Consider the following 72,089-nt stretch of genomic DNA (forward strand, 5'->3'; position numbering starts at 1 on the left):
CATTATTTAAAGGCATACTTATTATTTATAGCCCTGTTTCAAGTTGCACTCGATGATACTTTGTTACTATGTTACTTATTTACTTTGTTACTTTGATGATCTATCCCTTCAGCCATAAGGTATAGGGACTTCAATTTCTGTTTAAACATGTCCAAAGTAGGCGCAGCGACAGCAGAGGCGGGAAGCGAGTTTCAAGAGTTCACTACTCGATTTGAGAAAAAAGTTTTTTCTATCATCAGTTCTAGCAAAATGCTTTACTAGCTTACAATTGTGAACTCTAGTATGCGATTCACTCATTTCGAACATATTGTCTGTGTTTGAAGTATATTTGTTGTGTGTATATTTATATATGTTTCACACATATCCTGTCTCCATCTTCTAGATTTAAGTTATTCTAAATCGAATGAATTGCTTGCCATACAGGTATACTTACGCTGGTCTTTTTCTAAAGCTTCAATATTTTTAATTAAAATCGGATCCATATTCGAGAATTGAACGCCCAATAGATTTATACAAAATAGACACTTTTTCAGACGTTAAATTAGTAAAACATCTTATAAGACCCAAACGCTGGTTTGCCTTTTTCACCACATGGAAAATATGACTATTTGAGTGTGAGTCATTTGAAAAAATAACTCTTAAGTCCCGTTGACAATCGTCTCCAGATAACGGAGTGCCATTTAAACTGTATATAAAGTCAAAACATTTACGAATTCTTAGTACCACACATTTTGTTTCATTAAAACGTAATAACCAGGTTTTAGACCATGCAGATAAAGTGTTCAGATATTCCTGAAGCTTTTGACAAATACTCGGGTTTACAATTTCATGATAAAGTTTGGTGTCAACGGCAAACAGTTTAGCAGTAGAGCTTACGCCATTTGGCATGTTATTGACATATAACAAGAATAGAATAGGTCTTAAAATAGAGCCCTGCGGAACTCCACTGGTTATATTACTTCAGTTTGATGAACCACCAGGTAGCTAGAACGACTTTCTGACGACGGTTTTTTTTAAATGAGCCTCCTCGTGGAGTTTTTGATTATGTAATTACTTGGCCGTTTTTATAGTGATTATTTGATTACCAGACCAAATATTTCATGATCATTTGATTATTTGATAATCTAGGAATGTATTTTTGATTATTTGATTATCTTGTTTAAAAAAATAATTAATGATTATGTGATTATATTGGCAAAATATCTGTGATTATGTGATTACTTGGACACCCCCATGAGGGGCCTCAAAAATGATACAATCCATCTTAGAATGTGGCCACGTATACCGACATTGCCTAATTTTATCTTCAATCTATGATGAGGAACTGTATCGAACGCTTTTGCGAAGTCAAGATAAATACAATCAGTACCCAATCTATTATCAAATGATTCAGTCCAATCAGTACCCAGTCTATTATCAAATGATTCAGTCCAATCAGTACCCAGTCTATTATCAAATGATTCAGTCCAATCAGTACCCAGTCTATTATCAAATGATTCAGTCCAATCAGTACCCAGTCTATTATCAAATGATTCAGTCCAATCATTTAAACACTCTATTAGTTGTGTAATACAAGAACTTAAACTTTGGAAACCATGCTGGTGACTTTCTAATAATGTGACAGTATAGCATCTTGAACTATTTTTTCATCAGTTTGACTATCCGGCTAGTTATAATTTGCAAATGACGCGCTAGAGCCCTTTTAAAATAAGGGAGCAACATTAGCATCACGCCAGTCTTGAGGAACAAGACCAGTTCTCATAGATAAATTAAAGATATAGGATAATGGTTTGTCGAAGTCTCAACATTTTAGTAAAACATTGACGTGCATACCATCTGGTTTACCTGATTTAAACAGAGGCGGATTTAAGGGGGACAGGGTGCCCTGCCCCCCCCCCTTTTTGTGGGAAAAATTTGGGTGATTATTTAGGGAATCACTGAAGCATGACTAAGCGGGCCCCCTCTTATGGCAGTCATTGCCCCCCCCCCCCCCCCCCCTTTATGAAAATTTCTGGATCCGCCACTGTTTAAAGGAGTTAATTTCATCACCTTTGCATTGTCAAATTTTACAACTGGTAAATCAAGTGAATGCTCCAACGGTTCTTCCTTCGTAAGGACAGATACAAAAAAAAATGTTCGGAACTTCAGCTTTGTTGTCATTGGTATAATTTTTAACACCCTCATGTTCTAATAGAGAAATTGAACTTGGCGATTTAGAAAAATGTCTAGTATAGTTCCAAAAGCGTTTTGAATTAACTTTGATTTGACTCACTAATTTATCCTCAAAGTCAGACTTTGCTGTAATCATAACATTGTTCGTATTTATCCTTTCCTGTTCATATAGTTAAGGGCATACGATACGGTTTTGATCCCACGGTGATTTTTTTACGAAAATTTGCATACAAGCTATTTTTTACTTGGTGAGGTCTATTCAAATATCTTATAAAAAATATAACTTCATGTGATAAATTAAGAGATAAAATAGGGTCGAAATTTTAGACATTTACTTAAAATTTCGGTTTCTTTGACATTTCTATCCTTTGGACAGACATACCTAGCTTTTTTGTTTCAAAAGATAAACACATGCGGATTTTTGTAAAAAGATTTGGAATATCTTCTTTACTGTGACAAAAGTATGCTCTTAATTTGTGTAACATTTCTTTGTAAATAATTCATCTTTATTAAATTTTCATGATATTAGAAAAAAAATCGGCATTTTTTTGTTTCATATTTATATAATTTTTAAAAACATTGGTGATTTTTTTATAAAAATTTGAACAAATAATCTTCGTACAGTATCAAGTCAAATGTCATTTTAAAAAAGAGGGGTCCATGTACTCCTTTTCAAGCTAATAATTAAAATCACTCGAAAAATGCACTGTTTTCTACGATTCCTTTTAGCTTTATCAACAGATTGAGTTTGTAACTTGACCAAGGCTGACCGTGACGTTTTACAAGCTTTATAGTTTTAAACGAAATAAATGTATCAACAAGATTGTTGTATATGTCGCTGAATATTTTACAGCAAGAATCAACAAAGGAGTAGGCTCAGTAAGAGCCCTTTTTGGCCCCAATATATAGCAGTTTTTCAAAATTGTTAAAATGTAAATTTTTTAGCTATTTATTGGAAAGAAGAATACTTCTGCTACATAAATATGGGCTGTTTTTGACAATACAATGCACATGTATCGGGTACTAGCATCATTAAGTAATGCTAAATTACTGAAATCTTCGAAATTTTAGCATTTTGGTTAATTTTTAGACGGTTTCCGTCTGAAATGGAAGTGGCCGCATTTGTGTTCATTCTTAATATTTAAATGTAAGTTGTATTTGATGATAATACATAACATATATAAAGGTTGAGAATGAACACGGATGCGGCCACTTTCATTTTTGACAAAAACCATATGAAAAGTGACATATTATGGCATACTTGATAGATTTTTCATATTTAAGCCTGAATTTGAGCGTCTTTAATGACTAAATCAGTTCAAATCTTTCACTTAAACGAATTGAATCGACTGAAGTAGACACTTAAGTGTTTAAAAAGTGTCCAAAATCTTTCATCAGATGAACCTGAATTTTGAGGCCAAAATCAGCCCTTACTGGACCTACTCCTTTCTTTTCAAACAAATTGACTTTATCCCAGTTTTTCTGTTGTAATTCTTCATTTATATAAATGGACTCATAATCTCCTTTTGAATACAAATAACCCTTAAGATCTAAAGTAGTTTGTCTGACGGTAGGAAAACGAACGTACAGACTGTAACAGTTTACTTGAACAGATTCACTTAAAAGCCAACAGGTCAGTGGCGGATCCAGGGGGGGGGGGGGGTTCCGGAGGTTGGAACCCCCCTTTTTGACGATCAATGCATTTGAATGATAGTTGGAACCCTCCCCCCCTTTTATTCTGGGTTGGGAACCCCCTTTTAAAAATGGCTGGATCCGCCCCTGCAGGTTCATCGACATAGAAATCTTCAACAAAACTATAGTATCGCCACTTTTGAGTATCACTAACTATAGCCAACGAAATACTGTGTATCCCTTATGTACAAATTCTGAATCGTTCACTGACGTTTTCCAAGCTTAATAGAAACAGGATAGAAATGATCGGCAAAACATCGCTGTATCTAAGCTTTGTTATATATTTATTTCATTTTACATTCAGACATTTGTTTTTTTTCTATATTTATAATGTCAATCTTGACTGTATTACTCTTTAGTCCCAGATATTGGTCATCACTTGAAATCAAAGTTTTTAAAATATCCCGCGCATTTGAGTTCGGAATACCTTTAAATACAGTAACTCGAAAAGCGGAAGTACAAGCTACCATTTGCACGATGTCTAGCTTGAGAGTAATTTAAACGGAAAAATATAAAATTCTTGAGGCATCTTCAAACCTGTAGTTAAAAATTATAGCCTCTTATTCTTCTCCGGATATTTACATCCTTTATCGGATAACCATTCAATGTATGTATGTAGAACTGTTCACCTAAAACAAAAACGCTATACACTTTTTACACTGGGAAAAAAATTTAAAAGAAATGTTTTGGCTTCTAAATTTTAGCTTGCAAGCTTGATAAATAATATGACAGTGTTATGAAGTTGAACATATATATGCAAGGTAGTGTTCAGTTGAAGATTAAGGTTCATCTTTATCCTTTTTGCAATTTATATGGCCATCAACATGATCAAGTTACCATCTTCAGAGGGATCAATCTCATCACTCAGACATCAGCAATCAGGTATCCAGAAAAGTTGCTAATCACAAGCTGTGACTTTTGTTTAAACATTTCTGCTTTGTAATATTCATCTAAAATCGCCCCAAAATTGTTTGAAATTTATTAAGTTTATATCCCACAATTTGCAGTCAAGGATACAACTCCATGGTTATTAGAGAAAAATAACATACATTTGTTATTGAGGACTGAAAAATCAAAGAACTGTGATAACATATGTATGTTACATGTTTCAAAGGGACAATATACATCATTAGTTTTGTTAAAATGTCTATAAGTGCTATTGATATAACTATTGTCTTTATGTATTCTAAACTATAGAAAAATATAACAGTTCATAGTTTGTCAATCATGCATAGTAAACCTATGTTATTACAGAAAAAATATGCCTGTAATAACTAAAGGGTGTTATATATTACAGCTTCTCTACATCACTCCAAAGCATTTGCTCAGACATACATCATGCTTAATTACAATGTATTTTAATTCATTGTAAGAAACCATGATCAGAGCATGTAATGAGGTTCTGCACAAGTTTCCTAGTAATTCCTAAGTGTCTCTTATAATAAGTTGCATGCCTTTAATAACTAAGCCTTGTTATAAATTACTACAGCTGAGTTTATCCCTTAAAAGCCTTGTCTCATTGATTTACCATGGTGAATGAAAAATGTATTAATCTAATTTTCAAAAATTAGTTATCAAGGCTATGCATTTAGTTTCTGCGCAAAGTTTCAAGAGTTCCCTAGAGCCCACTAAAAATTAAAACATTTATGATTTATTTTACAAATAACAAACGTGTTATTACAGATTTCAAAAATTTAAGGATTAAAGAGTAGACAACTCATCAAAGTATCTGTAATAACACATGCAAGTTTTTTTCTGTAATAACCCTATAGAGTTATATCTCTTGACTGATTTGGAATATCATATTCCAAATAGGGTTATTATATCCCAAACTGGGTATTGCAGCCTTCAATTTAGTCTACTGAAATGGTCCCCTGGGGGACTTTAAAAGCTGATTGGCTACTAAAAATTCATAACTAGTACATTTAGGCTATTAGAATATTGAAAATCTGGCGACCGTAAATTTTCGTAAATTTTGCCCTGATCAGAGTCTGGTTTTTAAAAAGTCTTCTTAGCGCTTGACAGTGACACAAATTTATACTGTATTTCAAGCGCCTTTTAGATTTAAGCTTGATCTTGTCAGTGCTTTATTGCATCAGGTATTTGGAAGCAATTTGTTGTCGTTGATTGAAAATGGCACACTTACTTCGTATTTCTGCACTCACAATTTTGACTATTACGTGCCGTTAGAAAGAAAACCATTGGCATTTATAGATTGTGTTTATTGAAAGCACATAGTCTAGCCTCGTTCTCGATTTCGTCAGTAAACGGATGGAAACAAGGTCGTCGTTTTTGTAACTTGTTCTCTAAGATTCAATAAAATACCGGCTTCAATTTCGCAAACGATTTCAGATGTTCACTTGACAGATCGGGTAAACACCAGTGTTTCTAAGCACAAGTCCGATGAGATTACTAGACTGGGGCTTCGGGCTACCGCTTAACGTTGCAGACTGTTTTAAAACATGTACAATGAATATAAAATTAGATAAATCATGTGGTTATTTTACAGTTGATTTTATACAAACTATTTTCTACACTCAACAGCATAAAAACACAGAACAAAAACTTAATGCTTTTATTTCTCAAGGGTTTTTTAACTAGAAAAAAAATGTAGGCAAACTGATATTATTTCCTGACCACTGAAATTTTGAGTTGGCCACTAAATTTTCATGTCTGGTGGCCAATTGGCAACTTCATTTCAGAAGCTACTTTGAGGGCTGTATTGTAACCTATTTGGGTGACTGGTCCAGACCTGCTTCATGACTAATTTTCATGTTACAATTTTGATATAGTCATAGAAAGAATAATCAGTGTATACAGTAAAAATGGAGAAATTTCTTAAAAAAAACCTTTTATTTATTTCATTAAAATAAGACAACTTTTTGCAGATCTAGTCATTGCTAGTGATTGCTTTGCATGTTTTACAAACAATTTCCAACATAACACCAATGTAAATTATCCATTATATATTTTATTTTATCATTGTGAAGCTCATGTACAATTATTTTGAAAATTGTGATACACATTGTATTGAAAATAGCTGTATTAGATATACTACTAGTAGATCTAAAATGTATGCAAATTTCAAATATAATTTTGTTATTCTTTTACAGATATATGCATCTTACTAAGTGAAATGAGCAGAATGAAATAGATTACTAGATCATTTTCGTGATCATTGGAGTTTCCTTTGTGAAAATGCCAAGAAAAAGACCAACAGAAACATCTTGGGATAGGTACTACCATAAATACTTTAGTTTTTCCACGGGGATGACGTTTTCTAGTCAGATATCTTAGAATTTAACGATGAAGCTCATATCTTAGTAGGATTGGATTTACATCTCTCATTCTTCCATGTGTAATAAATGAAAATCATGTGATTAATGTTGATTTAAAAGGGATTGTTTATTCTAATTAAGTTTTTAAAAATGTTTTCATAAAAATATATGTGTTTTTATATGACCGCAAAAAATTATTGTGGTCGTATATTGGTATGACATTGGCGTCGTCGTCCGGGGTCGTCGTCCAAAGACACATTGGTTTTCGCACAATAACTTTAGTTTAAGTGAATGGATCTCTATGAAATTTTAATACCATTAAAGGATGGTGGGGATTGATTTTGGGGGTTATGGTACCAACAGTTAAGGAATTAGGGGCCAAAAAGGGGCCAAAAATAAGCATTATTGTAACTTCCAGACATAACTTGTGTGTTAGTGTATGGATCTCTCTGAAATTGTACCACAAGGTTCCATATCACAAAGGGAATGCTGGGGATTGATTTTGGGGGTAATTGCCTCCAAATTTTAGGAATTAAGGGACAAAAAACAAGCATTTTTCTAGTTTCATGACAATAACTTGTGTGTAAGTGTATGGATCTCTCTGAAATTGTACCACAAGGTTCCATATCACAAAGGGAATGCTTGGATTGATTTTGGGGGTAATTGCCTCCACATTTTAGGAATTAGGGGCCAAAAAGGGGAAAAAAACAAGCATTTCTCTAGTTTCATGACAATAACTTGTGTGTAAGTGTATGGATCTTTATGAAATTGTACTACAAGGTTCCATATCACAATGGGGAAAGCTGGAATTGAGTTTGGGGGTAATTGCCGAAACGTTTAGGAATAAGGGGCCAAAAATAAGCATTTTTCTAGTTTCCAGACAATAACTTGTGTTCAAGTGTATGGATCTCTCTGAAATTGTACTGCAAGGTACCATACCACAAAGGGATTGCTGGGATTGATTTTGGGGGTAATTGCCTCCAAATTTTAAGAATTAGGGGCCATAAAGGGGCAAAGAAACAAGCATTTTTCTAGTTTCAGGACAATAACTTGTGTGTAAGTGTATGGATCTTTATGAAATTGTACTGCAAGGTTCCATATCACAAAGGGAAAGCTGGGTTTGAGTTTGGGGGTAATTGCCCTAAACGTTTATGAATTTGGGGCCAAAACGGGGCCAAAAAAAAAAAGCATTTTTCTAGTTTCCAGACAATAACTTGTGTTCAAGTGTATGGATCTCTCTGAAATTGTACTGTAAGGTACCATACCACAAAGGGAAGGCTGGGATGGAGTTTGGGGGTGATGAATCATAAGGGGGTTCAAAAAATTGGGGGGGGGGGGGTTTCGTTTTTTTCTTTAAAATTTTCCATTTTAAATTGGTTATTTCTGATTTATCTATAAAAGCAAATAATAATGATATGGTTTGAATAGGTAAATTAAAAATTTTTAAGTTCTTAGACCACATTCATTCTGTGTCAGAAACCTATGCTGTGTCAAATATTTAATTACAATCCAAATTCAGTGCTGTATCAAGCTTGAATGTTGTGTCCATACTTGCCCAACTGTTCAGGGTTTGACCTCTGCGGTCGTATCAAGCTGTGCCCAAGCGGAGCATTTTATTGTAACTTCCAGACAATAACTTGTGTGTTAGTGTATGGATCTCTCTGACATTGTATCACAAGGTTCCATATCACAAAGTGAAAGCTGGGATTGATTTTGGGGGTAATTGCCTCAAAATTTTAGGAATTAGGGGCCCTAAAAGGGGCAAAAAACAAGCATGTACTTTTTTCTAGTTTCATGACAATAACTTGTGTGTAAGTGTATGGATCTTTATGAAATTGTACTGCAAGGTTCCATATCACAAAGGGAAAGCTGGAATTGAGTTTGGGGGTAATTGCCCAAAATGTTTAGGAATAAGGGGCCAAAAATAAGCATTTTTCTAGTTTCCAGACAATAACTTGTGTTCAAGTGTATGGATCTCTCTGAAATTGTACTGCAAGGTACCATACCACAAAGGGAAGGCTGGGATTGATTTTGGGGGTAATTGCCTCATAACTTTACGAATTAGGGTCCAAAAAGGGGCAAAAAACAAGCATTTTTCTAGTTTCAGGACAATAACTTGTGTGTAAGTGTATGGATCATTATGAAATTGTACTACAAGGTTCCATATCACAAAGGGAAAGCTGGAATTGAGTTTTGGGGTAATTGGCCAAAATGTTTATGAATAAGGGGCATTTTTATACGCCCGTTTACGGGACGTATTATGGTATACCGCTGACCATCTGTCCGTCCGTCGTCAACATGTCGGACATTAATTCAAAAATGCTTTAACCAATATGCATGAAACTTTGGTGAATTGTTTATATCTATTGACGTGAGCTCCCTTTTGTTTTTTTATAATTTTCAGATTTACCATTTCCGAGTTTTGGGGTTTTATTCATTAAAAACGGGGGGATTTTCCAGTTTTCGGACAATAACTCAAAAACAATTTTACCAATTTGCATGAAACTTTTGTGAGTTGTTCATATCTATTGATGTGAGCTCCCTTTCGTTTTATATAAATTTCGGGTTTACCGTTTCCAAGTTTTGGGGTTTTATTCATTAAAAAAGGGGGGATTTTCCAGTTTTCGGACAATAACTCAAAAAAAATTTCACCAATTTGCATGAAACTTTTTGTGAATTGGTAACGTTCCTATCTATTGACATGAGCCTCCTTTCGATTTTTAAAAAATTTTGGATTTACCGTTTCCGAGTTCTGGGGTTTTATTCATTAAAAAGGGGGGATTTTCCAGTTTCCAATTTTTTGATAAATACCAAATACCAAATCATATTGTAAAATAAATGTTTGTGATTAAAAATCATATCCCATATATATGTATGCAATAAATTTAAAACAGAAAGTGCAAACAATAACAGGACTAAATCAGTCTGCACCAAAATCTTTTCCAACTTTATAGCTACTAGTCCGAAGATCAACATTCCAACATGATTCCTATGTGACGGTGTATAAATAAAGTTTTGAAAAGACTTATTACTAACAAAATTTTACTAGTCTGGGGCATCGGACTAGTTTCTAACAGTGCAGACTGTTGAATGGGGTTTTCATTTATTTTTTGGCGTCGCTATATTTCTAGTTACTGCAGTTTTTATGTCTCTTGTTTAGTTTTAATACTGTGGTACTGTGTTATGTCAGAATATTATTGGTTAAAAAGATCAATAAACAGTTTGTATACTTTTAATATTTTTTAAAAATAAATTAAACATGATTCATTACATAATATTCATCTAAATTTAAAGTAATTAAATCTTTTATAAAATCCATGATCAATAAAAATAAAATATCATTCAAACAGGAACATATATATTGTTAGATATACTGTTCCCAGATTCAAAAGAGAACAAAAATGTTCAATTTAAAAACCTTTCTAGTTTCTAGAAAGAAAGTAGTTGTATGTGAAAGGATTCCTGTCATAAGGGAGATATAAAATTAACAAGAACAAAAGGTACAAAATTGTGTAATAATTTGAACCAGTTTCTATCTTAAATTTTAATAAAAAGAAAATTTTCATAAATTTTAAAACATTTTGCTATAGATTTCATGAACATGTAAATATTAACCTTTCTCGTCTTTAGTGATAATCAAACATAGTTACAGACTTAATACTGCACTGAAATCTAAATCTTGATTTGTCATGATCCATTTAAAAAGAATTCCTAAATCTATAAATTTATCTTAGGTCTATAGATCTATAAGTAACATATTCAATGTCAACAACAAAGTCTCCCTATTTTCCCGCCTAAATGACAGTAAGTAGATATAAATAGATTTAACATGTGCTTATGGATTAAAATTGCAAGATCACTTCTGTTATTCATTAATGATCATATGGATATATATATCCGGTTTGAAGGTACAGTCATGCATTTTATTTATAAAATAGAATAGATTGCAGTTAATTGTAAATAATCTTGAATATACTACGTGAACTAACTGGGTCATTTGATCCTCCCCCTTTGAATTACTTGTTGACAGTTTGAAACCGGAATATCATGCAATAACTATGTCATAATTAAAGATAATTTTGTCCATGGTTTAATCAGAGACATATAAAACTATAATATAAGTATTGAGCTAACTTTATAATGTACAAAATATGTACCGTCGTGTGTACAACTATCGGGTCAACACGGTTTGTTCTCAAAGTATTTGCCGACTTGTCAGGTGGTGAGTGAAGCCTTAAAATAGTTATCTTTGATCATAAAGTTATGATCTCTGAATTAAAACACAAAAGAATCATGTAGAAAGTGTTAATTACATCGATTAAATCCAATCAACAAAGGTTAACCTCATAAAGGTAAATCAATCACGTGGTGTAAACAATCCGTGTTGAACTGGTTTGAATTGGTCAAATTTCACCTGGAATTTTATACCGCACGGAAAAGATTTAACAAGTTTTTTAAAACTTTACCGATTTACGATTTTTTAACTGAAAATTTTAGCACCACGGAGAAAAATTATACATCGCGGTAAGAACGATACCACCACGGTGAAAAATTATACATCGCGGGCCCGCGGTCCTTTAAGGGCCTGGGGAGAACACTGTGATTGTAATTAAGGGCTTAAGATCAGTTGGTTTGTCTTCTAAATTCTATCCTGGTCATGCTGGTATGGCCTTAGATCCGTCTTTTTCTTTGACTCTTCAGTTTTAGAATTTTTTACCCAGATGCTAGATTTTGCATATTCAATGGAACTTTTTTTTAATACTTATTCATATTTTTCAGTGATGAAGATGAACTGTTAAATGAAACCGATACATTTAGTTTAACGTCTCGTTCAAAGGTGAGTACTTTTTATAAGAAAAAATAAGAATTATATCAGACAAATGTAAAAAGTATGCAGGTTCCTGCTTTAGTAAAAATACAAACTAAAAAATATATTTTTGACTAGGTACTGTCAAATGTCAATCAGGTTGATAAGCTTTAAAGTCATATAATACTTCAAATGTAACAAAAAAGATGAATATGTTTTATATACCTTAAAGGCTAAGTTTGACTATAAAAACACATGTACATGGACTTTATTATACCCCACGCAACGGGTTGCGGAGGGTAAAATGTTTTTGACCCGTCCGTCTGTCCGTCCGTCAGTCCGTCAGTCCTGTTTCTTGTCATTGCAACTCCTCTCAAACCACACAACAGAATTTCATGAAACCTTTTTAGATAATAAGGACATACTATGTAGTTGTGCATATCGACAGGAAATTGCAATTCAATTTTTTTGCTAGGAGTTACACCCCTTTGAACTTATTTGCTTCAATGTACTACTGCAACAGTTTGTCATCGCAACTCCTCTGATACCACACAACAGAATTTCATGAAACCTTTTTAGATAATAAGGACATACTATGTAGATGTGCATATCGACAGGAAATTACGGTTCAATTTTTTTTTAGGAGTTACGCCCCTTTGAACTTATTTGCTTCAATGTACTACTGCAACAGTTTGTCATTGCAACTCCTCTGATACCACACAACAGAATTTCATGAAACCTTTTTAGATAATAAGGACATACTATGTAGATGTGCATATCGACAGGAAATTACGGTTCAATTTTTTTTCTAGGAGTTACACCCCTTTGAACTTATTTGCTTCAATGTACTACTGCAACAGTTTGTTACTGCAACTCCTCTGAAACCACACAACATAATTTCATGAAACTTTGTAGATAATAACGACATACTATGTAGATGTGCATATTGACGGGAAATTATGATTCAATTTTTGTTTCTTATACAATTTTTTTTTCTTACACATACTTTATTTCTCCAATGACAATGTGGGGATGTGGGGTATGTGAGCACACTCACTAAGGTTCTTTAATTTTATCAGAATCTTTAGAAATCAACTACTATTGAATTATTGTCTACCTGTACTCTAATTCACCAACAGCTTTTCCGTATGCAGTGACTTAAACCATGACATCTTGTTAAAAATTTGGCAATTGCAATTATCACTGGTTATGGGAACGCATGAAAAATAAAAAGAATACAAAAAAACAACATTCTCTATAACCCAACTATAGCTTCCTATTGTTGTATTTTTAGTGGCCAAATTATTGACCTAACCATGTCTTCTCCTCCTCCCTGTATATATACCAATGAACTGAAAATTTAAAATTTGTTATATTTTTTTCAAAATATAAATTATAAATAGATTCCCAGAAATGTAATAGAAAATAAGAATTAAAACATGGAAAAAAATGTTTTTTTGTAGGAATTTGAGGAGGAGTTAGATGAAGAAGCCTTACTTGGTTCAGATGAAGAAACAGAAAATGAAGTTTCAGTAGGCAAAGCCCTGTCTGTTAAAGATACAACCAAATATGGAAAACCAATAGCTACTGTAACATCTATGACAAATGCCAGAAGAATTTCCCCTATCAACTGGGACCAAAAAGCTAAGTGAGTTTCTGAGAATTGGTATGTCCAAAAATGGCTTTGAAATTATAAGTTAGACAGTTTAAATAATATTAGAGGTCTTATTGAGAATTTTGAGGTGTGATAGATGAGATAAATCTGAGATGAAGGCTGGTAAAATGTACCTGAACATTGAATAAGTTGAAATTCAAATAGTTAAGAGGACTGTCCTGTTTTGTTCATAGTTAGACTAATTAACAGAGTTCTTGAAATCTTTTTTTTCCTGGTGGTCATTGGGACCACCGAGACTAAAAATCTGGTGGTCCTTGAGAAAATCTGGTGGTCCTGTAATTTTACTTGAATTTTTCAAACACCTTTTAGTTACATGTAAGCCATTGCTCAATACTATATTAAATCCATCCTAGTTTCTATGTTATATATTTGGTCGTTTTCAATTAAATTTTGAACTCTGCATTGTTCACTAATTTTTATACTTTGTCAGTTTGATTAAATGTTTGTTTTATGTTTCATGCATTATACTACAATCATTTACAGTGAAAAGTGCATTAAAATGAAAGACTAAGTCTGATGTTTATTCCTCAGCTGCAAATTTTGTAATATAGAAACCGTCTTTGAACGAGATAGGCCATGCCGCAGCCATGATGACTTTTATGACTGGTTATTTTTCAAAAGTATTACCGTAATTTTGAGCTACATGTATGCTACAAAAGTTAAATTACAGTAGTTACCAGTTCAAAAACTATCTGAATACCAAAGAAACCGAAGACTGGTTCTTTTTCAAAAGTATTACTGTAATTTTGAGCTATGCAATTAAAGTTTGTTTACATTAGTAACCAGTTCAAAAGCTATCTGAATACCGAAAAGATGTAAAATAAAAGTGAACAACCACCAAAATTTTATCGGTCATCAGGACTGCCACTACACATGCAATTGTCATTCATAGCCGATTTTTGGCGGTCAGGACCGACGGTTTTCGAGAACTCTGAATTAGCATAATAAAACAAAACAATTCTAAGCTTTTAATCCAAATATTTAATGTTATCATGTGATTATATGTTGTAGTAAATCTGATGACTTTGAATTTGGAGAGACAGCTGATGATATTGAGTTATATGCCCCTGATGATAGTACTGATTTTGATGTTGGGACTTCACAGGTAAGTTTTCTGGTCAGATATTACCAACCACCATCCAATTCTCATCTCAAAAAATAACCTAAAAGTTAACTAGTAAAATTACAGATTCTTTTCAAAAGTTATCCGATATGGAATACATTTCTTACCAATATTTGAAGCTGAAATGTCAATGAATCAAGTCTTTCAGTGAGTCTCTTTTAATTTTAATGTGTTCAATACAAATACAGTAGACTCCAGCAAATCGGATACACAAAATGTCAGCTAAAAATATCCCATTACCTGATATATATATGCAATTAGACAATAAATGTATATTCATTGAATATTCTGCAATAATGAGTTGACCAAATCCTGAGATGTTACTAGCCCTGACCACTGCTATATATATATATAAAAGGGTTAGAGTGATTTTTATACGACCGCAAAACAAATTTTTGTGGTCGTATATTGGTATGATGTTGGCGTTGTCGTCGTCGTCGTCCGAAGACACATTAGTTTTCGCACTATAACTTTTATTTAAGTGAATGGATCTCAATGAAATTTAAGCATAAGGTTCAATACCACAAAAGGAAGGTGGGAATTGATTTTGGGGGTTATGGTACCAACAGTTAAGGAATCAGGGGCCAAAAATAAGCATTTTTGTAACTTCCAGACATAACTTGTGTGTAAGTGTATGGATCTCTCTGACATTGTATCACAAGGTTCCATATCACAAAGGGAATGCTGGGATTGATTTTGGGGGTAATTGCATCCAAATTTTAGGAATTAGAGGCCAGAAAGGGGCAAAAAACAAGCATTTTTCTAGTTTCATGACAATAACTTGTGTGTAAGTGTATGGATCTCTCTGACATTGTATCACAAGGTTCCATATCACAAAGGGAATGCTGGGATTGATTTTGGGGGTAATTGCCTCCAAATTTTAGGAATTAGGGGCCAAAAAGGGGCCAAATACAAGCATTTTTCTAGTTTCATGACAATAACTTGTGTGTAAGTGTATGGATCTTTATGAAATTGTACTACAAGGTTCCATATCACAAAGGGAAAGCTAGAATTGAGTTTGGGGATAATTGCCCAAAAAGTTTAGAAATAAGGGGCCAAAAATAAGCATTTTTCTAGTTTCCAGACAATAACTTGTGTTCAAGTGTATGGATCTCTCTGAAATTGTACTGCAAGGTACCATGCCACAAAGAGAAGGCTGGGATTGATTTTGGGGGTAATTTCCTCAAAATTTTAGGAATTAGGGGCCATAAAAGGGCAAAAAAACAAGCATTTTTCTAGTTTCCAGACAATAACTTGTGTTCAAGTGTATGGATCATTATGAAATTGTACTGCAAGGTACCATACCACAAAGGGAAGGCTGGGATTAAGTTTGGGGGTGATGAATCATAAGGGGGTTCAAAAAATTTGGGGGGGGGATTTTTTTTCCCTTTTTTTTCTTTAAAATTTTCCATTTTAATTTGGTTATTTCTGATTTATATATAAAAGCAAATAATAATGATATGGTTTGAATAGGTAAATTAAAAAATTTTAAGTTCTTAGACCACTTTCATTCTGTGTCAGAAACCTATGCTGTGTCAAATATTTAATTACAATCCAAATTCAGTGCTGTATCAAGCTTGAATGTTGTGTCCATACTTGCCCCAACTGTTCAGGGTTCGACCTCTGTGGTCGTATCAAGCTGCGCCCCAGCGGAGCATTTTATTATCAGTTACATCACCACAATGGTCCACAATATAACAGCTGGTTATGTAATGCTCATATTTGTTTTCAGTTTTTGAAAACTATATATTAGAATAAATCAAATGTCCTGAAATAATTATGTGAATAAATATCTACCATCCATAGTTTGTGTCTTTATTTGTTTTTATAAACGAAGTATAATCCATATTTACATTTGTATGTGGTGAAATCACAGGTAAGCAAATTGGGCTATGAATAGATTACAGCATGTTCTGTGTACAGTCTCTAAACTGATATCGTATTTGTAATATATTTCATTTCTTTAAATAATCAAATTTAATTGAATATCAATGAAGATAATCATGATTGATAAAATATTATAGCATCAAGTTTAAGTTTTTTGAAGGCTGTTAATGTTTAGGTCATGGTTCTTGAGGCTTCTTCACATTATGTAAACAAAAGAAAATGGCGTCCATGACATGAGATCATGCACATGTTACATAATTATATCTGACAAAAGTCGATTTCTCTTTTCAAAAGGAATTCATATGTATATTGCAATAAATCATTCAGTTTGAATTATGTATCTGATTCTGTTAGCATTTCAGAGTGTTATCAAAATTCCCCTATCATAATGCTCTTGTATATGATTTTTATGCCCCCGCCATAGCGATGGGGCATTAAGTTTTACCCTTGTCCGTCTGTACGTATATCGTCCGTACATCCCAAAATTGGTTTCCATTCTCTGACTTGAGTTTGCCTTAACCAAATGTTATGAAAATTTTACACAATGCTTATTACCACAAAACACAGATCAAGTTTGAATTTTGGTGAAGTCACTTTAACCGTTCTAGAGTTATGCCCTTTATAAATGGAAAAATTGCAAAATGTGTCCGTCTGTCCATAAGCTCCCTTTTGTTTTTTTATAAATTTCGGATTTACCGTTTCCGAGTTTGGGGTTTTATTCATTAAAAAAGGGGGGATTTTCCAGTTTTCGGACAATAACTCAAAAACAATTTCACCAATTTGCTAGAAACTTTGGTAAATTATTTATTTCTATCGACATGAGCTCCCTTTTGATTTTTATAAATTTTAGACTATACTTTTCTGATTTATGGGGTTTTATTCTTTACAAAAAGGGGGATTTTCCAGTTTTTGGACAATAACTCAAAAATGCTTTCAGCATTTTTTATGAAACTTTGGTAAATTGTTTATATCTATTGTTGTAAGCTCCGTTTTTATTTTTATAAATTTAAGATTTAATGTTTCCCAGTTATAAGATTTTATTCATAAAAAAGGGGTGATTTTCAAGTTTTTATACGACCGCAAAAAAATTTTTGTGGTCGTATATTGGTATGACGTTGGCGTCGTCGTCGTCCGGCGTCGTCGTCGTCCGGCGTCGTCGTCGTCCGGCGTCGTCCGAAGACACTTGGTTTTCGCACTCTAACTTTAGTTTAAGTGAATGGATCTTTATGAAATTTTACCACAAGGTTCAATACCACAAAAGGAAGGTTGGGATTGATTTTGGGGGTTATGGTGATAACAGTAAAGGAATTAGGGGCCAAAAAGGGGCCAAAAATAAGCATTTTTGTAACTTCCAGACATAACTTGTGTGTTAGTGTATGGATCTCTCTGACATTGTACCACAAGGTTCCATATCACTAAAGGAATGCTGGGATTGATTTTGGGGGTAATTGCCTCCAAATTTTAGGAATTAGGGGCCAAAAAAGGGGCAAAAAACAAGCATTTTTCTAGTTTCATGACAATAACTTGTAAGTGTATGGATCTTTCTGAAATTGTACTACAAGGTTCCATATCACAAAGGGAAAGCTGGGTTTGAGTTTGGGGGTAATTGCCCTTAACGTTTAGGAATTTGGGGCCAAAAAGGGGCCAAAAAACACATTTTTTTCTAGTTTCCAGACAATAACTTGTGTTCAAGTGTATGGATCTCTCTGAAATTGTACTGCAAGGTACCATACCACAAAGGGAAGGCTGGGATTGAGTTTGGGGGTGATGAATCATAATGGGGGTTCAAAAAATTTTGGGGGGGGATTTATTTTTTTTAATTTTTTTATTTTTTTCCTTTTTTGTTTCTTTTAAAATTTTCCATTTTAAGTTGGTTATTTCTGATTTATATTTAAAATCAAATAATAATGATATGGTAGGAGATACACACCAAACAGGATGTGTAAATTATTATATAATAAGTATTGTGCAATAGCAAGAAATTTTCAATTGCACAGTATTGCACAATAGCAAGAAATCTTCAATTGCACAGTATTGCGCAATAGCAAGAAATCTTCAATTGCACAGTATTGCGCAATAGCAAGAAATATCCAATAGCACAATATTGCGCAATAGCAAGAAATTGTCAATTGTACAGTATTGCGCAATAGCAAGAAATATTTAATAGCACAGGATTGTGCAAAAGAAGATACTTCCTATAAATTGCTTATTTCTTGACCAATTTCAATGGGGTTTTATTCTTGATTTCATGGGGTTCTTTAATATGCTGAATCTAACCGTGTATTTAGTTTTTGGATTTTGGGCCCCGTTTTTAAATTGGTCCACATTGAGGTCCAAAGGGTCCAAAATTAAACTTTGTTTGATTTCATCAAAAATTGAATTATTGGGGTTCTTTGATATGCCGAATCTAACTGTGTATTTAGATTCTTAAATTTTGGTTCCGTTTTCAAATTGGTCTACATTAAGGTCCAAAGGGTCCAAAATTAAACTTAGTTTGATTTTAACAAAAATTGAATTCTTAGGGTTCTTTGATATGCTGAATCTAAACATGTATTTAGATTTTTGATTATGGGCCCAGTTTTCAAGTTGGTCCAAATCGGGGTCCAAAATTAAACTTTGTTTGATTTCAACAAAAATTGAATATATGGGGTTCTTTGATATGCTGAATCTAACCATGTATTTAGATTTTTGATTTTTGGGCCCCGTTATCAACTTTGTCCACATTGAGGTCAAAAGGGTCCAAAATTAAACTTTGTTTGATTTCATCAAAAATTGAATTCTTGGGGTTCTTTGATATGCTGAATCTAACCATGTATTTAGATTTTGGATATTGGACCATAATAGGTGAATGTCCAATTTAAAATTTTTAAGTTCTTAGACCACATTCAATCTGTGTTAGAAACCTATGCTGTGTCAAATATTTAATCACAATCCAAATCCAAAGCTGTATCAAGCTTGAATGTTGTGTCCATACTTCCCCCAACTGTTCAGGGTTCGACCTCTGCGGTCGTATCAAGCTGCGCCCTGCGGAGCATTTTATTGGACAATATCCTTAAAGTGCTTAGAGCAGTTTTCATTTAACTTTGATGACTGATTTATATTTATTAAGATAACTTCTCTTTAGTTTTTTATAAATTTCTGATATAACATTGAGAAGTTATTTATTGTTTATAGTCTGACAACAGATTTATTAAGTATTGCGCAACAGAACAGTGTATTGCACAAGAAATCTTTAATTGAATATAAATTCAATTCATATAACCAATTTCAAGTTCTTTGACTACATTTATTCAGAAACCTATAATATGTCAAATATTTAATTACAATCCAAATTCAGACCTGTGTCAAGCGCGAATATTGCGTCCATTTTTGCCCCAACTGTTCAGGGTTGGACCTCTGCGGGCGTATCCAGCTGCGCTCAGCGAAGCAGTTTATTAAATTTGGAATTATCTTCCTTTGTCCATGATTATAGTTGAATCAACTACAATCAATGCTTTATACAATGCAATGTTTAATTTTGACTTCCACTGATAAAACACAGATCAAGTTGAATTTGGGTAGTGTCACTTTCACCATTATTGAGTTATGCCCCTTTATAAATCGAAAGATTGCAAAATTTTTAGTTTCCATTCTGTACTTTAAGTTTGCCCCAACTAAACATGAAACCTATACACAATATTCATTACCACAAAACTAAGATCAAGTACAAATTTTTTGTTTCCGTTTTCTAACTTTAGTTTGCCTCAACCAAATGTTATGAAACTTATACACAATGCTTATTACTACATAATACAGATTAAGTATGAAATTTTGTGGCGACACCTTTACCATTCTTGAGTTATGTCCCTTTATAAACATAAAAATTGCTGAATTTTTCGTTTCCGTTCTCTAACTTTAGTTTGTCTCAACCAAATGTTATAAAACTTATATACAACCGTTCTAGAGTTATGAGTGTTTACAAATGGAAAAATTGCTGAATTTTTAGTTTCTGTTCTCTACTTAAGTTAGCCTCAACCAAATGTTATGAGACTTACACACAATGCTTATTAACACAAAACTCAGATCAACTTCAAATTTGGGTAGCGTCACTTTTACCGTTCTTCAGTTATGTCCCTTTATAACTTTATGATATGCAAGCAGGGGCATCATCTGTGTCCACATTTATTATAAATAAATTCACTCCATTTGAATTTTAAGGGCATCTTATTCACATTTCAAAGGAAGACAATGAATAAAGGCAACAATTTATAAAGAAATAATTTCTTTTAAGTAAACACATAATTTTCTTGTTTGCAAGCTTGTAATTGCGTAACTTCCAGGTCCATTTCCTGTCAGAAAAACATTGACACATCCTATTTGCCGATATATTCTTATATCCGATATTTGATTACACGATAAAATTAACATTAATCATATAGGGAAGGGTTTGTTGTTTGGAATTAATATTACAATAGCCGATATATTCGTTTAGCCGATATCCGATTAGGTGGAGTTTGCTGTATTGATATTGATGTTAATTCACGATGAGCAATAATGGAGTACATAAAAATATAAAACATTGGGTTTTCTATATGCAATAACCGCAGATTTGGCATATTTATATTTGTCCCTGGGGCAAATAACTGTTCATTTCAGCCCCAGGCAACCCATATGAGGCCTCGGCTAGGGCCTTGGGATGATACCAGGGCTAATATGGAAAAGGACATGTTATAAGCTATAATTGTAAAATAGAATATTTGTATTTTTAAGATATACTATTGTAGCTATAAAAGGACTATTAGCATGATATTTCTATTGTAACTATTTGAGGGCTATCAGCATGATATTTCTTTGTCACTATTTAAGGGACTATCATCATGATATTACTATTGTATCTATTAAAGGACTTTATGCATTATATTTCTATTGTATTTATTAAAGGACTATCAGCAATACACAGAAGAGCCTGCAGTAGAAGAATCCATTAATGAAGAAGCAGAAGAAACAGAGACAACATTTGATGTAATTTTTAATATTGAATGATACACTTTTACATACAACTGATTTTTATGCCTCAACCGGGACAGAGGGGGCATAAAGGTTAACCCATGTCCGTCCATACGTACCTAACGAAATTGGGTTCCTTTCTCTTAACTTTAGTTTGTCGAATGTTTTGAAACTTATAAACAATGCTTAATACCACCAAACACAGATCAAGTTCAAGTTTTGGTGCCGTCACTTTCATTGTTCTTAAGTTATGTCCCTTTATAAAAGGAGAAATTGCTAAATTTGCCGTTTCCACACTATAAATTTAGTTTGCCTCAACTAAATGTTATGAAACTTAAACATAATGATACTTACCACCATTTGCGACATCATAAACATGTCTTAATGGACATATTTGACCAAAAAAGATTTCTAGTTGAATGTAATGTAGAGAAAAAAGATGATTTGGGAGTTTTTTTTTTTTAGTAATCCCTTGATTACAAGAAAAAATTAAAGAACATTGGCAAAAATAAGTTAAAATTAGATTGCTCAATGATGATGTAATTACTGATGAAAGGTAGTTGATTTTGTATTTGTCAGATAGTTTTAAATACATTTTTTCCTCATTCAAAAAATTTAATTTCAAGGAATTATAGAGCCAATATTGACCTTCATGAGCCTTCTAACAAATCCTGTAGAAATTATGTAACTCAAAGTCAAATATATTTTTCCTGATATCTGACATACTTATTCTTGATTGATGTTAATTAATCAGTGCAATTCAATTTAGATAAGAAAACAACAAGAGTGCTAATTTTCACTTCATTTTAACCAGTTTCAATTCAAAGGTTTATTTTTTTTTGTAAGTGTTGTATCTTGGTTTGCACTGATCTTCAGTTTTATCAATTCTATTTTCTATTATCTCCTAAATTGCAAAATGTGACTTTTATGTATTGACAGCAATCTCATGTGACTGCAGACACAACTCGTGATGAATCTGATGAAAGTGAAGATGAAGAGGACACCAGACGGGGTCGCTTTAAATCAGAAAGACAAGATATTGTCACAAGTACAACCAAAACAAAAACTACTAAGCAAGCAGCGACTACAGATATTCCAGACAGTCTAGGTAAGACAGTTGACAGCTACTCCATACTTTTTGAGCAGTTTTGATTTCTTAAAAAGATATGTAATCCTAATTTGTATTTATTTAATTACATTTTTAACAAACCACAAAATTAATATCAACAGAAAAAGATGCACATTTTTTCACAAATTGCACAAATTAAATTTGTTCTGCTGATAAATAACAAAACCTTATTAGAAACAAATGATATTAATATTGCAAGAATGATTATTAATGTGGAGATACCACAAAATGACCTCACGGGTATGATGCAGAGGTTGGACATTTTTGGTGCTAAGTAGAAGTAATTAACTTTTAGAAATTAAGCAGAAACTGCATAGTTAATTTTAGGTTTAATAAAACTTTGTAAAAAAAAGAACATTACTAATGGGGTTTTTTTATATCAAAGGATAAGCTGGTAAATGCATGATTATCATCTGCTTGATTTGAGAATTTATAACAATAAATTGACTGGAAAGGTGTAAGGGTTATGAAGAATGATCTAATGTCTTATGTTAATTCACTGCGGCTGCAACATGATTAAAGTTTGTCTCTGTTCGAACTAAATGAAGATATTGATTTTGGGGCTGTTACAAACAGGAAAATACCTGGTCCTTACCGAGTCCAGTTCCAGTATTATACATACCAATTTAGTAGTTAATTTAAATTGTAGAAAGTGTCATCAGATCTTCACAAATTCCTAAAATATTTTTTTTATGTAATAATCCTTATATAAACGACCAGTGATCAGTTTCACAAAAAATCTTATGACTAAATTTGATCGTAAATCATGAACAATTCAGTATACTTGTGATCAACTTTATTCGTAAGATATTTTGTGAAACTGATCACAGGTACAATAGGTAAAAGTTATTCTCTTCAGAACTCCATAAAATTATCATAAGCTATCATAGATAATTTCTTCAAACAGATGAATAACTGCATTAACAATTATCCAACATGAATGATTAAAATCCGAATCATTATCACAAGTCACAAAATCAGACTAGAGGGTCGAACAGTTGCATGGACCTAACTGGATAATCAGCTATTTAATTTTTCTTGAACTGTTAACATAATCCGCAAAATCAGGCTAGAAAATTTCTACAACCGAATAAATAAGTGCATCAGCAATTATCCTTCCTGGATAATATCATTTTCACAAGCCACAAAATCAGGATATATATTGATTGTAAAGTGATAAACAATTGGTTACTGAAATGAAATGGAGTTATTGTGTTTAGAGACCTCTTTATGTCAGTTTGCTCTCTATTACTTAAATGGCTAATTTATCACTTTATACATTGTATTGTTTTTGACTGATATGTAAAGTTTCGAATAGTAAGATTTTTTTACTATGATATGAAAAATATTGAACAAGTGGGAAAAAGTTAAACTGAGTATGTTGACCTTTGAAAAATTAAGGTAGAATATAGTCTTATAATATGTGGAAGTCTCCATGAACCTGAAAAAATGGCAGTGGCAACAGATCTTAGATTTATGTTAATTTCTCATCAATTAGGGACCCAGAAATCTATTCATTTCTGCAGTAAGGAATTGTGCAAGCACATTAATGTCAAAAAAATATACTCAAATTTGATTTCAGAAATATCTGATGAACAGCAAGCACAAATTAATGAGTTCATGGCTACGAAAGACAGGAAGAAGAGACCTAATCAACGAGTTCGGCCTTTTCAACAGTACAGACAGATGCATCCAAGTCGAATACAAACTATTACATCAACACACATGCATCATCAACCATCACCACCACCTATCATGCATCCCCCTCCACCGGTATTTGCAGCTCCACCACAACCAAGGCCCAAAATTCATGTGAATCCTGCATTTTATAACAGGGGGATGCGACCTCCGCCTACATCCATGACATCTGTTCACAATCAGCCCATGATGTTTGATTCTCCACCAAGATCTCAAACTCAATTATTTCATCATGAACCACCTCCACCAAGACATTATGAAGAACGCATCCCTCCTTTGGTATGTTTAGCTTTTAGACATACATATTGTTTCTGATCAATCTTCATCGATCTTGATGCAGTGGTTTTCAATAAGACCAGAAAAAACTCTATCTTAATCATAAAAAATTAAAGCTTTGATTTAGCAAAGCATTTTAAAATCATGGCAAAACAAATGTGTTTTAAAAGCTTCTTGCTTAAGAATTAATGGGTATGACAGACAGGATTTTTTTAGGGTGTCAATAGCAGGAAAATATTATATCTTCACTGATTCCTGTGTCAGTATTTTACATATTGTACTGGAAGTTAGCCATTTGTTATCTGTTAAACAAACAAAGAATAATGATGTTGTTTTGATCAATTCTGTCACATATTCTGATTCCAGCAGTATAAGAGAGCTCTGTTATATTGGAAAGAGCTCAAAATAAGGATCAGTCTGAAAATCCAAAGCACACAATTCACCATATCACGATAATTTCCCTCATTCATGTCATTGTCCATTTTAAAGTATGAAGAAGAGAGCTTACGAACAATATTTATATATGTTTTAACATCAAAGTAACTGCTATCGGTTTTTAATGTGTTTCTATTTAGAAAAAAAACCCAACTTATAATGAGTTAAAAAAAAAATTAGATCATGTTCACACAAGTTTTTTTTGGTTTGACCCAGATTTTGTGGTTCACTGAACAAAGAAGTGTGAAAGTGTGAGCAGGGCATGGTGTCCTATGAATTTTTTTGTCTCATTTTAAAAGATAATGACCTCTAACACAAATTATGTAAACAACAAAATGATAGAAAATAAGTATTGCAGTAGATTATCACATATTTCCTGAAATATTGCAAAGCCCCTCAGTGGTCTTGTGGTAGTGTGTTCACCTCGAATGCGGGAGGTTGTGGTTTTGAACCAAAGACTTTAAAATTTGTATTTGCTGCTTCTCCACTCAGCACATAGCATTAAGTAGAAAGGGCAAAAGACTGGTCAACTCAGGATCAGAATAATGTGTCTCGGAAGGGTGACATGTCTTCCTGTGGATTGTTACCTTATGAACAATTATGTTAAAAATTTGGCTCAGCGTGTCGGTCTAGTACAAAGCAGGGGTCATATTCATATCGCATTAATATGTTCTCGTCCTGAATATGCATTTAATTTGCCACTAGAAGTTAGACAGCCATCCATCCATTATCTGAAATATTGCAATATGTATCAAACATATTTTTAGCCTATCACTGGCACTGTTCCCGCCTGCCCTAAATAGATGGGCTGCCCGCCCTTGGTGCCCTTACCTCCGCCCTTCTGCCCTCCAAAGTAAAAGAAAGCACCACTCTGCCTTTTCAAAAAAATAAAATTTCCAAATTTCATGCCTACCGGCGTTTCCGGTAAAATTGTTACCTGATTGTGTAACACTAATTAATTTCAGACAACTAGCACCCTTCTGCCCTGAGATTCAAGCTGGAACACTGTCTGCACCTTTGTTATATACTTAAGGCACAAGGAAATTTGAAAACATTTGATTAGTTTGTTTATGAAGGTCCATTTATATGCCATTCTTGTTAATATAGAAAAAAGGAGTGAACAAATATAAATATTGTCGGAAACTAGTTCTCTTTAAAATTACAATGAAATAGTTCTGTTATACAAACAAAGCATAGATTAACATATCTTTTTTTTTGTAGATGGACTCGTATAGACCTTCCTATAACCAGGGTCCACCCCCACAACATCATCATCCACCAGCCCATCATCAGTTTGGACATCAACCAACATCACAGCCATATCCAGGTATTATTCTTTTGTTTTATGTTCTAATTCCTAAACTCAACTGAACATCCCGATCAAAACTCTCACATGGGTAAAGCCACTTGCAAAAGTCAAGTGCAATTTTTTATTATGCAAATAAATGCATGTAATTATTTTATCTCAATGAAAAATGTCTGCCTCGGAATAGCACTTCAATATTTGCAACCCATCTTGTACAACCAACCTTTAAATCAATAATTTTTGATTTTTATAATTATTAATTTGAAAAAAAACATCTGCACACCTGACTGTAATGACTAGAATGACGTAAACCAGTGTTCTCCCCAGGATTTTTGGATAGCACCAGGGTAACGTGTGTGGACTTCTTGGTGAAATATTTCATGCAATCAGTTGTGTCGCGTCGCGTCGCTTAGCTCTAGTTACTGTAGTTTTTATGTCTCTTGTTTTGTTTTAACACTGTGGTACTGTGTTATGTAGACATTGATTCAGAAAATTATTGGTAAAAAAGAAGTAAATAAAAAAACAGTTTGTATACTTTAATATTTTTTTTAAATAAATAAATTATGATTCATAATAAAATATTCATCTGAATTTAAAGTAATTAAATCTTTTATAAAATCCAAAATCAATAAAAATAAAATATCATTCAAAAGAGAACAAAAATGTTCAATTAAAAAAACTTTTTAGTTTTTAGAAAAAAAGTTGTTGTATGTGAAAGGATTCCTGTCATATAAAGAAGATATAAAATTAACAAGAACAATTGCAAATATTGTTTTATTATTTGAACCAAGTTTCTATCTTAAATTTTAATAAAAATAAATTTTTCATAAATTTTAGAACATTTTGCCATAGATTTCATGTAAATATTAACCTATCTTGTCTTTGGTGATAATCAAACATAGATACAGACTTAATACTGCCCTAAAATCTAAATTTTTATTTGTCATGAACCATTTAAAAAGAATTCTTAAATCTATAAATTTATCTTTGGTCTATAGATCTATAAGTAACCATATTCAATGTCAACAACTAAGTCTCCCTATTTTCCAGCCTAAATGACAGGAAGTAGATATAAATAGATTTAACATGTGCTTATGGATAAAATTTGCAAGATTACTTCTGTTATTCATTAATTATGGATATAGATATCCAGTTTGAAGGTACAGTCATGCATTTTATTTATAAAATATAATAGATTGCAATTAATTGTAAATAAACTTGAATATTCTATGTGAACTAACTGGGTCATGTGATATGTACAGACAGATACTACAGTTTGAAACCTGACTATCATGCAATAACTATGTCATAATTAAAGATAATATTGGCCATGGTTTAATCAGAGACATATAATACTATAATATAAGAATTGGGAATGTATAGTTGTCCATTATACGTAATGAGCCACCATTATAATGTACAAAAAATGTACCTATCGGGTCAAGACACTGTTTGTGTACAAAGTATTTGCCAACTTGGTCACAGGTCAGTGCTTGGGTGGAGAGTGAAGCCATAAAATAGTTATCTGTGATCATAAAGTTATGAACTCTTAATTAAAACACAAAAGAATCATGTAAAAAGTGTTAATTACATCGATTAAATCCAATCAACAAGGTTAGCCTCATAAGGTAAATCGATCACGTGGTGTAAACAATCTGTGTTGAACTGGTTTGAACTGGTCAAATTTCACCTGGAATTTTATACCGCACGGAAAAGATTTAACAAGTCGTTTAAAACTTTACCGATTTACGATTTTTCAACTGAAAATTTTAGCACCACGGAGAAAAATTATACATCGCGGTAAGAACGATACCACCACGGTAAAAAATTATACATTGTGGGCCAGCGGTCCTTTAAGGGCCTGGGGAGAACACTGCGTAAACTACTAACAAACTATCTGTGCATGTAATTCTACCCTTATTTTTTTTAGATATCCAATCAAACAGTCCTGTCTATAAATACCATAATAATGTGTACCTAAAAACACAACAAAAATAAATTTGTATAGAAATATGAACAACTAATCAAATCAAGTGACACAGGAAAAGAGAAAATGCACTTGCAAATCCTTCTGTCGAGGAATCTCTTTAGGTGAATGATTAAACAGTAAATGCTTGCAAGTGCAGGAGAAAATTATGCAATTACCCAATATATGCAATTAAGAGGGGACAAGTGAAAAATCCATGGTATAAGACATATCAAACTTTCAAGACTTTCCACACCTAAAGCATGAATGATTCTTTTATTGATCATACAAAATCTAAATTCAGTTTTTGGAACTAGCATGGCTTCCAGGCCAAACCTCCTCTTTGCGTCAGTCTGCTGTTGAGCAGTGACCCAGGATCCCAGAATTTTAAGAAGAGGTTTGGCCAGTATGCAAGGCTAGCTGGCTAACGGAAGCTTTCATATCAAATCCCGAAAGATCTGGGTCACAGAAATCACAATCTTTTAAGTGTTTTAATCAGTTTGGATTTGCAAGGCATTTTACACACGTATTGATTGTTATCCTGCGAGAAGTTACAAAGTAAAAAAATGGACTTAGTGAGTTAGAAAAAATGAAAATGTATAGGCCTGGTACCTGTGTTTTTCTTATCAATCTAAAGGTTATATTAGAGTTTTTTTACTTTTCTTTCTTTTCTGTGCTATTTTTTTATGCCCCTATCCTTCTGTCCATTGCAAATTTTTCGTTTCTGCACTCGTACAAGTTTTTCTCATCCAAATTTTATGAAACTCATACACAAAGCTAAGAACCAAAAAGTTGCAGACAGAGTTCAAATTTGGCATTGAGTCACTTACCATTCTAGAGTAATGAATGCCCCTTTATAACTTGGAAAATTGCAAATTTTTTCATATCCACATTCCTAAGTGTGACTCATGTAAGTTTTATGAAACTTATACATAATACTAAGAACCACAACATGCAGACAGAGTTCGAAATTTGGCAGTGAGTCATTTACCGTTCTAGAGTAATGCCCCTTTTGATCTTGGAAAATTGCAAATTTTTCAGTTTCCACAAACTTTAAGTTTTCCTCGTCCAAATTTTATGAAACCCTTACACAATGCTAAGTACCACAACTTATAGACAAGAGTTTGAATTTGGAATGTGAGTCATTTACCATTCTAAGGGATCATAGATTTATTCTTACGAGCCAGCTCGGAGGATGCTCGGAGCTTTTTAAGTAGGCTCTTCTCAGCAGTTAATGTGACAATAATTATCATGATCTATTAAGATGTCAATCAAATCTACACCACTTCTATGATAAGGAAAGTAGAGCATTATAGAGGAAGCTCCATAAACACCTGTGTAAACATCTGGTCTATTCAAATACATTTTGCATGAAATTTTACAAAACTATATATAGATTAGAAATTCTTCAACAGCTTGGAAAGAAATCTCAAGTCTCCACAAAAAGTAAAGGTCATTTAAATATTTTCTTATTATATTTAATAATCATTCCTTTTTTAATAATAAAAAAATTCTCAAATTTTATAATTAGATGATATGATTTAAAAATAGTTTATATTATATAATATGCTACATAAAAGTTATCAAGACACAAACAACAGTCGGGTGGCAATACTAAACAAGTAATTTTTTTTAGTCACTTTTATAAGTATTTTTCGTTTTTGAAAATTATTTAATAACTCAATAGTTATTTTAAATGTCAAATAAAGCGTGGACTAAATGTAGTTTTAAAGAATTTTTATATCATTTCATTAAATAAAATTAAGTATTTATCCAATTTTAGATGAGTATAGAGAGGTTACTTTAAAAAATAATGACAAAAATATCACTTTAATAAATTATTTTATACAACTTCAAAAAACTTAGAACTTACAATTATTTAAGGAATATATGTAATTGCTTTTGATTAAGATTCAAATTATAAATAACTTCAAGTCTTAATTAAAGGTTCCATATCTAGTTATAACTGTCTATCTCTAAGATTTTAAGGGGAAATGATATTTTAATAGCCCCAAGAGGCCAATCTTTAACCAAGAAGTGTGGCATCAGAAAAGCAATTGGTGCTTGTTGAGGATTTAAATAGTTTTACCAGTATATTTCATGGGGAAAATAACCAGATGTCTGTGAAAATTTGTTAAAGCTAGTAAAACCTGTATGAATGGACACCTATAAAAATAATATTAACAGAAGTTACTTATTCATGATATAGAAGTAATATTAGAGAAACAGCCTCGTTTTCAACATAACTTGTATAGGTAATTTTGAAAATTATTTGTTTAAGTAATGCCCCTAACTAAACAATGGTAATATGTTTTTTTTTAAATAGCAAACTAAGTTCTTTTATAGAATTATAGAAAGTTATGGCTACTTTAAAAAAAAAGTTGTAATTCATTAGTGGAAGCCTGGTTTGAGGGGGTAATACCACCATTGTTTTCCCTCTAGTACGTCTCTCTTTACTTGGTTTTTTTTTTTTTTTTTAATTGTGCAGATTTAACTTTGTTTTAAATAAAGAAATACTTGGCATGAGTAAAATTATTTTCCCCCTATAAGTCTTTGTTTAATTGTCATGATTGTTATATTTCAAAAAAAATGTGCAGAATTTATCTATGTTTTAAATAAACAAATACTTGACATAAATAAATGTCCTGTACTACAGTGAAAATATAGCATAACTTTTCAGTGCATATAAGAAAGTAAACATCACCAGAAGTTAACCAGTTAAATTCTCTCCCCCTTTTTTCCCTGTAGAATATAGTATATTTTTATTGCTTTGAAACACCCAAGAAACATGTTTACGACTCAAAAAAACTTTTCTGCAATGAAATGGAGGGTTAATTTCCAACAACTGTCAAATAAAATGGAATATAAAAAAAGATCAACCCTTTTTTGCATGAAACTGAATGTACTATGTTTTGGTAGTATGGTTATAAATCAATAACCATAGTTTGTGTCTTTGATGACTTTTATATTTCATTTTATATAGTATAAATTTAAAATATATTTATATTTCAAATATAAAATTTGAGTGTTCTTTTGTATCATGTGTATTGAAAAAGAATGATAATTATTAAGAAAATGTTTTAAAATCATTTTCTTTCTGTGAAGACTTGATACCAAGCATTGTACAGTAATATTGAAGAATTTCTCATCTATTTTATAGTTTTGTAAAATTAATGCAAGATTTGTTTGAATAGACCAGATGTTTACACAGGTGTTAATGGAGCTTCCTCTATAATGTTCTACTTTCCTTATTATAAAAGTGCTATAGATTTGATTGACATCTTAATGGATCATGATAATTATTGTCACATAAACTGCTGAGAAAAGCCTACTTAAAAAGCTCCGAGCATCCTCCGAGCATGCTCGCAGCTTCCTCGTTAGAATAAATCTATGATCCCTAAAGTTATTCCCCTTTTTAACTTTGATAATTGCAAAGCTTGAGCAGGGGGATTCGTCTTCAGACTCATTCTTCTTTTATTTATGTTATTGAATTGCTACATGTATATCATTGACTTACATGTATATCCAATATCTAATTTTTGTATGTATATAAGAATAAAATAAGAATTTACATGTGTGCAGTCTCAAATAAAAGCTGCAACAGTTAACTAATGTAGTTACTTTTAAGTTTTTTTTTCAAAATTATTATTATTTTTTTTCTTCAATTTTTTTTAGGTCCACCTAGATTTCAGCAACCATTAGATTCCAGACCTTTGTATGGAGGACCGCCACCTCATGTTAATTCAGGAAACTTTGGTGGACCTCGCCCACCATCACATGAGCATCCTCCTTACCATCGTGGACCACCAGGACAAAGCTTTCCACATGATCTACCTCCAAGACATGACGAATTTCATGGGAATCATTTTGATCGCCATAGACATGACAGTCCTGGCCCTAGACATTTTGATCAACATATACCTATGGAGCCTCCAAGGCCAAATCCATTTTTACAAGAGCAACGGTTCCAGCCTCAACCAAGAATGCATCATCAACCTCCTACAAGAATGCATCAACCAAATCAGCCACGAATGCATCAACCAGTACAGCCACGAATGCTTCATCAACCTAGAAATAATATTAGACCACAAAGACAATCTTTAATGAGTGGACATAGACCTTTGAATGGACAACAAACTCCTAATAACAGGTACATGTATACATGTATATGATATGAATCTTTTATTATTGATGGATATCGTACTAAATGATAAAAAGAACAAATGTTGTTATTTCAAGTCACTTAAATGACCTTATTTCACCTGTGAATCAAATATATTATTGACAACTCTGGTCTATTTTTGACCTACCAAAACCTGAACAGTTTTGTCTGTAGCAACATCCAATGTAAAATGTTGAACTTTCTTTTCTTTTGTTCATTGTTGAAGGCCGTACAGTGACTTGTAATTGTTTACATCCCTGGTACCGTTAAAAGGCTTGTATAGTCCGCGGTTTTATTCTCCAAAATTGAACCTGCCAGAAGGGGTGCGGACTATAGAGTACAATAAGCAAGAAATAAGAGAAAAAAAATCGTGAGGTGGTTTGTTTACGTTCCGCCATGTTTGTTATTGATATTGTAGAGGGCGCTCTTATCATTTTTCAAACTAATAATTTTACCTAATCCATATTAATAAGTTATTTTTATTCAATATCAAATTAAAACTGATAAATTTAAAAGTAAAACACTTCATTACAAATTTCTTGTTTCTTTTCAATGCATTGATTAAAATAAACTGGTATCTGCTTGAATGAAACGATACAAAAAAAGTAAAAAAGACAACCGTAAACCAGCTTACGATGTGTAAATTACAAAACGTAATTGGTTATTATTCGTTCCGTTTCCGTGTTTCATACTGACAAATATGTTTTATATTAGCTTAAAACCCTTCAAACATTAATGTAATAGATATATTAAACACTGTTTTACATAAAGATGGAATTGTTTTACTTTCAAAGTCGTACTATAGTGATATCTATGATGTACAGATTTAGACTCTCACCGTTTTTTTTCTTTTACACATGCTATTCAAACTTCCGGTTTAAACATACACAAGTTTCTAAATTGTTTTTTGTGTGATTTAGACTTATTTTAATAATCGTGAAGTGTTCTAGAATCATTTACAAGCAGTTTTAGCTTCTGTTTGTTGATGGAAAACAGGTTTTTCCAAGAAAATACCGCAAACGACCATGCACGATTTGAAATTACCGGAGTTTCATTAGACCTTTTCTAACAGTTACAAAAAATTTTTTTACCTGAAATTTCGTGAGGAGAAGGGGGTGCGGACTATGTACCAGTGCGAACTATACAAGCCCGATTACGGTAAAAAGTTATCTCATACCACGACTACTTTTTTATGTAGGGTTTTGAAAGGTTGGAAACAGATAGACCTCTCTGTTTATGATTGGAAATGATCAAATAAATTGAGGTAGAACTATAAAGAAGGTCAGATAACCAGAACTACACACTTTTTAGCTCACCTGACCCGAAGGGTCAAGTGAGCTTTTCTCATCACTTGTATCCGTCGTCCGTCGGCGTCGGTTTCGTCCGACGTCGTTAGCTTTTTACAAAAATCTTCTCCTCTGAAACCACTGGGCCAAATTTAACCAAACTTGGCCACAATCATCATTAGGGTATCTAGTTTAAAAAATGTGTCTGGTGACCCCGCCAACCAACCAAGATGGCCGCCATGGCTAAAAATAGAACAATGGGGTAAAATGTAGATTTTGGCTTATATCTCTGAAACCAAAGCATTTAGAGTAAATCTGACATAGTTTAAAACTGATTATCAGGTCAAGATCTATCTGCCCTGAAATTTTCAGACAAATCTGACAACCTGTTGTTGGGTTGCTGCCCTGAATTGGTAATTTTAAGAAAATTTTGCAGTTTTTGGTTATTATCTTGAATATTATTATAGATAGAGATAAACTGTAAACAGCAATAATGTTCAGCAAAGTAAGATCTACAAATAAGTTGTCATGACCAAAATTGTCAGTCGACCCCTTTAGGAGTTATTGCCCTTAATAGTCAATTTTTAACAATTTTTTGTAAATTTTTGTAATCTTTTACAAAAATCTTCTTCTCTGAAACTACTGAGACAAATTTAACCATTCTTGGCCATAATCATTATTAGGGTATCTAGTTTAAAAAATTTGTCCGATGACCCCGCCTTCCAACCATCATGGCCAACTTAGTTAAAAATAGAACATAGGGGTAAAGTGCAGTTTTTGGTTTATATCTCTGAAACTAAAGCATTTAGAGCAAATCTGACAGGTGGCAAAAATGTTCATCAGATTTAGATTTATCTGCCCTGAAATTTTCAGACAAATCCAACGACCCGTTGTTGGGTTGCTGCCCCTGAGTTAGTAATTTTACAAAAATTTTGCAGTTTTTTGTTATTATCTTAGATATCATTATAATATCTAATATCTAATACTATTAATTATGATTTTAACCTTATTTTTCATGATTTCCAAAGCATCAGTAAATACAGGTGAGCGACACAGGCTCTTGAGAGCCTCTAGTTATTATGTCCCTGTCGTCACAGGAGGGGGCATTAAATGATTAAGTGTTACCCTTGTCTGTCTGTCCGTCTGTAGTACTCTGTACGTACGTCCCAAAATTGGTTTCCGTTCTGCAACTTTAGTTTGCTTCAACCAAATGTTATGAAACTTACACAATACTTAATACCACAAAACACAGATCAATTTCGAATTTGGGTGGCATCAGCTTTACCTTGCTCAAGTTATGCCCCTTTATAATGTTACATGTATATGCAAGCGAGGGCATCATCTGTGTCCCATGGACATATTCTCCATTTGTTTTTATCTCAGAAACTATAATGGGGTTTTAGTGATATGTTACTGCTATGTTTCTATTTATACATATGTTTTAGATTACCATGAGTATCACATCATACATTACCAGTTTTTGTTATGTATTTATTTTAAACATTTAAGTACATCATCCTTTTTTTACCACTACATTCTTTGCAGTTGATAAATATTCTTATTTAATGTTTGCCTGGCTTATTTAAATTTTTTTAATTAAGGTCTTTATCTCCTTATACACTTGAATAAAAAATCAAATTGTTCTAATTTTTATATTTAAGATTTCAAGGACCTAGACCATCATTGCAACAACAGGCCGGTAATAAAGTTTTGCAGAAAGCAAAGGAAGCTAGAATGAAGAAATTTGGAGCTATTCAGAATATACCAGTCATTGGTCGCCAAACAACAAAAAGACCTTCATCAGAGGAAGAGAGCTCATCACCACCGAAGCAGCTTAAATCTGGACCAGCAATGAAAGTAGGTTCTTTATAAAACAAACTGTTTACTCACATGTACTGACTGGTCAGCTCTTTGCAAGTGTTTTTTCTTCCATCATCTCTAATTCTTTGTTCACATGTTCAGATGACCGCAATTTCACAGTCCACTGAACATAGAAAATGATAGTGCGAGTGGGGCATTCGTGTACTGTGGACACATTCATGTTTAGAACTGTTTTACTGTTTGAATCATTCCTATGTTAATTTACCCTTTTCATTATATATACCTAAGTAGAAAATGAGTTTGGCCAGCATGTTTCTAATACAGAAGTGAACATTCCATTCCTCATGAATTTTTAAATATTTCTGATCTGTTTCACACAAATGCTTTAATGATTTTGTTTGCAAGGGTTACCAAAACACACAACTCATACTACATTTACTTCTGAAATTACAATTGTGATTTTTAACCGGATTTTCAAATGAAAATATCGGTTATTAATTTAGTGATGTACACCAGGCAGGCGGCTGCCAAGCAATGTCTGTGCAATAACTTGAAAACGCTTTGAAGAAATTTTGACATGTTGTTTCCTGTGACTAAATGAAGGTCAAGTTCAATTTTCACAATTTTAACTTTAATCCTTGTGAAGTTGTAAGACCTTTAAGTACTGAAAAGTGATACTTAGATTGATTTTGGCTTTTCCGTTTCTGAACCCTACAATAATTCATTATTTGTTTACTTGATCCTGTTTGGGGGTCCAGATTAACAAATATCATTTTCATGCAGGAAAATCCAGTTTGCTGTCAATCTGACAGCCTCTTGTATTCAAATTTGAAATAATATTCTATTAAAGTTCTTGATAAATAGGCCAGAAATGGGTATAATGGACAGCTGATGCCTGAACAAAGTGATATGTACCCTTTCTCTCTGTGTATTTTACTGATAAATGGAAAGTTTATTTTGGCAGTTGACATTAAGATACAGTCTATGGTTCAAGTTTTTCAGACATCAATAACTTTGTCAAACCTTCATAGAATTTTATGAAACTGTAGCAAGAGCTTTTTTATGATTAAGAGATAATGTCTGAAACAAAATCCATATTGTTTTACTGATAAGTGCACTTAGCTTATTTTGAAGCTCAGATTTAGTTACAGTCTGGAATTACATTTTTAGACATCAATAACCTTCATGGAATGTTATGAAACTTGGATATAAGCTTTTTCAAGATCCAGAAATAGCATCTGAAGAAAAAATTTAAATTTTCTTATTTTTGTTGTATTTTACTGATAAATGGACTTAGTTTTTGACAATCAAGATTACCTTTTTACACTGACAGCAACAATCATAGGAGAGACACAGGGAAAAATAGCTCAAAGAGTCAAAATAAGTGCCAGAGCTGTTAATCCATTAAACAAGATTTGTTTTTACATTTTTCACCTTACCATTCAGTCTCTATACCTTTCATAACAGTTCAGTTATTTATTTTTTTTCATTTTCAGTTAAGAATTCCACTTGTAATCTGTATCATGAAATACTCTTCATTATCTTTTCAAGCAAATATTGTTTTCTATTGCTTACGTGCCTCAATTTAGATTTTTTTTTAAATCCTGAAATGTGCATGCCATTTTAATTTATAAGGCTTCATAATTGCTTACATCCATTTCATTTGAACTTAAGTGGATAGTTGTCTCATTGGCAATCATACAACATCTCCTTATTTTTATATTGGTGAACTAATTATTTAAACTTTTTTATTCCATTTACTGTCTATCTGAGTTTTATGCGTTGATTTTAAATTTTGTTGAGAAAAATATCTTGGTTTTTCAGCAGTTTTATTTTATTCAGGAAGCATTTAAAAAAGACTGTATACTTCTATGGAATATTTTTAGGATTTCAATCTCAATTATTTTACTAGGTTGAAGACGATTATTTGAAAAAGATAGAAGCTCAGAAGGAAATAAGGGCAAACATTCAAAGACAAAAAGAACAGAAAAGGCAGCAAGCAGCAACCAAGAGAAGGAAAGAGCTTGAAGAAAAACTAGCCAAACAAGGTAACTTTGACCTTACTTCTTTTTTTAAGGCTCCCCTTACCATCTAACAACCATTATTATACCTCTGAACAGAATATATAGGAATCACACTTGTCAGTCCACCTGTCTTTAGGAAATCTTGAAAATGCACTTACTCTCAAACTGTTCACTGGATTTTAGTGGAACTTTACTCAAACTTCAAATTTAAAAAAAAAGTTGGTTATGTTTTATATACTTGAATGGCTACGTTTTACTATAAACAAGTGTATGTGAACTTTCTTGTACAAGAAAATCAAAATCTTCATAAATGTACAGCTATTGAGTTATTGTCTTCCCGTACACTAATTCACCGATCTTTTCCTGTATTCAATGACCTTTACTACGAGACCTTTCGTTAGAACTTCGGCCACCCAACAGCGCAAGTGCGAGGGGAAAAATGTGATGAAAAAATGTAAACAAACGTGCACTGGAAGGTAAATAGTAATAGATGATTCTTAAACAACAAATTGGACACAACAATTCATTTAAAAACTGTTAAGGACAAGTTTAATTAACAAATGGGAACGCATGGAAATTATAGAATACAAGTATCATGACTTTCAATCATGTGCTCCACGTAATCTGCATACATGACTTAATTTAGAATATATGCATGCATTTGTTAAATAATTTCGATAACATTAAAATTATAAGAAACTAGTTTCATATGACTTTGAAAGATAAGATATAGATGTGCATGAAGTAGGGTATGTAATCTCTAGATAGGCCTAAAAATTGTTGTAATTCCATTCAGAGGAGGTGATCTTATTTCAGAACTCAGTCAAGAGTATGGCCTGATCTGTGATTGCATTAATTTTGTTATAATATCTATTCCAGGGAAAGATATATCAGAGTTAGAAAGTGCTGATTCTGAGTCCTCCGACAGTACACAACATTCAACATCACAGATCAGTAGTGGCAATGTTAATAGAGGTCAAACTGTTAGACAGCCTGGTCAACCATTGAATAGGGGACAAGGTCAAAGAGGCCATCCTGCAAACAGAGGTCAGGTTCAGTCAGCACAACCAGCCAACCAAGGTCAATTTGCAAGAGGTCATCCTGTAGGACGAGGTCAGAGAGGACATCAGCAAAGAGGTTTTCCTCCAAACAGAGGTCAAGGCCAGCAGCACCAAACTATTGAAGGTGAAAGTTTTCAGGGTAATGGGAGAGGAAGAGGTGTACAGAGAGGTAGAGGACAGTTAGTAAATAATACAGGAAGGGGTGGACAATTTTTAAGACCAGGTCAGACAATGGAAATACATGGCAGTGGACCAGTAACTGTTTTGAAATCATTCAAAGTTACAAATGTCAATGAAAAAGGAGACAAACCTGAAACAAGAGATAATATTGTTGACAGGCGCACTGCTGTGGAGGTTTTAGAAGATATAAGACGTCAAAGGCAGGTAAAAGAACAGGAGGAAAGTGGGTTAGGTAATAGGCAAGTGAAAGTGCCAACTGTGAAAAGAATGAAAAAAATTATAAGGACAAAGCGCAATGCACAAGGCCAGATTCTATCTCAGGAGACTGTTATGGTTCCTCTCACTGCAGAGGAAGAAGCTGCTGCTGAGGCAAACTTTGCATCACAAACATTACCAACTCCTGTCATGCTCTCACCACAGAAATCCCCACAGAGAGTTGTTGTGGCTAGTAATAGGGAGGTAGTACTTGGAGAACAAGGTGGTAGTAAAAGAACAGTTATAGCTTCAAGCCCACCTGCTGGAAACACTGTAAGTTAAACTTAATTTAGAAATAAAAGATACAGCTAGCTTATTTTAAAGATAAATATGGTAAAAATACTTGCTATGTTTTCATAAACTTATATAATAGCAAGATTTATCTATGTCTGTTGCATAAAAATGACTTACTTCCATTTGAATAATTTTTCTACTTAATTAATGTTGTTTATATTTTTTTCTGAATATTGTTTTAAAAGTTGATTGTTCTTTCACAGTCATGACAATGAATTATCTTTTTATGATAGCATGATATTTTATAAATTTTTGTCTTATTTGGCAAATTTTGAGTTTTATTCATTTATTACAGAGTTACCAAGGAGGAGATTCTAAAAGAACAGTTAGGATAGACAACTTATCTTTATCAACATCAGATAACACTATTAAATCTTTATGTGGCTGTGTAGCCCCTTTCCAGGTACATTGTTGTTCCATTGTTACATATCTGAACCAAACCATGTGTAAACTAGAAGCCAGTTTAAATTGAATCCTGTGTAATAGAGGCATCAGATACCAAAAGGACAATAAAAAATCATATATCAAAGAAAAATCAACAAAACCAATTCAAAAAACGACATATCCCGCTGCAAATGTTTGCACCTGTCCTAAGTCAGGAATCTGATTACAGTAGTTGTCTTCTGTTTATGTAGTTCATACGTGTTTCTCGTTTTTTATATAGATTAGACTGTTGGTTTTTCCGTTTGAATGGTTTTACACTAGTAATTTTTTTGGGGCCCTTTATAGCTTGCTGTTCGGTGTGAGCCAATGTTCCGTGTTGAAGGCCGTACCTTGACCTATAATGGTTTACTTTTATAAATTGTGATTTGGATGGAGAGTTGTCTCATTGGCACTCATACCACATCTTCCTATATCTATATAGAAAACAAAAGACTTAACAACATGAACACACCCAAACAGGGGATGATCTCTGGTGCTCTGGAAGGGTTAGCAGTTTCTGCTTCTTATGTGGCATCCGTTGTGTTGTTCGTAAGAAACATGTCTTAACTAAATCTTGCGTAAATTAGAAACTTGTCGAAACTAAATCTTGTGTAAATTAGAAACTTGTCGAAACTGAATCATGTGGTTATTAGAAACCCTTCTTAACTGAATCTTGTGTAAATAAGATTTGTGATTGCAAGTTCAAAGGTCAAAGCAGCAATTGGTAGGCAGAACTTTTGCTTTGTTTTCTAGATGATATCATTTGAACCATACATTCAACCTTTACAAACTTTGCTTTAAAATGCCCAGTTAAAAGGGCAAGCAAGATCTCTTAGATTTTTGGGTAAGTAGGTTAAAGCTCAAAATCACAGTACCTACTAAAATCCATCATAAGTCATAAATCATCAGCAATCTTACAACAAAACAAAGCAAAAAAACGGTTGCCCTAAAAAAAAAGCACTTTTCATATACATGGCAACTTGGCTTATGTTAGTTTTATTCAAGATAATTCTGTCAATTTCAGGGTTATCAGAGGGCTGGAAAATCTGCATTTATTGTATTCATGGATGCCAAGAAGGCCTTAGAATTCAAAATTAAATATAACAGGTAGTATATGTTAAAAAACATCATTAAATGTTTTGATAGAAAAGTGATCTTTGGAAATGACACAATGTTTTGTGAAGACAAACTTTATAATACTGTAGATACCTTATTCATGCGAGACAAATTGTTGTTTCATACTTTTACTACATTGTACTAACAGACACTTGAGTTTATTGATTTGTTTAAACATTTTCATTGGCAATGCTTAAAGTAAAAACATGAATTCAATCCACATTTCAGCATTTAATGTAGGAACTTACTGCTAATAATTGTGTATACCATCTTTTTGTGTTTTTGCATGATTTACAGAATGAAGCAATATAACCTAGATAATCCACATATTATATTCCATATTTATCATGTTTATACAAATATGATGTTTCTGATCTAATGTAAAGAAGTTAAATGTAAGAAAGAAAATTTGACGGAAGGACCCTTTTTATACTCAGATTTACATTGAAAAATTACTTTTCGAAGAGACAGGTGTGCTGCTTTTGGAACCAACATCTAGGTTAACAATTGATAAAAGTTTGTGATAAGGTCACTTGAAGGAAGACTACTCATATGGGAGGCAGTTTCCATGCCCCTTAAATCATGGTTCATTGACTTTCAAATTTTATCAATGATTACGGGTACATTAAAGATTGTGATAAGGTCCATTTAAATGGAACCACTAGTAGTAAGTTAATTATGATATTTGGTCAACAGTTATATCAGCATTGACACATCTCATTTACGTAGAGATTATTTGACATCACCGCCTTGGTGGTCTCATGGTAGCCTGTTTGCCTTGAGTGTGGGAGGTCTTGGGTTCGAACCCTGCCCTGGTCAAACCAAAGACTTTAAAATTGGTATTTTCTGCTTCTCTGCTAAGCATGCGCCATTAAGGAGTAAGAGCAAAGACTGGTCGGCTCAGAGTCAGAATAATGTGTCCCGGTAAGGTGACATACCAAACCTTTAAACAGAATTTTCAGAAGGGATAAAGTTACGATACTGTTGTCAGGTCATTAAAGATGGCATTTTTTGGAATTAATATTGATTCACTCATAGGGTCTTTGCATCAGAAATAAACACATTTATTCTAAAACCAGTTATTGGTATGATGTTCTTCTTGTATATTTTATGATGGTGTGATACTAAACCCCTATCAGGAGGGATTGTGCTTGATTTTCATATGATGAAGACATAATCTTTCAATCAGTTTAATTGAGGTCTGGTGCTGGCATGTCAGTAACTGCTAGTAGTCCTTTGTTGATTATTGTCATTTTGCTTAGTTTCTTCTGTTACCTATTCTGACATCAGACTCTGACTTCTTTTGAACTGAATTTTACTGTGCGTATTGCTGTGTTAGTTTATTCCACATTGGCTAGAGGTATAGGGGAGGGTTGAGATCTGACAAAACATGTTAAAGCCCGCCGCATTTTGCGCCTGTCCGAAGTCAGGAACCTCTGGCCTTTGTTAGTCTTGTATGTTTTTTAAATTTTGGTTAATTTATATTTTTAAGAGCTTAGTGTGACATCCATTTTTGCTGAACTAGTATACATTATTGTTTAGGGGCTAGCTGAAGCCCGACTCTGGGTGCAGGATTTTCTTGCGGTGTTGAAGACCCATTGGTGGCCTTGGGCTGTTTTCTGATCTTTGATCGGGTTGTTGTCTCTTTGACGCATTTCCCGTTCCAATTCTCAGTTTTATGTCTTCCTGCAGACTGTTACCTTGTGAACTAGCATATTTAAAATCCCGCTCAACGTGCACGTGTCAGTCTAGTACAAATTTGGTTAATATTCATATTACATTAACATGATTAACATGTTCTCGTCCTGAATTTGCATATTAATATGCCGCCAGTTGTTAAGCAGCCATCCATCATCATCATCTTTAGTAAAGGTCCATTAGCTTTGAAACTTTTAGATATTGAACATGTTGAAGTGTTATTATTTAAATTTCAATATTTGCGTAATACTATCAAAACTTCACATAGAAGAGATATTTTTTTTTGCCAACATTTTCTTTTTCTTTGCAATAAAATTTCACTCTTTTTTTTCTTCTTTTTTTTTCATGCTTCTTAACATATTAAAATCAGAAAGTCTGACAGAAGACACTTCTCAGATTCATATCCTGAATACAGCTTTTTTTCCTCTTGGTTGTATTTAATTCAGTGTTTTAATTGACACAATGTTAAGATACTCCTTGACCTACAGAAAAAAAAACTATGTAAAACTATTATAAACTTGCAATCAGATATTTTTCTTTGAACCAAACAATAGTTAATGTAAATTAACAAGTCTCACATACTGTAAATTCAGAAATTATTGCGAGGTTTTTACTTATGCGAATAATGCGACTGCAAGAGTATCGCAATAATAAGAACCCGCATTTTGATATCTGGAACATACATCTGTATGGAGATTTTCCTGAAATCGCAATAATTAATCTCGCATTTTTGTCCATTCTTGAAAAATCGCAATAATAAATGCACGCAATAATTTCTGGATTTACAGTATTCAGTTTGCAGGAATTTGAAACAGTTATGTTTATTCTTTCATGAGATGTCAGGTTATGTCAATTCTTTCATGAGATGTCAGGTTGTGTTAATTCTTTCATGAGATGCCAGGTTATGTCAATTCTTTCATGAGATGTCAGGTTATGTTAATTCTTTCATGAGATGTCAGGTTATGTTAATTCTTTCATGAGATGTCAGGTTATGTCAATTCTTTCATGAGATGTCAGGTATGCATTACTGAGACAGCATAAAATAAATGTCAATTACCAAAAATATGCTGTATCCTGTCCCGCTACAAAATGATTGATTGATTGGTTGGTGTTTAAAGCCACTTTCAGCACCATTGTACTATTTCATGGTGGTCTGTTTTTATTGGTGGAGGAAGATTGAGTGCCCAGAGATAACCACGACCTTCAGTAGGGAAACTGACAATCCTACTTAATTAAGGTTGGAGTCTATAGCACATGCCACTTGCGGGATTCGAACTCACAACCTCCGTGTTGACAGGCTAGTGATACAGTAGTTAGACTACTAAGACCACTAGGCCTAGAGGCCCACAGCTACAAAATGTATATAAATCTTATATGTAAAAATTTAATCATCTTTTTTTTTTACTTTTCAGACACATGCTGGACTTATCACACATATCAGTGGAATTAATACCAGACTTGAGACCTCTGATATGACATTACAACTTGGAAGTCAAGAGTATAATAAACTTTATAGAAATTACAAACGAAAGAAAAATAATCATATTTCATATGATATTTTTCTTTGATTTTTTTTTCACATGATTCATACAGGTAAGAAATTGTGTTGTTTAAAGAAGAAGAATCCACAAGTTAGAATTATCAAGATGTCAGCAGTAAACAGGAAGTTTTCTGCAGTGAATAAAGATAGAGATGAATAGCAGTAAACAGGAAGTTTTGTCTGCAGTGAATATACAGATACAGATGAATACATGTATTATAAAAGGAAACTTCATAGTAAATGTACAGATAAATTTGAAAGGTTTAGGCAGTCAGTTTGCATATCAAAATGGTTGCAGACAACCAAGATGTAATTTGAATGATTGTACTGATACTGATATTAAGTAACATCAGCTGAAACAAAATCTTCAGCAATAAATGCAGATATTCAAACGATTGTTTATATGTGTTCACTGTAACCTCTGTAACAGGTACATAGAACTTGAAGATGTAAATGTATAATTTTATTAATTATTTATCTGGCAATTACGGTAAGGAATATATTTTTGTCATTCCTAACCTACTATGTAGAAATAACATAAAAGTTTTATGTTGTTTTATGAGGTGCATTTGTTTGTTATCCAGAGCATTGGATATCTGATATTTTGTTAGCTTTCAGACAAAGCTATTTATTTGTTTTTGCATCAGCATCTGTCATATATTTCATATACTTTTATGTAATATATAAGCAAAAAAATCAGATGCATTTTTTTAATAAATATCCATGATACAAGTATAAGAATGTTAAATATAACGACATATCTCACTGAATCATAGTAAGGACTTTCCCTCTGAAACCTAACTATTGGTCACTTTCAAAAACATTTACCAAGCACAGTGAAAGATGAATTTATAACATTTAATAATCAACATAGAGTTTGGGCGTATGATGAAGTATGGAATTATGAAATACAGATGGTGATTGACCAATGAAATTACAACCATGATGATCAGATTGAATAACATTGAAAGTGCCTAGTACATTTTACATGAAACAGTAATTATGAAGAACGCATATTTGTGCAAAACATTAAATATTGATTTAATTGGATAAGAAGAAAATTTTGGATTGTATAACCGTACTTCGTCAACTATAAACAACTCAAAGATATTTATGAATGCATTAAATGAGCTGGTTATGACAACAGTTGATATAATTGGACAACATAGTTAATGCTTACATTCTTGGAAATATTTAGAAGATGTAATTTTACTATCCTATTTTTCATGTTAAATCAGCATATTTGATTAGATGAAACCAACGACAAACCATTCTTTGAATGATGATTTTTTTTGTATGAAAGTGATCAAAGTATTAAGATGTTGACATTTCTCTGCTTTCGATAATGAAACATTTTGCAAGATGAATTTTTAGTATGTGGGTTATGTAATATATGGTGCTTGGTCATCACGTTTGCAGAGGAAGAAACAAAAAACCATTTACTGATTGGAGAACTAGAACTAGGGAAACATATTAATTAGTTTTGTTTGGAGATGTGGATGAAAACTATTGTGTGGATGCCATATCACAAAAGGATTAACAAATTTGGACGTGGATGAAAACTATTACTGTGTGCCTACTGAGATAACAAAACAGATGATGACCAGATGTGATTAAAAAAAAAGACACCGAAAGTGACCATTGACCCTGTTAAATTCCTTCCCTCAGAAAACTAATTTGATAATTTCTTTGTCAGGTCATCACAAGTAATTGGTTGGATTGCAAGCAAGTAAAGATCATTATTTATCTAATACTTACTTGCCATAGCTAGGAGTCCCGAGTACAATGCACACACATGTAGGTTAAAAAACTGAAAAAGAATGAATGCTGCCTTCTGCTCATATATTGAAGTTCCTTATAAATGTTGAAAAAAAATTCATTTGATATTTTACACAAACTGATGAAGGATTTTATGTTGTATCTGACTAGTCCTCTTGAATGCACTAATTTAATTTCATGATCCCAAAAGACTATTTTTTGTATATGTAGTGGTCATTTTCATTGAAGTCTAGATTGTTTGTTTTTTAGAGGACTAAATTATTAAATGATTGTTTTTTAGCTGCAGTGTAGAGAAAAATTTAAACAGCTGGGTTGGTTTGTCATTTCCACTCACCCACTATGGGCTAGCCATTCTTGTCCACTCAAATCAAACCTTTGGTTTTGTATAATATTGAATACAAAGGACTAAACATGACTGAATGATTAGTTGTTCAGACTTTTGAGATGATGTTGAGATCAAAAAGACAGTTTAAGACTAATATTCATTTAATAGTGTAATATTGTCAGAATCATAGATAGAATCTTTGTTTTCACCAATTAAACTGAGAATACTGCCACTTATTCCTAGTCAAGTTTGAAAATATTAAAACCAAACATAATTTTTTCAACAAAGAATAATTTCCTTTTTTTATTGCTCTTAAAAAAAAAATCCCTTAAAACTTTGAAGAACAAAGTCTAGTATATATTCATGGTGATTTCATTATCAATATAGAGATGTTGCAAAAAACTCTTATCATTATTCAATTAAAATTGATCATATTTCCTCTCCTATACCACTGTATCAGACCTTATTCCTCGTATGAAATCCCCTGCAACTTGTAACTCACCAATATGAATGATGCTAATACAAAACGGAAAAGACTTTAGGAACTTTGATGAATTTATGATATTTATGAATTAACTTTTTACAAAACTTTGAAATATTCCAAAAACTAAGGATTTTCTACACCAGAAATATCTTCGTTCTTTATTTGGCCTTTTAACTTTTTGATTTGAGCGGCACTGATGAGTCTCTTGTAGACGAAATGTATGTCTGGCGTTTTAAAATTATAATCCTGGTATCTCTTTGATGACTTTTTTTTTTTTTGACTGATATATAAAATAAATTATTTTCTATTTAGACAAACTCAGATTTTCAATAAAACAATTACCAACACATTCTAGATATTGTGTCATGTAAAATGAATTTAATGCAAAAAAGTTCCATTTATTTTATAGTTTTTGCAGGTTGAAATGAAAGTTCCTTTTAAATCAATACTTATTCAATATGGCCATTTATCCAAGGTGACTGTCACCGAAAATATCCCGTTTTTTTTTTTTACAAGCCCAATATAATTCAACAGCCTGGTGGACCTGTGGCCAAGTGTGTAGACTGCCCATTGCATGGAAAAACAGCATTAGTCCTATCCTACTTATTACAGTCAGAATCATTGATGTTTTAAGATTTCACTTTTTTAATCTGTTTACAAGAGATCATAACAGCAGACATCAAAACTTACCTGTATTTGCCCTTGATGAATATTTTATTACTGTTAAAGTTAACTATAAAAATTTTGACTCAGGCGAAGCCAAGGTTGACAATGTCTTTTCGAGAGGTAACAATCTGCTCTATCACCCTCTCAGATATGTGTTATTTAATTTATTATACTGAATGTTCTGTTATTACTGTTGATTAAATTTCAAATTCAAAGTAATAAACTATGACGTCTTTTACATAACAACCATCTGTATTTGATAAAGCGCACACTTGATCAAACGTCTCCGTGAAGGGTAATAGAGTATTTGCCATAGGATAGAGTCGTATTTAATAAAGCGCACACTAGATCAAGCGTCTCTGTGAAGGGTAATAGAATATTTACCATAGAATAGAGTAAATTAACACCCTCATATAAGCCAATCAAAATATTACATTTTTACGTGAAGTATAATAAATTGAATTATAATATTGATTTAGAAATGCTTGGACAAAAAGTGTCAGAATATTTTTTTTAAGTGTGTTGTCTTTTCTAAATACTGATGTGTTTATTCCATCAGGACTATACAGAAAAACAGATGTACGAGAGTGTCTTACACTTTTTCAACACACTGGATGTCTTTAATAATCAATTTTAGACATAATTTATAATTTGGGCCAAGACAGATGCCCCATAACATTCATACTTTATTCCTTCCTTACAATGTATGAATTCATTATATAAAGTATCAATTACCACCACACACCACCCTCACTCCATCCAATCCCAGCCCATCCCAGCCCAGCTGATTTTATCTTGAATAGTCGTGATAGGAAAATTAGGTAAAAATAAACATCAATTGTTACAATATTTTTGAAATTAAACAACCTAAAGTTTGATGTCAGAGAGAAAATCAAAATAATTGAAAAGATGAAAGCAAAAGAAAATATACAGTCACAAAGTTGTTCAGAAATTTACCGCCAAGAAAAAAAAAAATTGGAACTCAAAAAGTTACTACTGTATAATGTTTTTTGAAATCTTTTTAAACATTTGTAATAGATTCTTGTTTTGGTTTTATTTAACTCTAAGGACTCTGTAGACAGTAAAATGTGAATTTTCTAATATGGCTGGCTGTGTGATAAAACGCACATTTTTGTTTTCATGTTCATAGCAAGGCATGGGCAAACAATCAGTAGAAGGCAGTCATTTTGATTAATCAATACTTTTTTGATAAAACAAAGGTATGATAAGAAAAAGAACTTTTTGCACATGTATTTTAGTTTTTTCCCTGTTGATCTAATAATATCATTTTGAAATAACCAAGCAACTGCTGTCATTTTCATTCTAAGTGTAACTGGTTCCTTGATAAAAAATTATTTTTCACACAACTACAAAAAAAGCAGTTTACAGTTTTAACAAGAAGAGAAAAGTATTTATTTTTATATTTTACCATGTGATCTATAAAAACTACACTTTTTTTTTATATAACAACATTTTACACCACACCTATTTAAAAATGCAAACATTTACAAGATTATTTCCCAAACAAAGCTTAAAAGAATGACTTAGTTTGCATCCAACCACCCTACAAAATTGAGACTTGTGAAGAAATCCCCTCCAGATTCTTTATTCTTCATCTTTGTGAAGTTAAATTCAAAATAACTTTGAAATTTTACTTGATAAGCTTTTTAAGTTTCTTTTTTTTCATGTCCCCAATTTACTTTCATATGCAAATTTATACAATTCGGAACATACTGAACAGTTACTTTACAATCATGTATTAATTATCATTGCTTTATATTGGTAAATAAATTTATATTGGGTTTTGTACATGTGTGTTTTTATTACATTACTAAAACTGTCTTAATTACATGCATTTATTACTTTACATTTTGAATTGATATAGATAGTTATTTCTAAAGCTTTTGTTAATGAACTATTACATGTTGCAACATTTGTCATTATATAGTCATACAAAATAGGTTGAATGATTTATATAGACATGATAGAAGTTAAACAAGATCATTCAAGTTTTATTTTTCGAATTTAGATAAATAGTTTTAAGTGTGAATTAAGATACAGTAGTCCCTGCAGTGTTCCTCCTAAGAGAGGCCTTTTCATCATGCAGGAGCAGTCTTATATATTCTGCATAGTAGTTATATCTGTGGCAATGAGACTCAAGCACAACCTCTCACAAAAAGTTCCCCATTTTATAATGCCGGATATACTAAATTATAACAATTTTTGTTATTATATTGTCACAGAAATATGAGATCATTATGTGAGTTTGAATTGTCACTGTAACATGAAGAAGTTATTGTGCTTATTGATTGTAACTGCAATTTTCAAGAGACACAACTCCACTTAAGTAGTGTTATTGTACATAATTTTTTTATAGATTCAGCCTAACTTTACCATAGGCGATCACTGTTTTATGACCACATTAACTGGTGATGGGAAGGCCTTTTTTAAGAGGGACTACAGTGTTTAAAGTACACACAAGTTGCTATAACATAAAATGGAATGATTACTAATTTAGACTTGCAGACTTGCCTTGGATTTGAGTCCTGAGTATTTGGATATTTATTATAGAGTATGCTCAGCACAATGAAAATCATGATTTTTTTTTCAAATTTGAGGGAAAGAATAAGGTTATTTTCAGTAAGGTAACAATATATGCACATCATGACTTTTAAAGCACTGTTAGGCTTGATACAATGCTAAATATTCTAGTTGCTACTTCGGATCTTTTTCTTTATGTATTAAACTGCAAAGCAGGCTAGTGATTCATTATCTTCCTCTGGACTGAGTAGAATATCCAATCTAATCTGGTTTTGTATTGTCATCACGTGTGTAGGGTTGAATTCCATTCTCCTTCATAGACTTGTTAGCCAAGAAGGCCCAAAGTCTGCGGTTAATAGGTTCAGGTCTGGCTTTTGGTGACCTCTTATACCGGTACTTTATTGACTTTTTTTAATTCTCTCTGACTTTCATGGTTTCCATTTCTCAGCCAACTTGTAGACTTCATGAGAGGAAAGAGTCTGTTGTCTTGTCTTCAAGTTTGTGTAGGATGGAATAATATCCAGAGATAGTTGGGGCTGGTGCTGACAAAATTAATTTCTACCTCTAATTTTGAATAATGCAAAGGTATGAATTTTGATTTTAAACGATATATAGAAATTGTTTTAATTATAGAAAATTATTTTTTCTCTGTTCATCATCTGACATAAAGTCTACTGAAACCTTACTTGTGTCTTTTATTTCTGTTTATGAAACAAAGTTTCATTTTAAGGTAGATAGGGTGTCTTCCTCCATCTTGGATTTTGAAATACCAGAAAACAATCGGTCTAGATCTTTAATAAAATGTGCAAATTTTGAGAGTAGTCGGTAATTCATGTGTAAGAATTTTCATTTCAATATAGAAAATGACATGTTTTATCATATTTATGGTTGTATTTTACAAAAAACAGAATACTTTTGTTTGATTCAATTTTTTCCAATTTTGTCACTTAAGGGGAGGCAACTCAAATGTAAGGGCAGATAATTCAGATAAAGTTACTTTTACAATAGAATGTGTTAGGAATTTACCTATTTTATTATGTAGCAAGAAAACGGGTCCGGTGACCCCATTTTTTCTTTTTCTTATTTGAAAGCATAATATTAGAGCTATCTTCTCATATTTTATCTCAAAATTCTATGGTGTAGTTTTTGTTTTATGGCAGAAAATTGGGTTTTGCATGCATAATCTATACAAAAATCTGTCAATTTTGCACAACCTGTAGCGTGAAAATAAGCCCCGTGACCCATTCTTTTTATTATTTTTTTTAAAAAAGCATGAAATAAACTACATTTTGGCAAATTATTAAAAAATTCTATGGATTATAATTTAGACACCCCATCTACCTTAAGAAAAAAAAATATTTCTGATTTGCATTTTTCTTTGACATGGCACAACTTTCTGTGTTCATTTCCTACCACAAAACTCATTGGAAATGTATTGTACACAATTTTTACATAATTTTCATGAATATTCTTAGCATATATGCACTTATATTCTCATTTCGAATATTCAGTTATTTGATCAAATTTAATTTAGAGATTGGTGTTTTGAATTAGTATCACAAAGCTGATATATTTATCTAATTTGTTCAGTATTTTTATCTATGCATTTGATTTATTATTGAATTATTTATTTCTTGTTCTGAACTACTTGGATAACAACAATCACTCAGTTTAAACATTTTAGTTAGCCTTCATATACTTCTAGTTTCTATATAACAAAATATATTTTGTACTTCCATTGTATAAACAATGAATGTATATTTTATAGGTTTTCAGAAATTTTTACCACTGAATTCATTATTTTACTCATATTAAAATTACATAAATTTATTAACTTTTATAAATATATATCAGCTTTGTGATATAATGTTTAACTTGTGAGTGCTTATCGTCTATAATGTCAAGAAACTTGAAGATATGAAAATAATTGACTTTCTGCTATGGATTAAAAAATAGATATAAAATAGTGAGGAAACACTTGACCCCAAAATACTTTTGAAAAAAGTGTTTGCAATGGTGCTTTAATTGTACATGATGTGCATGTGAGATCTTCATGCAGGATTCAAAACTTTTTGTTCAGATTGATTGACCTAGGTCTTGAAATTATAAAATGTCTGAAAATGTTTTGTTTTCAACACATATATTAGTTTTATACAATGAAATTCTTGTCAACAGAAATGTAATATTCAACTAAATAGTCATGTACAGGGTGATTAAGAAAGAGGCCTATAATGTGAAACATTTAGGTCTTTCAACTAATAATGTTTTGAACTGTCACAGTTCATCAATTAATAAAAGATTCACAATACCACATACATGTATATCAGTTGCTGTTTCCTTATTCTGATGAAGTAGTGTTATTTCTCTCCCTTGATAAAGACCAGTATTCACTTTCTTTAATCTTTGTCTTTAGCATTAATTGACATTTACACTCAAGGCTCTGCAGGTAATTCTACTGGTGTTAGTGTAACTCTTACCTTGTCTGGTATCATGATCAAAAACCCTTCAATGTAGGTGAAGATGTAGAGCAGAACAAATATACCATTGTTCCTTAAAGTTGTCCAAGAAGACAAATGGAACAACACATTATGATCTGTACATGGGTTATTGGCTTAAGGGATAACTTATCAAAGATACAAGGCTTATAATTTTCCCGCCTGTCACCCGTCTCTTCTACAAAAGACTCATCAGTACATGAGTAGTAAGGAATTACTTCTTAAGTTAAATTGTGACTTTCTTAAAAAATAACAATAGGGGTGGACTATAATTCCAAATTCATCCTTCACATTATTAGCCCTAATTGTTAGTTCACAATACATCACAAGATTTTTGTCTTTTGTACACATCAACTCCGTATTCTTATACAGCTATGTTTATTGATAAAAAGCAATTAGTTTGCACATAAAAGCCTGTATTTTATTTATTGGCTTTTTCAGTTTTTACAAGAACATTATTATCTTTATCCATTATGATTCATGGTAATTCTGTCATCTTAGAACGAAATTTAAAGTTCTGAATTTCAGATTTTCCCCACAATGTAAACCATACACGTGTAACCCTGTTCAAGTACTAACAATCTGTATGGATCTTTTGAAACGCTCAGAATAGAATCCTTTACTTGCAAGCAAATTTGTTAACACATTAATGGTTCATGTTGTATCACTGTAGGTCATTAGTTTGTGATCAGGTTTAGGAAAAATGCAATGTTTCTTTGTTCATGGTTTCCTTCTGTCGTGTTAGTTATACTATGCCGTATGTCTCTTTCCAATGTCTTGTTATCATATACCTTCCAAAAAATGTGAGATTCAAGTTTTCACCGGTGTACAGTTTCTTTAGAAACTGAATTTGTAGATATATTTCATTGTCAGAAATTTTTTCTATCCAGTACTAAAATATTTGTCATGTTATAACTACATTTTTGAACAAAAGTTCGCTAAATATCTTTCTTATACAGTCACCATGCAAAATAATTTTTTTGTATTAACTGGATGAAACTATATTTTTATACCTACAGTGTATGTGGTATTGTGTTTCTATATTACTGTGAAGAAATTTACATGTACATTTTTGGTACAAGCATAAATGAGGTACTCATCCTGTTTTATTTAATAAAATAACAATAATTTCTTAATTTACAGTACAGTGGCAAGAATTCTGTTTATGTGTTATACATATGTACATGAACTATTGTAATGGATTTGCAGTTTTTAATCTACCCTCTACAGTCAGTGCTAAGGTGGTTACAGATGTGTTCAGCTCATGAATATCTTTTACAATATTTGTGAATTATGATTATCTCAGGTCAGTATATAGGTATATTTTTCTATCTACAAGGTGCTTATTTATTTGTTAGATCTCAATTATGATGTTTGTTGATTTTTGATATATATTTACATTGCAGAGCTCATATTTGTTGATAGTATTACATATTTGTTGAGTATAAATATAATCTTACATTTCAGATCTCATATAAGTTATTGGTACATGTTTCACTATGTTAATTTCTTTTATATTATTTTACGTAACATTTATTGTATATAAAGCAATTTTTTATATATTTTTTACAAGCGAGTAACAAAGAGGACAGTAAGATTTCTGATATTTCACCATTCTTTAGTATTTAATTTTTTCCTGGTCAAATCTTTATTGTCTTTTTTGGCAGAAAATAGCCATTAGTTTCTCTAGATATAACAATTGAAATAAATTCATAAACAATTGGTGATTGTAAGCGAAACCCTGAGATTGGATGTTACTTTTTTTCAATCTGAGTTATTATATCAAAAATTCCCTTATAATATGATACTCTCCTTTGATATGTTGGGTCTTTTCCTGTAATTATTTGTTGTCGTCTAATTTCTGGAGAAATCATATCTGGGTTGTTTATTACAGAAGCCAGCACACCAAATGATTAAACTGTGTAGAGTGGCTTTGTATCAGAGTTGCTATGATAGTGAACATTTTACAGCTTTAGTTCTGTCCAACTGGGTTGTATGTGACATGTTTGTTGCAATCATTGCTTTATATCCTATAGCTCTTCTTCAAGTCTTTTAACCAATGTGGCACACAGTTTCTTTGTCTGTTGGAATTTGCAATTCCTACAGATCCTCTTAAAAAGTCTTACCTAAGGGATTCTGATACCTCTTGCGTTTAACTGTTATTGTTGAAGTTTTACTAAAGTCCAGATTTGTATTGTAAGGGACAGTTGTCTTTTTTTTCTAGATTTGCACATTGGTCTGATGTGTAGGTATACTTAAAATACAAAGTTCACCCCAAAAAAATTCTTTTATCTAACAAAATCTTCAGTCACACAGGATGAAATTAATGTACTTTACAGCTCATGTATAGATTTCATGATGTAATCCATATTAAACAATTATTCATCAGTTTTGGTAATATGGAAAGAATGGTTTAAAATTAAAGTTGTTACTTCAACAACCATAAACAGACTCCCAATCAATTCATAAGATATCATTTGTTTGGACTAATTCTGATATTATTCATCTTCTGAAAAATATCAGGTCCATAATTGATCACAAATAACACAAAAGAATATCCAGTTGAATAAGGAGTAAATCTTACAAAATATATAAACTAGAAAAGATCTTGAAAAAATAGATTAAGGTATCATGTTAAAAAATTTCACATCCGCTGAAAAGTTTTGACTCTTTACCCTTTTTTTATGGTTGTTAAATTGCTTATAGCATGAATTTAGTTCAGTGTGCTCAGAAACCCTTTCACTTATGACAGTCCATCTTTTATGTAAATGACCTGAGGAAAGCCACCTACCATACTCACCCTGGTTGGTGGGATCATAGATAAATTTAAAGCTCTCTTTTATGATGTGTGTGTATCTGTCAAATTGTTTGCTCCTGTGTTGTCAGATTATCATTTTGTGCCTCCTGATGCACAGGGATTTTCTTGCCTTGGTTTGCTCACATTAGCAATATTTGTATTTTTGGATTTTAGCGATATTTGTATCTTTGGATTTAAGAACATGTGTGGCTCTCTTTCTGTTAGCTAGATTATATTTCTTAGGTTGTTTATGTTCAGAATCATCTTTGTGTATTTTTGTCTGACTATGAAGTCTTTTCAGTGGTGAGAACCAGAAATTCTGCCTAAACAGTCTGCATACATACAGAGTCAGACATGCTTACAAACAAACCTTAATTATGAAAGAAATGTCTTAATCTCCTAATTGAATTTGATATCAAACTTGGGTTTGATAATTCTATTACAATTCTTATAAACTCTTTAAGTTCTGAATTTGGGGGTCAGCTATTAGTCTGCATATAAGTACTAATATTTCAATAGCATTCAGTACACCAGTATTTCAGATTTTTTTTTATTTAATTTGTCCTCTTTGTTACCTCTAATGAGTATTGAGAATTTTCTTGGACTCTAGATAGGAATGTATTTATTTTGTAGGACTACATACTTGGGAAAGTTGTTTTGAATTTTGAATAAGTTATTATAATTTGAATCCAGTGATATTGATTTAAATTAGAATGAGGTTTATTTTTTATAAACTATTTTAGTTATAACTGTTTTTTAAGTACACTTTTGGGACTACTAGAAAATTTAGAACCTATGAAATTTGAAAACATATAATATGCACATTTTCATTTAGATATGCAAGTGCTTGCCATTTGTAAACATTGATTTCATTGATTAATATATTTGTTTTTCACCTCGTTGACTTGACAAAACAATTATTTCTGAAATAGAATGAATACATACCAGAGGGTTCACCAACCAGTAGAAACTTTCATCATAAACAATAATTTTCTTTGAAAATGGGATTGTGTATAAAATGTTTAATGTTGCAGTTTAACACGATTTGATTTAAGCAGTGTCACTTTTTATTTCTATTCTTTTTCCATTGCCTTATTTATTTATTTTTTAATTTGGCAAGAATTTTAGAGGCTGTTAAGTATATACAACTAGTTTCAGATCTTATTTCTTTTTTTGAGGAATTCAAGTGAAAGTATTTTTAAAATGGCTTTATAATATGGAAGAGTAAGTACTAGTTTAACATACTGGATAAATACTATTTCCTTGTAATTTTTTATTTAGATTAAATCACTGGATACAAATGTTATGATATTGAAATTGTCAAATCATAAAATATAGAATTCTATAAGTTGTATGTTTTTCAGGCGATGATTTAACTTAATGTAAATCATATCTTACAAAGAAGTCTCTTTAAAAATTGCTTTAAGAGACTGCCAAAACATTTTAATTTTGTGTAATTATTACACAACATGTGAAAGATAATGTGATCATATGTATAACTACTACCAGTATTATTTGGGAAAGGGTATTGAAATTGATTGTTTAAGAGCTTGACATGTGGAAATTGCGAAAAATTTTGGACCTGTTTTAAGGGAAAAAATTTCTGTTTCATTATTGCTATCACTGTAATTTCATACCTAAACTATACCTGTTGACAAATATTAATTTACCCAACATATTGGACAAACCAGAGTATATTCCACTTAACCTTATTCTCCCGTCTTTCAACAACCTCCCCTGCTTTTTGCTATTGTGAGCTGCTGCAACTGTATTTTTAACAATATGATCCGATACCACACTATGAATTGGCTGCAACCATATGAGATATTCACTTCAACCAAAAGATATAACCTCCTTAATTAGATCGGACAAAGGAGTGAATTCAAGATAGAATTAGATTGGCAAACAGATACCCTCACACACATGAAATAGGGTTTAATTATTCAACCCAAATTAAGTTTAATATATTTTAATTGGGGTGAAATGTATCATTGGCTTCCAAAGGTATAGGTTTGAGCAATCTCGATGAAGGTTTATTCAGAAAGGTGCTTCATATGCACACAATTTATCAAGTGTTATTTTGTGGCTCCTTATCCAAATTCAGGTAGATTAGCCTTACCTACATCAATTAAATCTTGCAAAAAATTCAAAAAGAAGAAAAAGATGGGAGAAATGCTTTAATTTACATGTGGTGTGTCCAACCTTGGGGTGGGTGCTACAGCTACATAGACCTTTTTAGAAGGAGGTGGCACTTCTTGACTTGAAGCAAACTGAAAGATAAAAAGGTTTGGTATTAAAAAGAATTTAAAAACCAAAATTTTGAAAAAGGGTTTTTACTGATACAACATTATAAGTTCCTTAGGGCCAAAAACTAGATATTTTAAGCCAAGAATCAAGAAAATTAATATCTTAATAGGAATAATTTGACTTTAAATGGTAGTTTTTGGAAACTGTTACCTGCCAATACTAGAAAATTAAAAATTACACTTAATGGAAAAGATTGGCCTTAGAAGCAACAATAAAATTAGCTTTTTCATATATTTTGTATCTTCATTAGAGATGGCACTCTGAATAGGAGGCATCTTCAGGTAAAACAATTTTAACATTTATCATGGATAAGCCATCCTTAGTGCTATGTATAATATAATGAAGTAGTACTTTTACTGTGTTATGCACAATTTTTACTTTCAGTTTTTTCTTTTATTTTCTAAAATTGTTTTGTTGATATGATGACAATAGATTAAGTTAGCTGCAAATTAAAAGACTAACCACCCTTCCCTTTTTCCTTAGAAGGAAGAATGTTTAGTTATGCTTCAAAAACTTTGAATTTGGCATCAGATAATGTCAAATGTTGCATCAACATATTTAAATCATGCTATGAGTATGAGGTCCACATTTAGATGTTGCTTTGTTCAAAAGGAGCAGGCACAATATGTGTCAAAAATTGTAGTCAAAATTATCATCGCTAAAATATAATTATACAGGATTCCTTTGGTCCTGTAGTTGTGTTGGAATACACAGATAGTCATCATATTAACGTAATGCCACCAAGTTAGCAGGTATTAATGTTAAATACTGGAGTACAGGCATTACTTTGCTACTTTATACCGTAAAAATAAAATATATAGTGCTACTCCAGACTTTCAGAAATTGACTAATTTATTTTTTCCTCGTATTTGTAAGAAACCTTTTCCACAATTCCTTGTTTTCTTTTGTGTTTTCTGGGATCAATATTTTTGTTTAGATATTTTCAATCTTTCTATTGCTTTGTGTACAATTCACTACTAGGGTCATTAGTTTTGTCAATATTTTTTTTTGTCTCGAGTATTCCTAATAAAGGATATTTCAGAAACACATGTGCATCACAAAATTGGTATCACATTTTTGTTAATAATATAGTGAATTATTATGTTTTCTGAAATTTTTTCTATGCCCCATCTACAATAGTAGGGAGGGGGCATTATGTTTTCTGGTTTTTGCTTCCCTTCATTTTCCCATATCAGGTTAAAGTTATTGATCAAGGAAGTTTACCATGAAGTTGTAGTCACATGAACTTTAAACTTAATGCACATGTTCATTATGAAATTGTGAACTTTTTAAATTATATGCCAAATTATGGTTTTTGTCCCTGATTGGAGTTATGTGACTATAATGCCGTATTGGTTGTTCAAACCTCCTGCTGTCTGTAAAATAAGTCTTCCCCTTGACTTCTACATTTTTTCACATGCTGGTCATCTGTGTCTCCTAGACAAATTATTAAGTTTCAAGAAAATTTATATCAATTAAAAAAAAATTGTTTGTATTAGATACCCAACTTCATATTAGCTTTTTGGGGAAAATGTATATCTGCTTACTTGTTGACACATGTGGCTTTGCCGTTTTAACATTTCCTTAAATTTTAATTGCTTTACTTTTTTTTTATTTTTTTGCAGTCTAATAGCATTATATTAAATGTTAGTCTAGTCATTTGCTTTATAATGGTGCTTAGGGGCAGGTATTTATCAACACAACACAACCATCTTTATTTACTTAAATTTTTAGGGATCATTTTATAGAGTTTTGAACTTTTGTATGAATTCACTTTACATAATCTAGTCTGTATATTTGAAACATTAGATGTTTGATATAATTTTGTAATAAATGTGGAAAAATGTTGTTTAAATAACTTTTAAGTATGTTATTTTTCTTAATTCATGAATATGTTAAAATTTTGTTCATTTTCAAGCAAGCATTAGTGTAAAAAAACATTCTTTTGTCAATTTCTAATGATGCAATTTACTATAGTAGAATAAAATATTATATATTAAATATTTTTTTATGTTGCTGTACATTTTTATTTTAGCACAATGGACAGGACCAAACTATTTGCCTAAATAATTATGATTTTTATCTTGTCAGCATTATAGCATGTTCTAGTTCTATACAAACTGAGCTGGTACAATATTTTTTAACACTTAATAGTCTATAATAATTGTCATATGACTTCTTTAAGGCTAAATAAAAAAAAAATGTTTTTATGGTCACTCAACAGACCAAATTTTTAGCCCATTTTAGTTAATTTTCATAGCACTTAAGTCAGCTATGTAAAATAGAAATGGTTGCATTGTTTAGACCGATCTAGACATAATGACCATTAAAATATATTGTTAAGATATTAATAATCATATGCTTTTACAGATCTTACTGAAAATATCAATAAAAGATATATATTTCTATGCCCCCGTCGAAGCAGAGGGGGCATTAATTTTAACAATAATTTACAAATTGACCATATTTTTATCGCAACACAAATGTTTGTATGGCCTAGTCATGTTATATATGCTATGGCTAGTTTGGATGCTGGCATTATATATTATGACTTGCTTGTAAATGCAACTTTTTATAAAATGATCCTTGAAGTTTATAACTTAGACAAGATTCATCATTATAGAACAAATGTCATGAAAATATGAATTTGGTATGATATGCCATTTATATTTGCAAACTAGATATTTGAATACAAAGTAGTCTATCATGTTAAACTCCAATAGACAAATACTGCACTTTTAATTTGATAGGTTTAAATGGAGCTTGTTTTATAATTGTTTATATGAGAAAATTACACAGATTCAGAAGAAAATTAATACTGTCTTCGGGATTGGTAATAAAACTCCCTTTGAATTTTGAAAACGTTCCCATTTGTCATGCCAGAGTAAATTAACTGTAGAGTTCTGATTTAAAGCAATTTTTAACATGTTGCACACCAATTACACTATTCTTATATCATTGTTCTTCAAACTTTACACTGTTGTTGGGATTTGTGAAAGTGAGCTCCCTTTCCATTTCTTTTCCAGAGATATGGGACTTTAATCATCATATTTTAGGTAATTTTATACCCCTATGGATATCTTGTTGCCAGTTTTTCTGCAGGACCATTTCTTACTGATTTCTGATATAATTCTTGCTACAATATTCCAATTTCTTCTTGAAACAATTGGAATGTGCATATGATTGGTTTATCTTGTTCTCCTGGAATAGCTGCTGAACAACTATTCATTTGATATAAACCAGTTTATTAGATGAGGAGTAGGTAAGACTTTGTATGATTTTGTTTAGTGTTTAGAAATTGTTATGTCTCCATTTCAAGCGTAACTGAGGGAGAAGGAATTCTATGCTTTGTGCTATTTTATAGTACCGATTCTCTAGGTGATGTATTTTAACAGTGTTAGTGTCTTCTTCCTTTGAGCTGTATTTGGTTCACATCAATGAAATAAATCCCTATTTTATTAGTTCACTACAGTAAAATTGCCTGATCTGTCCTTTTAATTGCATATTCCTGATTATTTTCAGTATGATGACTACTTTTAATCATTGGATAGTCATTAATTCCTACTTTACTGAAATTTCTTCTAGCTTCATTTCTTACAGCTTTCTTTGGAATCTACCGTCTTAAGGATGTTAACCGGTCATGTCTGTTGACCTGTTTTCATTATTATAAAGTCATGCAGCTTTCTTATTTTTACTTTTCTTTTCTTTTTGTGATTTCATTAAAGCATCCTTACTAAATCCCTCGGAACATGATTACATTCTTGAAACAATACTATTTCTTAAAAGATTTTGATAGTGAAAACATCAACACTAAAAAAAAATAAAAAACTCATGTGAACTCGTTTCCTGTCAAATTTTTAGATAACTAGTATTACTAGTGTTACTTCTTTCGCAAATGTCTTTCAATATATTGTCACGATTTTGCATCTAGTTATTTTGACACTCATGTATAAACATGCTCAAGCATTTGATTTGTCAGATTCCTTAAAGTTGATGGTGTGATCAAAATAAATCAATTCTTGCAGTTTGTAAATTTTATCTTTTTAAAATATATATTTTGAGTGTAATCATATCGATTGATCTTTTCATGATGTTTGTTTGGGTTTTTTTATCACTTCTTTGCAAACAAAATGAATTATTTCGAGGTATAAAGTTCACTGCTTTACTGTTTTGTGGTATATATATTTTGTCTTTCAAAGTATATTGTTATTGTAATTACTCTTTATTGATTGTTTATTTTCAGGATGTTTATATTTTATCATACTTATATTTTATATGTGCCATTGTTGTTACTTTTTCCAGGTTGTTTTTGAGAGCATTTGAAGAAGTTTATACAGAAGAAAATTGTTGTATACATATGTTATTGATTTTATTTTAAATGATTGAAACAAAATAAATATGTAAAATATTTGATTCATTTTAAGTTGTCTTTGTCCTGAAATTTTTTGTGTTCCTTGCTCACTTGAGATTATACAGCTACTCTATTAAGCAGGTATCATGTAGAAGTGAGAGCAATGACTGGTCAGCTCATAGTGTGAATGACATCTTGAAAAGAGAGGCGGAAAGATTCCAAAGGTGTATTCAAACTCCTAAGTTGACAAACTTACAATGCCATGGCAAAATAAAAAAAACTAAAAGATGAAGAACAGTATACAAAATACAACATAGAAAACTAAAGACTGAATAACAAGAACCCCACCAAAACCCGGGGTGTTCTCAAGTGCCCCCAGAAGGGTAAGCAGATCATGTGTGGCCGATGTCGTTTTGCTCATGAAAGTACACACTTGGTTATGTCACACTCGAGGAAAAGAGGACCAGATTGTGGTTACGACAATTGGAACTAATCCGTCATCTGTGAAACAAATATTCCATAACTGTCTAAGTTATTCAATATCTTACAGCGGCCTGGTTTTTAGCTCACCTGGCCCGAAGGGCCAAGTGAGCTTTTCTCATCACTTAGTGTCCGTCGTCGTCGTCCGTCGTCATTAGCTTTTTACCAAAATCTTCTCCTCTGAAACCACTGGGCCAAATTTAACCAAACTTGGCCACAATCATCATTAGGGTATCTAGTTTAAAAATTGTGCCTGATGACCCCGCCAACCAACCAAGATGGCCGCCATGGCTAAAAATAGAACATAGGGGTAAAATGTAGATTTTGGCGTATAACTCTGAAACCAAAGCATTTAGAGTAAATCTGACAGGGGTAAAATTGATTATCAGGTCAAGATCTATCTGCCCTGAAATTTTCAGACAAATCTGACAACCTGTTGGTGGGTTGCTGCCCCTGAATTGGTAATTTTAAGGAAATTTTGCAGTTTTTATACGACCGCAAAAAAATTTTGTGGTCGTATATTGGTATGACGTTGGCGTCGTCGTCGTCGTCGTTGTCCGAAGACACATTGGTTTTCGCACTCTTACTTTAGTTTAAGTGAATGGATCTTTTTGAAATTTGACCATAAGGTTAAATACCACAAAAGGAAGGTGGGGATTGATTTTGGGGGTTATGGTACCAACAGTTAAGGAATAAGGGGCCAAAAAGGGGCCAAAAATAAGCATTTTCTAGTTTCCAGACAATAACTGTGGAACGGTGTATGGATCTCTCTGAAATTATACTACAAGTTTCCATACCACAAAGGGATGGTTAGGATTTGCTTACGGGGGTTATGGTTCAAACCGTTTAGGAATTAGGGGCAAAAAAGGGGGAAAAACAAGGTTGTCCTGGTTAATGGACAAATACTTTAGTACAAAACATAATTTAAAGCAGTGTAAGGGAGATAAATCAAATACATCATTGAAATTATCTCCCTTACACTGCTTTTAAATTATGTATAAAGTAATGGTTAATGAACAATACAGATAATTTAAAACAGTGTAAGGGAGGTAATCCAAATACAACGTTTTGGTTACTTCCCTTACACTGCTTTTAAATTATGTTTAAAGAAATGCATATTTATAAAGGAAGACCAGTAATAATATCTGCAAATGTTGCATCTTTTTTTTTTACAAAAAAATCCATATGAAAGATTTGACACTATATTTTTAATTCTATTATAAAATAGATTAAGTTAGCACTATGGTAAATTTAAATGGGTAATTATGGTTGCCAACTCCATTGGAAATTTGAATTGAGATTATGACCATATCTTGAGGGAAAGATTTTTTTGGGGGAAAAAAGAGGGGGGGATAAAAAGAAATTGTCGGGGGTCAATTTTTTCTCATTTCAGATTTCAGAAATTAAAAAGAATTATTCTTCAAATATTATTTTTTTTTCAAATTTCAAATATTGAAAAATTTCAAGAAGTAATCTTTAATTGCACAGTATGGCGCATTAGATTTGTAAAATGTTTGATCACATTTATTTATTTGTTATGCCGAATCTAACAGTGTATTTAGATTTTTAATTTTGGGTCCAGTTTTCAAATTGGTCTACATTAAGGTCCAAAGGGTCCAAAATAAAACTTTGTTTGATTTTAGCAAAAATTGAATATATGAGGTTCTTTGATATGCTGAATCTAAACATGTATTTAGATTTTTGATTTTTGGCCCAGTTTTCAAGTTGGTCCAAATTGGGGTCCAAAATTAAACTTTGTTTGATTTCAACAAAAATTGAATATATGGGGTTCTTTGATATACTGAATCTAACCATGTATTTAAATTTTTTATTTGTGGACCCCGTTATCAAATTGGTTCATATTGAGGTCAAAAGGGTCCAAAATTAAACTTTGTTTGATTTCATCTAAAATTGAATTATTGGGGTTCTTTGATATTCCAAATCTAACAGTGTACTTAGATTTTTAATTTTGGGTCCTGTTTTTTAAATTGGTCTGCATTAAGGTCCAAAGGGTCCAAAATTAAACTTAGTTTGATTTTAACAAAAATTGAATTATTGGGGTTCTTTGATATGCTGAATCTAAACATGTGTTTAGATTTTTGATTATGGGCCCAGTTTTCAAGTTGGTCCAAGATAGGGTCCAGTATTTAAACTTTGTTTGATTTCAACAAAAATTGAATATATGGGGTTCTTTGATATGCTGAATCTAAACATGTATTTAGATTTTTGATTATGGGCCCAGTTTTTAAGTTGGTCTAAATTGGGGTCCAAAATTAAAAAATTAAACTTTGTTTGATTTCATCAAAAATTGAATTATTGGGGTTCTTTGATATGCCAAATCTAACCGTGTTTTTAGATTTTTAATTTGGGTCCCGTTTTTTAAATTGGTCTTCATTGAGGTCCAAAGGGTCCAAAATTAAACTTAGTTTGATTTTAACAAAAATTGAATTTATGGGGTTCTTTGATATGCTGAATCTAAACATGTGTTTAGATTTTTGATTATGGGCCCAGTTTTCAAGTTGGTCCAAGTTGGGGTCCAAAATTAAACTTTTTTTGATTTCAACAAAAATTGAATATATGGGGTTCTTTGATATGCTGAATCTTACCATGAATTTAGATTTTTTATTTGTGGGCCCCGCTATCAAATTGGTTCATATTGAGGTCAAAAGGGTCCAAAATTAAACTTTGTTTGATTTCATCAAAAATTGAATATATGGGGTTCTTTGATATTCCAAATCTAACCGTGTATTTAGATTTTTAATTTTAAGTCCCGTTTTTTAAATTGGTCTACATTAAGGTCCAAAGGGTCCAAAATAAAACTTAGTTTGATTTTAGCAAAAATTGAATTCTTGGGGTTCTTTGATATGCTGAATCTTAACATGTGTTTAGATTTTTGATTATGGGCCCAGTTTTCAAGTTTGTCCAAGTTGGGGTCCAAAATTAAACTTTGTTTGATTTTAACAAAAATTGAATATATGGGGTTCTTTGATATGCTGAATCTAACCATGTATTTTGATTTTGGACATTGGACCATAATAGGTAAATTAAAAAAATTCAAGTTCTTAGACCACATTCTTTCTGTGTCAGAAACCTATGCTGTGTCAAATATTTAATAACAATCCAAATTCAGAGCTGTATCAAGCTTGAATGTTGTGTCCATACTTGCCCCAACTGTTCAGGGTTCGACCTCTGCGGTCGTATCAAGCTGCGCCCCAGCGAAGCATTTTATTGGTTATTATCTTGAATATTTTTATAGATAGAGATAAACTGTAAACAGCAATTATGTTCAGCAAAGTAAGATCTACAAATAAGTTGTCATGACCAAAATTGTCAGTCGACCCCTTTAGGAGTTATTGCCCTTAATAGTCAATTTTTAACAATTTTTCGTAAATTTTTGTAATCTTTTACAAAAATCTTCTTCTCTGAAACTACTGAGACAAATTTAACCATACTTGGCCATAATCATTATTAGGGTATCAAGTTTAAAAAATTTGTCCGATGACCCCGCCTTCCAACCATCATGGCCGACTTGGTTAAAAATAGAACATAGGGGTAAAATGCAGTTTTTGGTTTATATCTCTGAAACTTAAGCATTTAGAACAAATCTGACAGGTGGCAAAAATGTTCATCAGATTTAAATTTATCTGCCCTGAAATTTTCAGACGAATCCGACAATCCGTTGTTGGGTTGCTGCCCCTGAGTTAGTAATTTTACAAAAATTTTGCAGTTTTTAGCTCACCTGGCCCAAAGGGCCAAGTGAGCTTTTCTCATCACTTGGCGTCCGTCGTCGTCGTCGTTAACTTTTACAAAAATCTTCTCCTCTGAAACTACTGGGCCAAATTTGACCAAACTTGGCCACAATCATCATTGGGGTATCTAGTTTAAAAAATGTGTCCAGTGACCCGGCCAACCAACCAAGATGGCCGCCATGGCTAAAAATAGAACGTAGGGGTAAAATGTAGATTTTGGCTTATATCTGTGAAACCAAAGCATTTAGAGCAAATCTGACTTCGGTAAAATTGTTTATCAGGTCAAGATCTATCTGCCCTCAAATTTTCAGATAAATCGGACAACCCGTTGTTGGGTTGCTGCCCCTAAATTGGTAATTTTAAGGAAATTTTGCAGTTTTTGGTTATTATCTTGAATATTATTATAGATAGAGATAAACTGTAAACAGCAATTATGTTCAGCAAAGTAAGATCTACAAATAAGTTGTCATGACCAAAATTGTCAGTCGACCCCTTTAGGAGTTATTGCCCTTAATAGTCAATTTTTAACAATTTTTCGTAAATTTTTGTAATCTTTTACAAAAATCTTCTTCTCTGAAACTACTGAGACAAATTTAACCATACTTGGCCATAATCATTATTAGGGTATCAAGTTTAAAAAATTTGTCCGATGACCCCGCCTTCCAACCATCATGGCCGACTTGGTTAAAAATAGAACATAGGGGTAAAATGCAGTTTTTGGTTTATATCTCTGAAACTTAAGCATTTAGAACAAATCTGACAGGTGGCAAAAATGTTCATCAGATTTAAATTTATCTGCCCTGAAATTTTCAGACGAATCCGACAATCCGTTGTTGGGTTGCTGCCCCTGAGTTAGTAATTTTACAAAAATTTTGCAGTTTTTAGCTCACCTGGCCCAAAGGGCCAAGTGAGCTTTTCTCATCACTTGGCGTCCGTCGTCGTCGTCGTTAACTTTTACAAAAATCTTCTCCTCTGAAACTACTGGGCCAAATTTGACCAAACTTGGCCACAATCATCATTGGGGTATCTAGTTTAAAAAATGTGTCCAGTGACCCGGCCAACCAACCAAGATGGCCGCCATGGCTAAAAATAGAACGTAGGGGTAAAATGTAGATTTTGGCTTATATCTGTGAAACCAAAGCATTTAGAGCAAATCTGACTTCGGTAAAATTGTTTATCAGGTCAAGATCTATCTGCCCTCAAATTTTCAGATAAATCGGACAACCCGTTGTTGGGTTGCTGCCCCTAAATTGGTAATTTTAAGGAAATTTTGCAGTTTTTGGTTATTATCTTGAATATTATTATAGATAGAGATAAACTGTAAACAGCAATTATGTTCAGCAAAGTAAGATCTACAAATAAGTTGTCATGACCAAAATTGTCAGTCGACCCCTTTAGGAGTTATTGCCCTTAATAGTCAATTTTTAACAATTTTTCGTAAATTTTTGAAATCTTTTACAAAAATCTTCTTCTCTGAAACTACTGAGACAAATTTAACCATACTTGGCCATAATCATTATTAGGGTATCAAGTTTAAAAAATTTGTCCGATGACCCCGCTTTCCAACCATCATGGCCGACTTGGTTAAAAATAGAACATAGGGGTAAAATGCAGTTTTTGGTTTATATCTCTGAAACTTAAGCATTTAGAACAAATCTGACAGGTGGCAAAAATGTTCATCAGATTTAAATTTATCTGCCCTGAAATTTTCAGACGAATCCGACAATCCGTTGTTGGGTTGCTGCCCCTGAGTTAGTAATTTTACAAAAATTTTGCAGTTTTTAGCTCACCTGGCCCAAAGGGCCAAGTGAGCTTTTCTCATCACTTGGCGTCCGTCGTCCGTCGTCGTCGTCGTTAACTTTTACAAAAATCTTCTTCTCTGAAACTACTAGGCCAAATTTGACCAAACTTGGCCACAATCATCATTGGGGTATCTAGTTTAAAAAATGTGTCCAGTGACCCGGCCAACCAACCAAGATGGCCGCCATAGCTAAAAATAGAACATACGGGTTAAATGTAGATTTTGGCTAATATCTCTGAAACCAAAGCATTTAGAGCAAATCTGACTGGATAAAATTGTTTATCAGGTCAAGATCTATCTGCCCTCAAATTTTCAGATGAATCGGACAACCTGTTGTTGGGTTGCTGCCCCTAAATTGGTAATTTTAAGGAAATTTTGCAGTTTTTGGTTATTATCTTGAATATTATTATAGATAGAGATAAACTGTAAAGAGCAATACTGTTCAGCAAAGTAAGATCTACAAATAAGTCAACTTGACCAAAATGGTCAGTTGACCCGTTAAGGCGTTATTGCCCTTTATAGTCAATTTTTAACCATTTTTCGTAAGTTTTTGTAATCTTTTACAAAAATCTTCTCCTCTGAAACTACTAAGACAAATTTAACCAAACTTGTCCACAATCATCATTAGGGTATCTAGTTTAAAAAATGTGTCCGATGACCCCGCCCGCGAACCAAGATGGCCGACATGGCTAAAAAATAGTACATAGGGTAAAATGCAGTTTTTGGCTCATATCTCTGAAACCAAAGCATTTAGAGCAAATCTGTTGAGGATAAAATTGTTCATAAGTTCAAGATCTATCTGCCCTGAAATTTTCAGACCAATCAGGCAACACGTTGTTGGGTTGCTGCCCCTGAATTGGTAATTTTAAGAAAATTTTGCAGCTTTTGGTTATTATCTTGAATATTATTATAGATAGAGATAAACTGTAAACAGCAATAATGTACAGCAAAGTTAGATCTACAAATAAGTCAACATGACCAAAATTGTCAATTGACCCCTTCAGGAGTTATTGCCCTTTATTGTCAATTTTTTACAATTTTCATAAATTTTGTAAATTTTGGTAAATTTTTACAAAATATTTTCCACTGTAACTACCAGGCCAAGTTCATTATAGATAGAGATAATAGTAAGGAGCAAGAATGTTCAGTAAAGTAAGATCTACAAACACATCACCATCACCAAAACACAATTTTGTCATGAATCCATCTGTGTCCTTTGTTTAATATGCACATAGACCAAGGTGAGCGACACAGGCTCTTTAGAGTCTCTAGTTTGTTATTATCTTAGATATCATTATAATATCTAATATCTAATACTATTAATTATGATTTTAACCTTATTTAACATGATCCAAAGCATCAGTAAATACAGGTGAGCGACACAGGCTCTTGAGAGCCTCTAGTTTAGGTAGCAAGTACTGAAACTGCAACCAATCATTTAATGCAAGAACAAAAGAGTTTCAAAGATGAAGCATACATACAAAATTTGCAGGTTTGATCATCAGTTCATAGATTTGTTAAAGATGTATAAAGTGAAAAAGACTTAAAAAGAATATCCAACCTGTCAAGTTCAACTTTGTCCTCGAGCTGGAGCACACGATTTTGTGAAAATTGCAAAATATCGAAAAAGAAATTACATTTTTTTTTGTCAGTGGAAAATCGCTGACAATTTATAGGTGGCGGTTTCACCAGTGAATAGAACCAGTAGTATTATTTTATTAGACAGAGTTTTTGCCTTTGAGTGTTTTTCTGTTTATATACTCCATTTATGGCTTGGACAGTGGTGTAACAGTTCAACATAACAAACTATAAATATGTATTGAAAAGGGCTTAACTCATCAGATCGATACAAAGCACAAACTAACAAAGACACAAAGTACAGATCAGAGAGTACTTTTACCTTCATTAAATGAAATTGTATGTTATTTCAGTCATAAAAGTGACTGGTTTGCCATTTCCTGCAGACAGATAACCATACTTAGATGGTGGGGTTCAGGTTGCTCAGAATTTATGAGAACCTGTTAACCATAAACAAAGATCTTATTCATCAATAGGTCATATAAGAGTTGCTAAAATCGGAAAGGAGCTAGATTTTTTTATTTTGAAAACGATGGAAAATCCAAAAATGCTGGATCCAACTCACTGTAAATGACACTTGTTGGATACCATTGATTTTGTTATGCACCTGTTGGTTGCATCTGATCAAATATTCGTCAAATCACTTTTATTATATAACGACACCTTTACTTTCTGTGAATTTGTCGGAAATCCGAAGATGCTGTAAATAAAGGCAACACTAGTATACCGCTAATCGAAATTTATAAATCGATTGAGAAAAAAAACAAATCCGGGTTACAAACTAAAACTGAGGGAAACACATCAAATATAAGAGGAGAACAACGACACAACAGAAACACAACACTAAAATGCAACACACACAGAAACGAACTATAATATAACAATGGCCATTTTCCTGACTTGGTACAGGACATTTAAAGAAAAAATGGTGGGTTGAACCTGGTTTTGTGGCTAGCCAAACCTCCCGCTTTTATGGCAATGTTAAATATAACACAAAATACTTCCTACGCATAGTGTAACTTTCAAAATATGTAGAATATTTAAGCATTTTTGGTATCAAATGAAAGCTGAATGACTGGTGATCATTGTAGATCACTTTTTGACTTATAATTTTGAATATTAAAAAATCTGCATCAAATTTAAAAAAGAGGGTACATTTTGCCAGATCTGAAGTACCTGTTTTGGTACATCCGAAGTTCCGGGAACCATTTCTTTCTTATATACCATTAAAGGTATGTTGATTTTTTCAGTACAAGACAACATAAAGTGTTGCTTTGACATGCAATGATTGTCACTTTATTTGAACTTAAAACAAAAGAGCTGTGCCTGCTTGAAATTGTGGAATTTAACATAGAAAGCAATGGGGCCATGAATTAGTGGTGTACTTCCTTAAGCAGTCAGAACCTTTTAGTAGTAAAAGTCGCAATCAATTAATGTCATTATGGAAAGTACTTAAGATAATTGTTGGACTTTGTAATTACAGTTCTTACTTACATTCAAAATAGATAGATTGCATCACTTTTCTTTACTAACCATACTATGACAGTTTATCTGATGTCTTACTCAGGAAACATGTTTTGCGGAAATGAAAATGATCTTTTCTATTCCTATCGTTTACCGATACATGTCTACATTCTTGATATGATCAACACGACTCATCAAATATATCACGTTTGCGATAGTGAACATAAGTCCCCGATGGTATCCTCAGCTCAGTAGTCATAACGTCGGTACTGACATGATGTATAACAAACGTTTCTAATATTGTCCGTTTATAAATTTGGAAATAATTATTGCAGTAACCGTTGAAAATCATAACTCTCCGATAAAATGACGAACAATACAGATTACACATATATGTTCCATATCTACAGAGACTGGTAAAGGGGGGTGAGCTGATCAAAACAAAGAGGGACCAAATGATTTCTATTGTTTAGAAAAGGTAACATTTTTTATACTTAATTAAATAGGGAGGATTAATTATTTTTTTAACAAGATTTTGTGAAATTTTTTAATTTTTTTTTTTAAATTGATAAATCGTTTTATTCATTTCCTCTGTTATACAATATCCCTAAGCAGCTCAGGAAAGCAAACTTAGGGAGCCCTGTTTTATTACATTCTGCATTTCCCAAGGGGAACAAATGGCATATTTCATTGATAACAAAATTCAAAAATTACAAATCAAATTATACTCATATATTTCACCTTTTTCAAACACATTTGACATAGATACATTATCAATTAAAATTGTATACGCCAGATGCGCGTTTGGTCTACAAAAGACTCATTAGTGACGCTCGAATCAAAAAAGTTAAAAAGGCAAAATAAAGTACGAAGTTGAAGAGCATTGAGGACCCAATTTTTCCTAAAAGTTTCGCCAAATACAGCTAAGGTAAATCTATTCCTTAGGTAGAAAAACCTTAGTATTTCGGAAATCCAAAGATTT

The 72,089-nt window shown here is 32.3% G+C and overlaps 1 protein-coding gene and 1 long non-coding RNA gene across 2 annotated transcripts in view; both read left to right on the forward strand.

Annotated features, from left to right (window-relative positions):
* The first annotated feature begins 4,319 nt into the window (after window positions 1–4,319).
* Window positions 4,320–49,353, forward strand: LOC127729745 (RNA-binding protein 33-like). Its single transcript, XM_052237614.1, has 16 exons — window positions 4,320–4,471; window positions 6,978–7,100; window positions 11,922–11,979; window positions 13,413–13,597; window positions 14,636–14,729; window positions 21,555–21,635; window positions 22,560–22,728; window positions 24,332–24,726; window positions 26,380–26,485; window positions 32,106–32,580; window positions 35,540–35,735; window positions 37,612–37,747; window positions 38,603–39,492; window positions 39,809–39,916; window positions 40,961–41,043; window positions 44,163–49,353. Exons 2-16 carry the CDS (start codon window positions 7,063–7,065, stop codon window positions 44,224–44,226), a joined length of 3,078 nt encoding a protein of 1,025 aa, XP_052093574.1. The 5' UTR covers window positions 4,320–4,471; window positions 6,978–7,062; the 3' UTR covers window positions 44,227–49,353.
* Window positions 49,354–71,162: 21,809 nt separating this feature from the next.
* LOC127729768 (uncharacterized) overlaps window positions 71,163–72,089 on the forward strand; it is a 5,265-nt gene continuing 4,338 nt past the window's right edge. Inside the window, exon 1 of the long non-coding RNA XR_007994826.1 lies at window positions 71,163–71,585. This is a non-coding gene — a long non-coding RNA (uncharacterized LOC127729768). The remainder of the gene's footprint in view (window positions 71,586–72,089) is intronic.

The sequence above is a fragment of the Mytilus californianus genome, unplaced genomic scaffold (assembly GCF_021869535.1).
Source record: "Mytilus californianus isolate M0D057914Y unplaced genomic scaffold, xbMytCali1.0.p SCAF_2, whole genome shotgun sequence".
NCBI lineage: Eukaryota > Metazoa > Mollusca > Bivalvia > Mytilida > Mytilidae > Mytilus > Mytilus californianus.

Coding starts and splice junctions, on each gene's coding strand:
- LOC127729745 (XM_052237614.1), top strand. CDS start 7,063: ATGCCAAGAAAAAGACCAACAGAAACATCTTGGGATAG. Junction 13,598..14,635: donor AACTGGGACCAAAAAGCTAA/GTGAGTTTCTGA, acceptor TATATGTTGTAG/TAAATCTGATGACTTTGAAT. Junction 32,581..35,539: donor CAACAAACTCCTAATAACAG/GTACATGTATAC, acceptor TTTATATTTAAG/ATTTCAAGGACCTAGACCAT.